Below are 72,089 nucleotides of genomic sequence, written 5' to 3'. Positions count from 1 at the left end.
CAACACCCAAAGCACAGGCCCAGGTGCTGAACAGGTTTGAAAGTCACACCAATTCAAGATCCTTAAAATGAGGGTTTCTTTTCAGCCAGACAAAATGGGGAAGAGAGAGTTTGACGATATGCATTTAAAAACCTCAACTCAGAAGAATGCAGGGGTACATCTTGACCTTCTTTTCGCCATTTCCTTCCCCACAGTACTTTTCATCAGGTAGATGTTAAGTTTGGAGTCAACAGAAGCGGAGAAGGCACTTGGGGCACTGGAATCAACTATTAGATTCTTTAAATAAAAATAGAATACCCATATGTTCTTTCAAGATAAAATTCTCAAAAACACTCCAAAGAAATTAGCATTTAACAGACTGATGTAATTTCCTCTAATTTAAATAGTTCCCTACAAATAAGTTCAATGAGTCTAAAGAGTCTAGATTGCTGAAATTCTGGGAAGGGTGTGTAGGATGACGTAATTTGTGATTAAGCGGCTTGGTACCTCAAAGTGCCATGTTGGAATGTTAGAATTAAGAGTTTTCCTCCGTGCACTCCCTTGCTCCAGCATTCCCTTTACCTCTTTCCAGCCATCCCCTCAAAAATTTTTGTCATAGACTTTTGTTTTGTTTTGTTTTGAATTAGGCAACAAAAATTCACACTGCCATATGAATGAATAAAGAAACTCAGCTCAAGGAGATATTTACATTTTAATAAAGGACAGCAAGTCCTAAAGATAGAATTTCAGGCAGTAGTAATCATGGAGTAGGGGGCTTCTTGGCCAGATGGAGTTTTATTGTATTTCTTTTTACCAATTGCCTGCAATGTTTAATTAGTCTCAGGTCATGTCTATCTAGCCTTTTAAGTTAGCCAACTTGGGTAAGAGGTTATAGGTACAAAGCTGTAGCTGATGAGAAGAGGCTCCCACTGGGTTAGCAGTAGAGTTAACAAAATGTGGCAAACGGTTACTAACTGACTTCCAGCAGTCCTTGTTCACCAGCAGAGGAAACTGAAACCATATCTGGCATTCGTTCAACATGTATAGACTAAATGGTATTATGTTCCAGGCACAGTGTTAGATGTTGGCTTACAACCATTAGTAAAGTAGGTCTCTTTTCTTGGAAGAGCTCAGATTCTAGTGGAAGGGACAAATGAAAATTTAAAAATACGAAGTGATTACACAACTGGCTAGCCATTCAAATAAAATACCTGAATGTGTACCTGATCCCTTACACCAAAATAAATTCTGCATCACTTGACTTAAATATCTAAAAAAGGAAAAACCATAAGGTACTAGATGAAAGCAAAGGTGATTATTTTTATAATCTTGCAAGAAAGAGACATTTCTAAATAAGTGTGCTACAAAAACCAGATATTCTAAAGGAAAAGATTAATACATTCAACTACATAAATATTATCACTTATATATGGCAATAGCAAATGAATAAGGTCAAAAGACAAATGATAAACTATGAAAAAAAGGGCTACATATTTGACAAGATTTTTTCAAGCCCTTTTTAAAATTTAAAAACAATAATTAAAAGTTTGTGTACCAAAAACTTTCACAGTGCATGAAGGGAAATGACCTCACAGAAAAGTGGCTAAATTTTTCAACAGGAAAAAAATAAATGTCAAATGAATATAAAAATTTGACTCAGATGTGCTGATGATTAAGGATAAATCAAAACAGTGAGGTATAATTCCCCCTACCACACTTGAAACATGATAAAAAACTAATGCTTTTGAGGATGTACAGATGCAATAGCTCTTGTTTGCAATCAGCTGGAGTATAATTTGGAGGTACACTTTTGGAGGGCAATTTGATGTGTTTTTCAAGACTGTAAAAGGCCATATCGTTCAATCCGGTGGTTCTACCTCCAAGAATGTATCCTAAGTGCATATGCATATAAAGAAACAAATATATAAGAAGATATATATATAAGAAGATATTCATTACAACACTGTTTCTAACAGCAAAGAAAATCAAAGCAAGAGCCACAGCAACAAACCAAACCAACAACAAAAACAGACTCTTGGATAGGTAAGGAAATCAGGATACGTCTATGCTTTGAATATTTTATAACAGATTAAGAACACATATATATTTCGATAAGGGGAGTTCCCCAAGATCTTCAGAGTGAGAAAAGAAAGGTGCAGAACAATATGATCCTTCCTGTGTGAAAATGAAACATATGCAGATAGTCTTGTATATGCATCCAACATTTCTGGCAAAATACATAAAAAACAATTAACAGAGATTATTTCTGGAGATTAAGACTGTGGTGGGAGGGATATAGAAATATTCTATTTTTCACTTCATAATCTGCACTGCCTGTGTATTTTAACCATGTGCATTTATTGTTACTAATATTATTCTGATTAAATAATACTATTTTAGATGGAACTAACATGCATGCAACAGGTGTTTATATATATGTACATGTATATATATATATATCCATATAGATGATTTAGAGAGATAAAAATAGAGCTGCTCTAATAGCACAGGGGATAGTCCCCTAAGCCAGACCATAGAGCCCTATGTGTGGTAGTATGTGGGTGCCTAGGAGAAGTTCACTGGAAGGAGGTTGGCATCTGTACTGAATTTTCACTGACAATTAAGAAGTAGGTAAAAGAGACATAGAGGCTATTCCAGGTAGAGGGAATATTAACATATTCAAAGTTGTTGGTTTGAGCTGGAGTGTGGTGGGAGGTGTTACGATGGAGAATGGGGCAATTGAAGCTAGAGATGGAGATACTGTGAAGGGCTTTGCCTATATTCCTAACTATGTTAGAACGAGGAAGTCTCAGAGACAAGTTCTCTTGGAAATGATGAACTAAAAGATTCACACTGTGGTGTAAATGAATCAAAACAGGTATTTGCATTTTAATAAAGTACAGAATGTTCCAAAGGTCCAATTTCAAACATTGGCAATTAGGGAGGAAGAATTTCCCTCATGTCCCTCAATTCACACATTTATGAGAAGATGACACACCTGGTTCTCTGGGTACCAGAATGTTCTACTCAGTGGGGAAACTGCCACCCTACTGGAGGTGGAAGAGAATTCTATTTTCCTGAAGCCCCCTTGTCCGGGGTTGATAATAAGAGCCTAGGGGAGAGAGGGTGGCTCCCATGGTAACCAGTCAGCCGTGCTCAGAATCCTGCAGACTTTCACAGACTTCTGTAGCTGAGAACTGGAAGGCAAATAGGTGTCCTAACCAGCTTGGTCAGCTGGTTTCCTCCCATTGCCATTGCATGCCTAGTACAGGGGGAAGTGCACAGGTTTTGGAGTCAGATACATTTGGATTTTCATACCAGCTTTGCCACTTGTTAACCCTATGACCATGGGCAAGTTCCTTAATTTTTCTGAGGTGCAAGTTCCTTAGGGTTGTGTAGAATAATACATCCAAAGCACTTAGCACTGATGTGTAGGGAGTAATTGCTAAGTATTGCTTTTATAATCATGATTATTCCCTCTTCTACATGAGCCTATTAAGGATTACTGTGATCTTTGCCATATTAAGTATAATTCTCATGATTCATTCTTATCTATGAATCTTCCCAGAACTTTAGTCCTCTTCCTTCACAGGACTGCCACATATACTATTCTTGTTGGTTTTATGATCATACTTTGTTCCGTATGAGCCTGTGGTGGATTATTGCTACTGTTGTCATCGTTATTACGGTTGTCATTGAGGTTATTTGTTGCGGTTTTCCACTCTTCCCACCATCTCCACCTCATGACTTCTCCAGGCCCAACCACTGGAGGGAGCAGCAGAACTGACACACCACTCTGCGCTCTTAGCCAGAGCTGCCCAGTGTGCTCTTAGCAGGTGTAGAGGAGGAGCCAAAAAGGCAGACGTGGAGTGATTGCCTTTCTGTGCCTTCCATCCTGCCCCTCCCACTCTTGCTCGGGGCAGGGTTGCAGGGTCTCTGACAGTTTTGGGGTGTGTTTCCTCTGCTTCTTTCCTCCTTGGAGTGATTGAGATAAGTAAGCTCAACGGATGGGTGGAAATATGTCAGCTCGTTTTCCCGGAAAGCAAAAGAGGACCTAGGAGGAAAGAGAATGTGAAAGATAGGTGCGTGCATGGTATCCATGAACACAGCCCTAGAAATTCACAGACTCAGGACGTAGGAACAGAAGCTAATTAGAACAACTTCTTTTTATTGAGCTCCTATGCTCTGACAAACCCACTACATCCTTACTGCAGCCATAGGAATTGGGTACTTGAGTTATTCTTCTTCTGCGGATGAGGGAATTGAGGCTGGGAGAAATTAAGGGACTTGTCCAAAGTCACAGAGCTGGTAAGGGACAGTGCTGGCATGTGATTCCGGGTTTGTTTGACTCCTAGACCAGGGAACTTCATCTGCAGTTTATTTTATTTTATTTTATTTTATTTTTAATTTTTTTTTTTTTAAAGATTTTGTTTATTTTATTTATTTATTTGACAGACAGAGATCACAAGTAGGCAGAGAGGCAGGGAGAGAGAGAGAGAGAGGAGGAAGCAGGCTCTCCGCGGAGCAGACAGCCCGATGTGGGGCTCGATCCCAGGACACTGGGAACATGACCCGAGCCGAAGGCAGAGGCTTTAACCCACTGAGCCACCCAGGCGCCCCTCATCTGCAGTTTAAAGAAAAAGCAAAAATCTTGAACTTCAGCACGCCTGGGGCAGAGACAGCTCAAGGTTATTTCTATTCATATTTCAGTGATTACCTCAGGTTGTGATTTTTATGATTTTTTTTTCTTGTATATTCCTTTCAAATTGTTGTGACTTTGTAGCCTTCAACTTTTGTTTGCGGTTAGTATCTTTTACACCTCACTAGTTGTTTTCTTTATAGTTGCCTCAAGAAAAGTCGAGGGGGGGAAAAAAGCTACTATTTATTGACCATCTACTTATTGCATGCAGTTGATGCACATAATGGCCAATCTCCATAACAACCCTTTCTTTTTTTTTTTTTTCAATTCAGTACTGTTAGTATTCATTTTCATTTGACATGAGGAGGGACAGAGGTGCCAAGAATTCTAGTGGGAAGCAAGTGTGTGCAGCTGGTAAGTGGCAAGGGGAATGCAAACCCTGGGTTTGCTCCCTCACCCTAAAGCTCATATTCTTCACCAAATCATAAAATGAACTGTTTGTGTACTGTGCCACTTCAGAAGGGTTTGTGGCTTGTTTTGTTTCTGGACAGATGAAGAGGTTTAAGAGTATCATTGTGTGCTAGCCTTGGGAGATTGAGTGGGTGCCATCTAACAGAGAGCATGGAACAATGCTTAGGGACCATGCAAGAAAAACCTCTCAGACTAGGGTTGTCTCTTTCAGAACGGTGATCCTTGACCTGCTGATGCCACACTGAGTGGCATCTGGAACGAAAACGTGTTATAAGGGAGTGATTTGTTTGTTCTCTTTGATTTACCGGGTTGATGGAGGGTTTAGGATGAAATGTTGGAAGAAGTGTGGAGGTGTGAAGGGAGTGAGATGGAGGGATGAGCTCAGTTCTGTCCTTGGGAGCTTATCCAGGAGGAAATAAGTCACTGGAAAAGCTTCTAAGAGGGTCCTACCTTCCTTGCAGGAGCTACAAATTCTCCTTCTGAGGCCTTCCATTTTTAGATTCTCTACTGTATGCTCAGGACATAAAAAGAAGGAGTTTGCTGAAAGTTGACTAAATGTTGTAAAATGGTCAGTCGTGGAATAATGGTGATCCTATTAGCAGGCCTCAGAGTGGCCCTTTTCCACATTGTCCCAAAGGATTGTCAGGTCTGGCGCCAGCAAGAATTGCTGCTGAGGGAGGATTCTTGCCTAGAACTTTTTTGAGACCTGCCACCATCCGGTCTGCTCTTTGTTCCTCTTTGAGCCTGGCCTCATTTGGCTGTTCTCCCTCTGGTATGCCCCTAGCTGGAGTGCCAGCCAAGCCATTACCCTTCACACACCCCACCCGCAGACCGATAGGCTTTCTCCCTGTGCTTGGCTGCCAAGAAGAGGATTTACATCAGCATTGCTCAACTAAGAAATGTTCAGATCTGTAAAACTCCAATGACTGCTCTCTGTTACTTTTCTATTCTTTTATAGTGTTGATCCTTAACCTTTATGTTGAGGAATCTTCATGGAAGACTATACCTTTCAATGACTTGTCTTTGAATCTTACGGTTTCATATAATATGTCTCAAATTCTTTCTGTTGCCTGGGCTAGCCTGTCTCTGCTGTCATGAACCCGCTATCAATAAACACAGAATTCATTTAATAATAAAGCATATTCTATTTTACATGTATATTCACTCTGATCAAAAGAGAGATGTTTACTATAAGTGGAGTTTTCTGTCTTTGTCTAAGTCAAACCACAACCTGGCCATCTCTATAGTAGTTTCTAAATTGTTGTACAAGTGGTATTATTATATAATACAACCCACTGAGGAAACAGGAGTTTTTATTGCTACAAATCTATTTCTTTTATTATTATTATTATTATTATTATTATGCTATGTTAGTCACCATACAGTTCATCAGTTTTTGGTGTAGTGTTCCATGATACAAAACTATTTCTAACCTAACCTTCTTCCCACACATGTCATCCTACTAACCCCTCAATTATGGTAGTAGGTAGCAGTAGGAAAGCAAAAGTAACCCTAAATTTACCAACACTGAAATATAGTCTCTTACAATACTTCCAATACTCTTGGTTAACAATATTTACTGAAAAAGAATATCTTTATGCATGGGCTTATAATAAGTAGGTGCAACAGTTGCATGAGTCAAGGCATAAAGTTTGAGTCCTCCTAAAGACTACTGGCTAAAAGATTAAAGATAACTAGTTTTAGGGAGTGCTCTCACCTTTGGCTGTACACTGGGGTAACTCAAGGAGCTTCAGGAATACCTATTCCTAGGTCCCAACCCCAGAGATTTTGCTTTACCTAATGGGGGAACAGTTTGGCCATGGAGGTTTTTAAAAGCTCTTAAGGTGATTCCAGTGTGTAACCAAGGTCTAGAGTGATTAATCTAGAGCCTTGCTATGCAAAGTATCGCCTGTGTAACCACAGCATGGATACCACCTGGGAATTGTGCCTAAATTTAATCTCTGCCCCAGATCTACTGAATCAAAATCTTCACTTTAACAGGATCCACTGGTGATTCACGTGCCCATTAAAGTTTAAGCACTGCTCTAGAAGTGTGAGCTCTTGTAAAGCATCCCCTGGAAAGGACACTTTTCATTGCTAACCAATCTACCATTGACATTCTGGGTTTTCTAAAATAAAGCATATAAACTCTATAACCTCAATTACAGAGGGTGTCTACATCAGTCTAACCAAAATGAATTCTACCACTTCAATAAAATGAGGAAAAGTGAAAGACAGCTTAGGAGCTAGCATTGTTTCTTTTTGGTCTGTCTTATAAACTTGGATGTCTCGGTAGTCTACAAAGACTCATTGATAAGGAAAGAGTTGCCAAAAGACTAAATAAAACAATTACCCCCCCCCCAAGACAAGGAAAATCTACAAATGCTAGCCTGGTGAGTTTGACGTTGATCACTAGCAAACTTCTAGAATGGATTATTAAGAAGATGATTTCTGAGCCCTTAGAAAGGGACTTAGTAATCATGAAGAACCAGCGTGGGTTCATTAAGAGCAAGTCATGCCAGACTAAGCTCATTTCCTTTTGGATGGGCTTACAAGAGGAAGCTGCAAAAAGCATTTACCTGGGCTTCAGCAAGAATCTTGACAAACACTTCTCTGATGTTCTTTCAGACAGAGTAGAAAAATGGGGTAGGCTGATAGTACAGACAGTTGAATGTTTAACTCCTTAAATGATCATATACAAAATGTAGGCATTTAATAAATTACTGCAAACCCAGAAAGACATGTACTTTCAATTTTAATGAGGATGAAGATAAGACATTGACCAAATTTGGGATTAAGGCCAAGTTTGGGGGGATATCTGAGTACACTGTACTATAGAAAATAAGAATCCTTGTTGTCATCAACATTAGGCCTTATAGTGGCATGATACTTTCCTAACTACAGAGCACTTTCACATATGTTGTTCATTTTATCCTCGCTATAGCCCTGCAAAATTAGAATAGTGATTATCTACATTTTACAGATATGAAAACTGAGGCTCACAGATTCAGTAATTTGCCAAGGGGACAAATAGCTGGAAGCCAAACATCCAAAACCAAAACAAAACAAACAAAACAACAACAAAAAAAGTCCTTCTTACTCTAATGTAGTTGGGACAAATGTGAAATTGTATGTTTCAGCTCTAAAATTAACTACATAAACTCAGAGTGAAAGCAAGGCTTAGAAATACTTCTCTAAAAGACATGGGAGGGGTGCCTGGCTGGTTCAGCCCATAAAACATGTGGCTCTTGATCCAGGTGTTGTGAGATCAAGCCCCACTTTGGGTGTAGAGATTAACTGAAAATAAAATCTTAAAAAAAAAAATAAAAAGCACGAGAGTTTTGGTTAGCATGAAGTTTCATCATAGTGTTATGTTGTTGCTATATATACTATTGAGATTTCAGGGTTATATTAATGGAAGTATAATGTCCATCACAATGGAGGTGATTTCTTTGTATTTAAAGTTGGTTAAAGCATCTCTAAGGCATTATTTTACTCTAGTTGCAGCATTTGAAGAAATGTTTTACTTGGAAAAGCAAAAGCTTAAGGATATATTTTGTGTTAAACATTTTCTGTGGGACAATGGGTACAAAAGCTGAAAGAAGGCAGTTTTCAGAACATTCAAAGAATTTCCTCACCATTCCAGTTACCTGATAATTGAAGGAACAAACACTCTTTATAGGTAGTAAGAGTCCTTTACCCTATACCCTCCACCACTCCCACACTGCCTGTACCCCTCTTCCAGAAAGGTTCAAGCAGATCAGCCATTTGTTTGGTATGTTGTAGAAAGTCCTTGCATTGCATCATTTCTGATGACCTTGCCAATTCAAATATTCTTAAGTCTAGGATTCCTTCACTGTGTCCACATGAATATGATCAGTTCTAACTTCGTGATAGCACTTGATAGACTCCCCAGGATTGACTGCTGGGTTAAAATGGAATAACTGCTTGGGTAATGATCCTGCAAAATAAAGGAACTTTGGCTAATTTTGAAAAGTTTCTTAGGACATGCCACCCTTTACAGAATTTATCTCTAGCTCATAATTAATTCTGGCCCCTCAGATATATTTTGCTAGCATCCTTGGGCCTTTAACATGTGCTGCCAAAGATGGCCTTCTGAATTTCCTCACTAAAATTCATCTTCAATGCGCCAATAAGTTGTGTGAATGGCTTCAATTTCTCCATACTCATTTATCATGCAACGTTTATAACATGACTCTAGATATGATCCTATAGACTTAATTTACCGTAGTCTGATATAATGGTGTGTGATCTAGGGGTCTATGGAGTGACAAAGGGACTGAGGGAACATCCTTCTTCTCCAGGCCTCTACTTGACATGCCACCACCAAACAAGTGGGCATTTTTTTTTTCAGATATTTATTCAGAATAGGGGTCATTTAACTGAGTCAGGACCCTTCTTAAAGAAGGGGCTTGAAAAAATTGGTCTTTGTGAGAGCAATGTCATGGAGTCCTGGGAAGGAAGTGGAGAGACCAAGACTAAATTTGGGGACATGAGCAAGTCTTCCTTCTTACTAAGCCTGGAGACCAGGTTTCATCAATAAAAAAGGGAAACAGAAAAGAGGGAGGCCCAAATGGATTTCAGCAGGAAGGCTGTGGGTTTAGTACTGGGCAGTGGACGGTGAGCTAGACTAAGGCACTTCCTTCCCTTGAGAGTGCAAGTTCAAGACCTCAGAATACCATGAGGCAGCATAGCTTAGTGGTTATAAACACAAACTCTGGAGCCAGACTGCCTGTCCCCAATACTTGTTGGCTGTGTCACCTAGACAGGTTGTTTCATCTCTATCTCTGTTGCCTTCTTTGTAGAAAATGTGAATAAAGATAGTACCTATCTCATAAATTTATTGTAAAGATTAAGATGCCTAATAAATATAAAGCTCTAAAACAGAGCACAACAAATACCAAGTGAATATGAGTATCAGCTCAATAACATGAATAAAAAGTAAGATGTGAAGGGGGCAATTTAATAAACATTTATGATGCACCTACTATGTTCTAGATACTGTGCTACCCAAAATTTAGCATGGGAGAATCTGGCTTTGGAATCAGGCAAAATTGGATTCTAGTTCCAACTCTTTCCTTGGTTAGGTGCTCGGTGGCCTTGGGCATGTTACATAACCTGTTCAAGCCTCTGTTTCCTCATGTGTAAAATGGGGATGATAATAGCACGGGGCCACACAGAATTGCTTTTAGAGGTAAACAAGGTAGGTAGTGACTATATGTGTGAAATATTGAAGAAGGCTCACTAAGTGGTAATATATGATGTCTGTAAGCTAGGGCCTGTTTGATGAAATGTAACAGGAATAAATGTCAAGTCTCATATCTGAGATAAAAACTCAGTTGCAAAATAGTACATCACCCTTACAAGTAAAAAACAAGAAAGGATTGAACTGGGAAGAGCTTGTGTGAAAGAGAGCTGTGGGTTTTAGTTGACCACAGATTTCCTATGAGCCAACAGAGTGACCTGGCCATCCAAGGACTAATGTAATTTTAGATGGCATTAATAGAAATGGTGAGTTGAGATCCTGGAAAATGATGTTTCACTGTCCTGTGTGCTCTGTGCCAGTCAGGTCACTTCAGATGTACAGGATTGCATTTTGCTCACAGTGTTTCTAGAGAGACAATGACAAACTCATTGACGAACTGTCTAGAAGTGGTGACCTAACTTGGGAGGGATTGGAAAACTCTTTCTTGAGGATGAGATTAAAATAACGCAGGGAGCGAAACACTAAGACAACATTTGAAACAGTTCTTCCTTCTAATGAAAATGTTTACAGAACACACCCCACACCCAATCTGTTACTATATTCTGTTGGCTCTTGGCTCAGATTACAGCAATAATCCAACCGTTTCTCCTCACCACTCTGCTACTGTACTGACCTATCTCCCCCTCTTTTGCCTGATTATTGCAATTGCCTCCTAGCAGATCTCTCTGCTTCCATCCTCACCCCTCAGTCTACTCTCCATGCAGAAGACCAAATAGTCCTTTGGAAATGTGAGTCTAATCATGTCACTGTGATGACTTCCTATTTTACTCATGGTGTAAGTCAAAATCCTTACAAAGACCTATCAAGGTCTTGCTTGGCCTGGTTCCCACAACCTCTCTGACTTCATCTCCTTCTCTCCCTCTTACTTAATCAGCTCCAGCTACTAGAGTCTAGTCACAGTTCCTCCAACTAGCCAGGCATTCTCCTATCTCAGGGCTGTTGCATTTGCTGCTCTCCCTGACACGAACACGCTTTACTTAGATATTTGCATGCCTTTCTCTGCATGCCCTTCAAACCGTAGGTCAAATTTACCTTCTTGGTGAGGTACTCTCAGCTACCCTTTTATTTTTTTTATTTGATTTATTTGTCAGAGAGAGAGAAGACAGAGCACATGCAGGGGGAGCAGCAGGCGGAGGGAGAAACAGACTTCTCACTGAGCAAGGAGGCCAGCCTGGACTCAATGCCAACACCCTGGGATTGTGCTGAGCCACGCAGGTGCCCCTCAGCTACCCTTTTTAAATTGCAGCAGTTTCCCCACCAGACACACACTTATGTATCTCCTTTCTCTGCTTTATTTTTCATCACATCATTTAATCACTGTTAAATATTCTATAGCATATTCTTCTATACAGTAATGGATATATAAAATATGTAAAAGAGTTGCTGTCATTGAACCTGGCAGGAATTGTGTGGACATGAACTCTACCCCCTCTGAAGCCTGGGTAACGGAGTTAACGACATAGAGATACATTTGCAAAAGAATGTTGGCCAAACCCTGGAAGCACCACTACTGAGATATTCTGAACTCAGGGAGGACAACCCATAACTGTGGGCATTGAAAGACTTTTGTGTGTAAGAAGTAGACTCCATCTGGGTTGTGACTTGAGGCAGAACTAGAGACAGTGAATACAAAGGGAATGTACACAGACAGATGTGGAATCAATCAAACAATTTGAAATTCTCAGCTTGTGTCATGAAGTGGTGGGTTCCTCATCCCTGGAGGTGTACAGAAAGAGACTATTAGCTCTGCTGTGAAGGAGACTGTGCACTGGGTTGGGGGTTGGACCACACCACCTTGACAATCTTTGTAGCTGTGAGATGCTTCGGCCAAAGTTATGTGAGCTCACGGATCAGGGGTAATTTGTATTTGCTGTTTAAACATGGGGAGAGGATCTTTGGCCTCTGTTCCTGGCATCCCTGAGACAAATTCTGTTCCTAAAGGTTCATTCCACCCTAACAGAGATTCCATTTCCCAGAAATTATTCGATGCTAGGCTGATGATTAGAGGCCAGCCAGGGGTAAAGGGACTGATTCCCATGGCAACCAGGTTGAAAAAAAGTGCCATGTGGAGCATTGTCAGCAACAAGCTAAGGTTGCATTATAAATAGATATTTAATTCATTGAGATAGTTTGTGACGACTTCTGCATTATAAATAGATATTTAATTCATTGAGATAGCTCTGACAGCAAGTAGGAAAGTTAGCTCCCAAAGTCGCTCTTTGTCTTTAAGTATTTCACAGTTAATTGACAACTGTTTTTTCCTTTCTAAAACATGTAGAACTTGGTTCTCTAAGTGAAAGAATGGTATATGTGAGCGTTTTTAGAAAACCAACTAACAGTCCAGTGTCACAATATTTCTCACTATTTGTTTCTCATTGAAAGGTTTATCAAAATTTTATCTGATTTCATGAGCACCAGTATTTAAATCTTTTTGACATAAAAGACCCCAGATTCAATGTCTGGATTTCACAAGAGTCTTTTTTTCTGTCATTTTTGCCTCATCTTCTTCCTGCTCTTCTAACTCAGAGGCTTCTCTAGATTTTAGACCTTGGCCCTCTGCTCTTTTCTTCCCCTTTCTCTTTCCTTTGGTTAACAGCTATGGTAATGACTTGTTAACTTGTACAAACCTGCCATTAGCCTTGATAATACACTTTGGAACACCTGATGACTGGAAAACAAAATCAGACCTGAGCAAAGGACTTCTATCCTAAAACCAAGGACCAAGAACAAGCCTCTCGTTAGTGTTCAAAATGTACAGCTTGATCAAGGGTTAGGGATTAACAGTTTGAAGGCAGAGAGTAGTGCTCAGCAGAAAGCAACAATTACATTTTGCTAAATTCAAGTGTAAAAACACTTTTGAAATGCAATTTTTAGAAACACCATAAGAAATTAGTATAAGCCACTAACAGAATCTCATCAGATGGAAATCAGAGTGAAACTTTGTACTTTTACATTCCAAAGAGCTTAATACAAATTAGTCTATAGTATTCGGTGTTTCATTCTGTAAGGATTAAGGGAAATGAGATGCATTTTTTCCCCATTAAGTTGCTGGGTAAATAAGCTCCTTAATGTAAAATTTTATTTTACAATAAAATTTTATTGTAAACTGGGATTAAAAAAAAAACTCACTGTGTGCAGCACCCCTGTGCATTGCTCTACTGAACTGTGTTATCTTAGAATTAAACAGTGTTAGGAGGTAAGGAACTTTAAGGGTTAGGTTTGAGGAATCATGACCTCCTCTAGGACCGGTAGGTCAAGAACAGGTTTGAGGAACTAGGTAAGCCCCCTTCCCTAATCCAATCCCCCTGATGTGTACTGAACTCCCACCCATAGAGCAAATGATATGTTGATCCAGGGAAGAAGATCAGGGGTTCAGAATGCAAGCTGGTATCCATCTGGAGTCCTGGGAGCATGTACCCCCCACCCTTCCTGCTCCAAACAAACCACTTCAACCAACTCACTTGCTTACTCACTCTCTGAGATCCCACTACCAGAGGCCCATTCTTTCAGAAAAATAAAAGTCTCTTCAGGGAACGGCAAAATATTCAGCTTTTATTAATCATTGACACTTAAGAGTGAATTAACGTACACTCCATGATTGTTAGGTAAGGGCCACAAAGCACACTTCATCAATTTCAAAGTTCTGCAGAGGGGCTAATCCTAATGTTTGAAAGCAGGCATATTATGGACCTAGAATTAACACAGTGAAAAGGATATTCTTTCTTTTTATTTTACTTTATTTATTTTATTTTATTTAAATTCAATTAGCCAACATATAGTACATCATTAGTTTTTGGTGTAGTGTTCAATGATACACTTTCAATGTTTGCCCTCCTTGGGCTAAACTTGGAGGGAATATTGCTGTCCATCCATCCATCCATCCATCCATCCATCCATCTGTGAGATTGAAGGACAAAAGGACATTCTCCTCACTGAACCGTGTCTCAAACCAAATTGGGAAGTACTCTTTTGGAGCCTCCCCTCCTCCCCCACCCCATCCTTAAACTCCTTCCTTTGTGCTAGCAGCCCATGCTCTCTTATTCTGCCATGGAGGTCAGCTCCAATATAACATCTCCAAGCTATAAGTGAACAACACACCCATGGAAAAACCACTTATAGTTTTTGCAGTTAAATAGTGAATACTTTTTAATTCAGAACACATTTTTAACAGAATTTCATGCACCAGTAAATCAGTACAGTGAGGAGTTATAGGGGTGGGGAATCTCTCTTCAGGAAACATCTCATCCTGGTAGAGCTCTCAACTCCCAGAATCCCCTTGACCCAGCTCAGATGATTAGTGGCCAAAGAGCAGTAGATGGGGTTGACTCCCAGTATAACCAGTTGGATTTGCAGGTCTCTGAGGATAAAAGAGAGGAGAGGAAAGCTCTTGTAAAGGAGGAGACTATTATATTGGGACTGGCAGTTCCACTGAGGTTCCCTGAGAGCCGGATGAGGGAGAGCTGGTGCTGGTGCCTGGTTCTCCTTCTTGATTACACTCTTCCAGGGCTATGGTCTGGTCTCTTCCATCTGTCTCTGAGTCCCTGTGTGGAGAAAAAGACATAACTAAGGGAGGATCCAAAATCATCAATCTGAAAACAGGTTGTGTTATGGGGCTCAGATATTTGAGGAGCATTCAGATCATTGTTTTTCCACCAGCCCTGGGTTTATAGAAGGAGGCTGACATGAGGCATTTACCTGGTTCGGAGTCGAGGCCACTTCTTCCACTCTATGGCTAGCACCACCCCCAAAGCTACAACTACCACCACAATCAGACTACTTCGGACAATGTTCCCCACAGTGCACTCCTGAGCAGCAGGGCCTGTGATGACAAAAGGGCAGAAACCAAGGCCATGGAGATTAGCACATATACGTTCCCCTGATCTCTTGTTGCCCCCTCATCTGGCCTTCTCCAGGCTTCCCTTGGAGCCACGTTGAGAATGCAGAGGGGTTGATTAGAGCACATGCTTATGCTGAGGCAGACACTGCCCTCCTTTTGGGGGTGGAAGAGGCCTTGAAAGTAGAGGCCTGCTTGTATCTCTGGGTGGATCTGAGGTCTACCGCCTCACCATCCTTAGAAGAAAGATGACCACACTTGAAGTATCAGACTCCAAATCCTCCCTCTTCCATCTTTGATGGTCACCATCCAGACTATCACTGGGATCCCAGGAGGGTCATGCCAGGGCCATGGAAGGACTATCCTCTCACCTGCAGCCCCCACCAGCTCCAGGGCATCGCTAGGCTCTGACCAGATATCAGGGTAGGCCTGGAGGCGGTAGCTGCAGCTGTAGTTGCCAATGCCTTTTCCTTCTGTGTTGCTGATGACGAAGTCCCCATCCTCTGAGAACTGCTGAGGTGCTTCTTCTCCATCATGTTCTAGGACAAATTCAACACCGGGCAGGGGTCCTCGACACTGAAGGGTGATGTCCTTCCCCAATTTGAAGATGGTGCTGGGCCAGGCTGACAGCAAAGGCTTAGGGGGTTTATCTGAAACCAATCAGGACAACCAACCAGAGTTAAAAAGTGGTTTTGAACCTTCTTAGGGATAATTACTTCAAAATTACAAAATCTAGATTATTACTGAGGTCTCCAGGACCTTACCAGTCACCCAGATCTCCAGGAAGTCACTGCGATTAGAGGCCGCAAAGGGAGCAGAGTCCAAATAATAAACACAGCTATAGACCCCAGAATCGTCACCTCTCACAGCTGGCATCCAGAAGTCAGCCCTGTACCCATTTGGGCTCCGTTGCTCCAAAGGATCTTGAATGCCCTCCTTCAGCAGGACAAATGTTGAATCTGGCAGTTCCCCTTGGCATCGAAAAGTCATATTTTCTCCAGGGGCCACAATGGGTCCGGGCTGGGCTAAGAGGCTGGGTTTAGGGAGCAAACCTAGAAGAAATTAACTTCTGGTCAGAGAGAAGAGGCCACTTTCCAGTGTGCCACTCCCAGAGTCTGTTCAATAAATAGGAGACACTATTGCTTGCCTCTCCTTGACCTCTTTGAAAACTATTTCCGTGAGCCCTCTTGCAATCCATTCTCTTCTCTATGCTCTCATGCCTGCTCTAGAGCACCATCGCCTTACCTGTGACTATGAGTTCCAAAGTGTTGCTAGGCTGTATCTTGATAGAGCTGGTCCAGTCAGGGTGGTAGCAGCAGCTGTAACGCCCTGTGTTAGCACCAGATATATTGGTGATGGGAAATGCCCCATCACTACTGGTGGATCCCCAGAGCTGTACTGAAGGGGTTTCTCTTTCTTTTTGTAGAATGTACCCTACTCCATGGACTGGCCCCTGGCACCAGAGAGTAACATTCTGCCCCACAGGAACCACAGAACTGGGTTCAGCAAACAACAATGGCTTGGGAAATGTGTCTAAAAAAAGACCAAAGATGTAGTGAGTAAAGTTACTTACCACTCGCTGCATTAACCCTTCATCTTTCTCCTTCTGGATACAATAGTTCCCCCCTCCATGGTCTGGCCTAGCCTTCTACACTTCCTAACCCCTACTCCAGGTGTCTCTGTCCCCGTCTCATAACTTGTCTGTTCTCTTTTTCCCCATATCATTAGTTAGTTTATTATTTTTTTCTTTCTTTTTTTTTTAAAGATTTTATTTATTAATTTGACAGAGAGAGATCACAGTAGGAGAGAGGAAGGGAAGAGATCACAGAGAGAGGAAGGGAAGCAGGCCCCCTGCTGAGCAGAGAGCCCGATGTGGGACTCGATCCCAGGACCCTGAGATCATGACCTGAGCTGAAGGCAGCGGATTAACCCACTGAGCCACCCAGGCGCCCGTATTATTTTTTCTTTCTTAAATTTTTACTTAAATTCTAGTTAGTTAAATATAGTATAATACTGGCTTCAGGAGAATTTACAATTCATCACTTACATGTAACACCCAGTGTTCATCATAAGAGGTGTCCTCCTAAATACCCATCACCCATTTAGCCCACCCTCAATCCACCTCCCTCCATCAACCCTCAATTTGTTCTCTGTCCTTTAGAGTCTCTTATGGTTTGCTTCCCTCTCTTTTTTTTATTTTTCCCTTCCCGTATGTTTATCAGTTTTATTTCTCAAATACATCTTGTCTGTTCTTACCAGTCACCCAGATCATAATAGGCTTGCTGAGATATGATCCCCTATTTGACATGGTTGTCTCGTAGTAGACACAACTGTAGTTCCCAGAGTCCTCTGTTCCAACAGCATGGAGCAGAAAGTCAGCTGAGTTCCCAGAAGTGCTCTGGAACTGTAAGGGAACACGGGTTCCCTCCTGTAAGAGGGCAAACCTCATGCCTTGGAAAGCCCCTTGGCAGCGCAGGGTCACATTCTTCCCAGGAAGCACCACAGGACCTGGCTGTGCCAGAAGAGTGGGTTTGGGGTAGAATTCTGAAATTCAAGAGATCACAACATGAGAGAAGCCTGCCCTCCACTTTCTGCAGATTACTTTTTTAGCATTATTTTAACAACCAGTATGTGTATATTTTGCAACTTTAAAAATACAGAAAAAAAAAACTAAAGAAATACAATTTTACCACTCATAGATAGCCATTCTTTGTACATGTCTCTATATCTCTTTTTCATTTTTTTCTCTATGTGACCATGTCATTGTAGCTGTAACTATTTACATAATTAGGATCCCAATGTATGCACGGTTGTGTAGTTGAATATTTTTCACTTAACTTTACGTAGTAAACATTTTCCTATGACGTTAATCAGCCTTTGAAAACTATCATTTGTAATGGCTGCATAATATGTAGCTGTCATTTCAAGGTCTTTGCCCTTTCTCTGAGGGCCATCCAGCCCGCCAATCTCGGACAACCCAGTTAAAGAAAAAGTGAACATTGAGCCTAAAGCTTAAGGCCAAGCCACCAAAAGATTTCAGATATAGGGCATGTGAGCTTGGCATTGGGGATTGGACACCCCCATATGCCTCACTTCTTTCCCTAGAAGTGAATTACTTGTCTCTCCCCTTCCTTTGTCCCTTCCCTCTGTATTAGTAATAATAGAATCTGCTGCCTTTCGTGGACTCTTTCCCATGTGCCAGGCATTTTCCTAAGCATTTTCTTGGTGGATTTTATTTTTATTTATTTGTTTGTTTGTTTGTTTGAGTAGGCTCCATACCCAATGTGTGGCTTAAACTCATGACCCTGTGCTCACAGAGTCCTGTGCTCTAACCTGCTGACTTTTAGAAGGAGCACCTTTCCTCTCCCACTGACAGCCCTTCCACCCACTGTCCCAGGGTCAATCCTGTCTCCATCTGCGTTTCCCCACTCCTGACCTGTCACCACGAGCTCCACAGGGTCACTGGGCTCAGACCAGATAGCGAAGTCATAATAGCGGCAGCTGTAATTCCCTCCGTCACCAGTGCCCACAGAAATGATCAGAAAGTGAGCTTCACTGGCCCCTGGACTTGCCCAAGACTTGTCACTGGATGCTATTTCACTTCCATCTTTGTAAAGAATAAAGCTCATGTGCTGCTGGGGAGTGGAGCAATTGAAAGTCACTCGGGCACCAGGAGTGACCACAGGGCTGGCCCATGTCTTGAAGAAGGGCTTGGGGTACATTTCTAGAAGGCAAAAAACAAAAACATGACACGAAACTGAATTAATAAAAAAGATAGCTAATATAGCAAATATTGGTTCCTGGAAGCTGCTTTGTTTTCTAGGGTACATTTAAAATCAAGGCAAATCCACTTTGTAGATGGACTTTTCCCAGGGACTCCTGTCCCCACACCCCTCACCTCCTCCAGCCGAATCCTCCCTGTCATCAGGGCAGGCAATAGAGGCTGGTTAAAACAGTGAACTGTCATGAGGGTTCTGCTGGTCCCCTGAGGCTCAGTTTGCCCATTTGGGCAAGAAAGGGAAATGATACTTGCTTTGCCTCCCTGGAATATTTGGCCTATATCTAAATGAGATAATTGATATGAAAATAATTAGAAAAATTAAATCACCCTCCACAAACCCCAGCTATTAATAACGATTATGGCTATTAATATCGTGCAGCCAGAGGCCCTGGCACTCCCAGCGCCACGCCTGCCTGGCTCTAAGATTGGACACAGGCTCCTAGGACCAGCAGCAAAGTTTGCTGTGGGGAGAGGAGTATCTGACCCAGAGCTTTGCTTTCCCCCCACCCCCTCACGCACCCTTTTCAGCTCTACCTTTTATGACAAGCTCTAGGGGCTCACTGGGCTCAGACCACTTGAAGGGGCGCTTTTCAGTGTGGGTACGGCAGCTATAATTGCCTTGGTCTTTATCCTCCATTCTTTGGATTGTAAAGAAGGCTTCTCTCCCAACGGCACCAAGTTGCTGGACAGGTTCCTGCACTCCCTCCTTATACAGAACAAACTCCATGCCTGCCAGCCATCCTTTGCACCGGATTTGCAGTTTCTGGCCCCGGACTGGGGGGGAAGCAGACATGACAGGTTTGGGGAGGATGTCTGGAAAACAAAATGGGGTGGAAAAGGAGGCAGAAGTTTGGAGGTGCCTAGAGGAGACACTTGGAGTCACTTGGTCAGGAAAAAAGAAATCCATCCTGGCCTGGCCTTTGGCTCAACCTATTAGTCCCCTTTTCACTCTCTTCCCCACCCCCCGCCCCCACTTCAGGGCCGCTTCTCTCCTACTTGCAGCACAAGTCCGGTGGGCTCCAGGTTGCTGTGCATTCCCCCACCCTTAGGAACACTTTTGAAGTCACAGGGCACTGAGGGGCACCCCGAGAGGAACCTCTGCCCTTTCTTACCTGTCCCCACCAGCTCAAGTGCCTCACTGGGCTCCGACACAGCCATCTCCTCCCACGAATGACAGTGGTAACTCCCAGTGTGGCTCTGGGTCAGGGCGCCAAGGGGGAAGGCAGCCCGGACCTGTTCTGAGGCCGGGCGAGTTGCAATCCACCCGGTCCCGTCCTTCAGCAACACAAACTCCTTAGTTGAGCCAGAAGGGCTTCTGCACCAGAGGGTTAAGTTCTTCCATGGGGCAACAGGGAAGTTGGTCTCTGCCCAAAGCTCAGGCTTAGGGGTTGGCATGATTATTTCTAGAAACAGCAGAGTTAATGAAGCCATCATCCCTCCTCCCTCCCCTCCCCCCTTCTTTGCCCTTGAACCCCCTAGCCAGATAGATCACAGTGCCCACCTCCCCTTTCAACACAAACCCAAACTCTTTCCTTCCTTCTATAGGTGCTGGGGAAAGGGGAAGCTGATGTCTCCGCTGAGCCTCAGAAAAGTGCAGAAGCTTGGGGGAAATTTTGCAGGCAGAAAAGCAGAGTTGGAGGCTGAATTTTGCCAGCAGCTTTAGCAAGTGCCCTTCCTGGCTGTCCGTCCCTCCCAACCAGTCACTCCCTGGCCACTGACACTGACACTCTGTAGTTATTTCGGATCTCCAGGAAGGAATGTCCCAGTCTGGAGCAGGAAAAACTCACCAGTCTCTTCTGTCAATACCCCATTGCAAAGTCCTGCAAAAGAAACTGCTGCCAGGGCTCTGCCCCCTCCCCCACGGGACTTCACCCGGCCATCTGCCCAGGCCCCTTCCCCACCCCCTTGTACTCACCACAGCAGAGAAGGGCTGTGACTATGAAGAGCATGGTGACCCCTTGAGCTGTTCCCAGCAACCAGGCTCCTCTAGTGAGACCAGAAAAGAGATGAGAGGAGCTGCTGGGGTTAGGGGGAGGGCGGAGAGAAGGGGGCGGCAATTTATGTCATTGGCTTACTCACCACCCAATAGGGATTGGATTTGGGCAGGATAATGGGATCTAATCTTTTCTGACATCGATGACTTTTCCTTTTGAGGGCCTCACCACCTACAAACCTCTTGCTCTTTCATGACCCACGTGCCCCCCGCCCCCTTCCCCCTCCTCAGCCTATATCAGATGTCAGCTCCCCGTGGCCCCTGATTAGGCTGTTGCTGGAATTGAGTTGTCAGATGTGAAAATGCTTTTGTAACTCCAGCTCTCAGAACCTCTGGAGCTCAGAGTGATCGGCAGCTCTGGGTGGTGGGTGTGGGGGTGGAGGAAAAAATCTTGGGTGTTTCTCCGTCATCAAGTTTAAGTTTGGAAGCAGTTTTTATTACGGCAGTATTGGTCCTCAGACCGACCTGCCTCACCTGCCTTTGTTATGGAAGGGTTGCCTAGGCAGCCGCAGTGAATTACCCGAAGATTGTCAGTGCTGAGCTAAGCTTGTCAGAGAGTGGGATCTCTCTACCCCCACCCAGATTATGACTAGCAATGTGCAGCAGCTTTGGATTATGGGTCCTGTAGAATTAGATGATATTAAGCCAAAATCCATTTGGCAATTTGTACTTAGAAAACACTGACCCTCCTTCCCAGTCAGGAAAACATGCTTTTCGAGCTGCTTTCTCTGAAATCTGTTTCCTAAGCTCATTCTTTGATGCAATGGTCCTGAGCTGAGGTGGGGCACTTGAAGGTACATTTGTTTTCTGACCTCTGGCTTGGAGGTTACCCCAAGGTGCAGAATTCAGGATCGAGTCTGAGGACAACTAAGCCTGGCCCCCCACTGAGACTTTTTGAAAATGCAAAGGGTGGTGGGTTTTGCAGAAGATTTAGGGGACTCCCTTCTAATTGCCCAAGCCCTCTGTCCCTCAAACCCTGGTGGGAAACACAAACACACACCGGGACAATCACCATCCATTGCATATTGAATAGTTCCAGACACAAAAAGGTCCATGATCATGGTGAGGGGGCTACAGCCAGGTGCAGAAGTTTGGGGGGTAGTAAGTAAGGCCTTCAGGGACTGAGGTCCCCACCCAACCTGGTAGCTGTCATTTCCCTTCCTTTTGCCAGGCAGAATCGCCTGAGCACAGGCCATGGGGATCAAGGAGGGAGGAGGGTGGCCCAGAGGACACCAAAGGATCAAAGGAAATGGCGGGATGACCTGTTTGGTTCACCATTTTGTAGTTCAGCGAAAGTAGTTTGATTCCCTGGACCAACCTACTGCCTCATCAGATGCCCATCCACGTTAGGATTATATTCTCAGGATGCTCTGCACAGATGGTGGGAGGCCTGAGTGGCAGAGAGACTGGTTTCTGTGGAGATTAGGATGGACCATGATGCTCTCTAGCCCTTGAAAGCTAGGGGTAAGGGTGAAAAGTTGGGATGGAAGTTAGATAATACCCAGGGAGACAGTTTGGCTTTTTACAAGAGAGGAAGTTCAGACTAAGTTCATTTGGGAGACAGGGTGATTCGGGAGGGAGCCTGGGACGCGCTCCTGGGTGAGGGTAGAGGGACAGGGAATCAGTGAATGAAGTTCTGGTTGCCTTTCCCTCTAAAAATAATGCTTCTCTATCTTCTGGCTTGGGTGCTGACTTCTCTGTGAGGTGAAAGAGGAACAGCTGGGATGAGAAAGTCTTGTTTCTTAAGCCCAGAAGGTGGGGGATACAAAGAGTACGACCCTGTGGCTTATCTCAACTGGGGTATGACTCATTCTGAGTCTCTGGGGAGCCTGGACTCAGCTAGACTGAAGAACGGGGGGGCTAGGACAAGACAGTTACCTGATTCTGAGTCTCCGACACTTCCACCTTATCCACAGCACTACCAACAGCAAGGCAACAAGCTGTATGATTAGGGACAACCTGATAGCTTCATTCAGAACACAATTCCATGTGAGAAAGCCTGTGGCCAGAAAAGACCAGGAGCAGGTGTCTCGATAGGGAAAAGGGGAGGTGAACACATTTGGGATTGGGGTGAGGAGGAGGGAGGAGGAGCTGGTTACTGAAGGCGAAGGAAAGATGAGACAGTGTGGCTTTATTTGTCATGAAGAATGGAAGTTTTGAAAGTGTCCTGCTCAATGCCTTTGAGTGATTATGAGACCACCCCAGGGGAAGTGTGTCCAAACCCAAGAGCCCTGATTTACATGCCCCTGACTCCCCTTTCCATAGCTTTCTGGGCACTGCTTCATGATCCCTGGGGTATCATGACCAAAGCCATGGAAGGGCAACCCTAGGAAGAGTTGTCCTCTCACCTGCTGGCCCCATCAGCTTCAGAGGTTCACTGAGATCTGGCCAGATGTTGGGGTGAGCCTCTATGTGATAGCTGCAAATGTACGTCCCTGTGCCTTTTCCTTCAGCATTACTGATGATGAAGTCTCTATCCACTGAGAATTTTTGGAATGTTGCTCTTTCTTCCCATTCCAGAGAAAATTCAAGGGCTGGATGAGGTACTTGGCACTGAAGGGTAATGACCTTTCCTAGCTTGAACATGGTGCTGGGCCAGGCTGACAGGGAGGGTTTGGGGGACTTATCTGCAAGCAATCCAGAAATCAGAGTTAGAATAAGTGACCTTGACCTCAGTACCACTTCCCCCAACAAGCTTCTCACCTTCCTATTTGATCTTTCCTGTCTTTCCACTTCTACTAAATCAGTGGTCTCAAAATTTGACCATGCTTTAGAACCTCTTGGCTCACTCCTCAGTACTCTAAAGATTCTTGGGTTTCTACCTTCTATCAGGGAGACCTCATACCTACAAGTTCTCCCTGGCCAGAAGGAAAGTAACATTTCCAGGGGGCACAATGAGCCTAAGCCATGCCAAGATGCCAGCCTTGAGTAACAATCCTGGGAGAGAAGATAGGCAAAGTTTTTGGAAAAAATTCTGCACCAACCTCCTAGTGTATTTTTCCTTGGCTCATAACTCCAAAAGAGTACAAGTCTGCTAGATCCTTCTTAGAACACTGTAATGATGATAAATACAAATGACATTTGTTAGCACTTGCCTACAACCACGAGCTCCACAGTGTTGTGTGAGGTCATCCTGATGGAGGTCTTCCAGGAGAGGAGATAGTGGCAGCTATAGACGCCAGCATCACTATAGGTCACATTATGGAGGAAGAATGACCCGTTGTCATCAGTGTTGGTGGTATCCAAGAGCTGAAGTGGTTTGTCTTCTCCTTTCTTATAGAGTGCAAGCCCCACTCCATTCACTGGCCCTCGACACCACAGGCTCACGTTCTGACCCATCTGGACCACAGGACTGGGCTGAGCAAGTAGCCAGGTCTTGGGGAAAGTGTCTAGGATGAGACCAAAAATATAAAGGGCTAGTGGTCTGACTCCCCTTTCACCACTAAGGGTTCTCTTCCTTCAGTACACCCTTGGAAAATCCTATCCTAAGCCCAGTTGTACAAATTCTGCTCCCATTCCCACTGTTAGCCCTGGCTGCAGGATCACGTTCTCCACGTGGCCCAGAAGTTGTATATCTTTAGCCCCTAACATAGGTCTCCTGGCATTCCCCTCTCTTACCAGTCACCCAGATTTTCAGGATATCACTGAGAAGTGAACCCCTGTATGACCCATCATAGTAAAAACAGAAGTAATGTCCAGCATCATGGATTTTCAAAGCCCGGAAGAAGAAGTATGCCTCATTTTTTATTGGCCTTTTGCGGTAAAAGGATTTCTCCAAGTCTTCGAGCCTTATTAGAGCAAAGGTCATTCCATAGATAGGCCCCTGACATCTGAGCTTCAGGCTTTCTCCAGGTGCCATAATGGGCCCAGGATACGCTGTCAGAGTTGGTTTGGGATAGAGTCCTAGAAAGGGAAGAGACCCTGAATTAGAGATAGGATGATTCTTCCCTATTATCTCTTAGTTTTATTTTCCTAGTTTTTTCTAAAGACAAGTAATGGCAGCTGAACTTTAGCCCCTACTCCCTCCCCCTTCCTTGAAACTTAGCCTCTTCTAGGAGATAATCAAGGGCAAGTCCTCTCCTCTCACCAAACTTTATCAGCTCCACTAAGTTCTAACTATGTATAACGCTGTGTCTCAGTGGAATATCTACATTTGTAATTGCCTGTATCTTTAGGTTCCTGAAATGCCAAATGTACTTCTTCCAACCACCCAAGAAATCGATCTTCTGAAAATGACTTTGATTTCATCTTTGTAGAGCATGAATACCACTGCAGAAATAAAAATGCCCTTTGAACACATTAAACCCCCATAAGACTCTACTTCCAACATGAGATTGGAAGAAGCCAATGAAGGATCGGCCAATAAGTCTTTGACCCAAAGAAATCTCTTGTCAGTGGGGTCACACCTTCTTTTCCATGTATTGTTCCCCCAAGGGGATCATACTACAAAATAGAGGGCGAAAGTTATTCTCATACGATTCCTTCTTACCCACTGCAATCCCAGGTAGACCCACCAATCTGTTATTGGAAAGAACAGCCCTGTCATACGCTCGCTGAGCATTTAGGATGTGTCAGGCATCATGTAGGTCTAAGGATGTACAAGTAAAGAAGACACAGTCCCTCTCAGCAAAGTGAGGGATATCAGTGAATAGTTAACCACAAAAGTGTATGTTAGTGGAATCTACTCAGGAAGGACATTCATACAACAAACATCCATACACACTGTTCAAACAGTTTTTTGTTATTCAATCCTCAATAAAAAGCTATACTAATAAAATTAACATCTACCATTTATTGAGAATGTATATGCCAGGCACTGTACATATATTATATTTAGGCAAATCCTCACAACAACCCTGTGAGGTAGGCATTATTATTATATCAGTTTTGTACATCAGGAAACTGAGGCACAGAGAGGCATCATACAGTAGGTTGTATAGATACTGTTATCCCATTTTAGAGTGGTGGGGGGAACCGAAGCACAGAGAGGTGAAGTGACTTGCTTAAGATCACACAGGAAAGAGGTATCAGAGATGGAACTAGAAACCAAGATTACTGCTTCTAAGTCCAGGTTATCTCCTGTGGCACCTATTTAGACTGATGGAGGAACTAAAGCAAATTTCTAAAGGATCCAGGCCACAGCGTGGGCAAACTGGGGTGGGAGTGTGTCTCTGGCATTTGAACATTTTGGGGAGATTTCTGCTGTGTCTAGATCTTGATACTCTCTTACTCATTCTACATACACAAGACTAAAGTAATTTGTATAAAGCCATTTCTAAAATACGAGCTATCACTTTTTATAATTTTTGTTTACCACTGACACTAGCACAGTTCTATTTTCTGCGCTTAAAAATAATAATCACAGATACAATAAAATGCATTTAAAATGTAAAAACCAGTTTATAAGACTGCAGTGGCAGTGCCTGGCACATAGTAGGTGCTCAATAAATATTAGTCAAATGAATGAATGAAAGCATGATATTCCACAAGTAGAGAACAACAGAGCTATGACGAGCTGAAGCTGCTGGACTTTTGACTGGGCTCCCTCACTAGCCTGAGTGAGCCTAGGTGATTGGCTTCTACACATCTGCCTGGTAGCATGTGTGATTCTAATTTGCATCTCAAGAAAATATCAAATGACTCTAGCTTACAGGCCTTGCAGGGCCTAGGACCTGGCTAAAGAAAGGAAAATCGGAAACCCTGGTTCATCCAGCCATGATTCCGGGGACAACAATCATCAGACCCCAGCAGCCATAGCCACACCCACCTGCAACAATCAGCTTCAGGGGGTTGCTCGGCTCTGACCACAGAGTGGGGAGCATCTGGATATGAGTGCGGCACATGTAAACCCCTTCACTTTCAGGTGTCATGTTGGCAATGGAGAATATGGCCACTCTCCCAGTTGGGATTTGGTAATCCACGGGCTCTGCATATCCCTCTTTGAACAGCATGAACACCAAATCCTGCAGCCAGCCATGGCAGAGTATGTTAACATTACATCCAGGAAGAGGGGAGGTCTCAGCCTGGATCCAGAAGATGGGCTTGGGCAGCTGGCCTGGAAGGAGAGAATGAACTGGAATTCAGGTAGAGCAAGGACAGCACTGCTCGGTGAGCAGGAGAGGAGAGCGCTACTTAAATGAGAGTTCTCGGAATAATCCTTATATACCACCCTTCCCCCTATCTGGGGTCTCCCCTATGTTGAGAACTTGCTCTCTAGATCTGTTCCAGAGACTGCATCCTCATCTGCATTGCCAATAGAGAGTAGGCACTTACTAACTGTGGAATGCTTGCATGTATGCATTCATGCATTTAAGGTAAATGAATGAATGAATGAATGAATGAATTAAACAAATATTGCTCTGGGAAGATTTGAATTTCAGGAGCTGGAGTTTATTCTTGATTATCTATTACTGTCTTCTTACCTGGTGCCTCCAACTCTAAAACTTTACTGGGCTCTGACCAGCCTGTCTCCTTCCAGTAGCAGCACCTATAGAGACCTGCATTGGATTTAGTAAGGGCACCTATAGGGAATGAAACTTGGAAGGTCTTGGAGGAAGGGCGGATCCAAGTCATCTGTGTCTTATCCTTCAGCAGCAGAAACTTGCTTGAAATCCAAGAGGGGCTTTTGCACCAAAGTGTGATGTTCTCCCAAGGGGCCTGGGGGTAGTTGGTCTCTATCCATAGCTCCGGTTGAGATTGCACCACTGTCATACCCAAAGATCACAAAGATATGAGCAGTCCAACCCTCTCCCTCCCATAACGTGCCTTGCAATGTCCCTTAAAATTAGCCCTGACCCAGATTCTTCTTTTTGTCTTCCCTTGGGAATAAGAGGGTCTGCTTATGTGGGGGGTGGGATAGGGCCCCTAGGATATTTGTTTGAGGGATTCAAGTGAGTTGGAGAATGCAGTGCAAGTCTGGCTTCCATTCCACCTGAATCAAAGTTTTTTACTTTCTGTGGGAAACCAAGTCATCAAGTGAGGGGTTCTGGTCCCCAACCAGCTCAATCTGGGAATTATCTTTGTGGTCTCAAGGTAGTTATATCCAGGGCCATGGAGGCAGCTGATGTCTTGGAACTTCCAGGAAGGAAGGTACCTGAGGTGGCAGGATTCACTTACCTATTGATGTCATACCCAGACTCAGCCCTGAAAAGAGAGATAATGGTTAAAAAGGGCCCCCATGTTGACCCCACCAACCCTCAATTCTCAATACTCTCTTCTTTCTCCCTCCCCAAAGTTCCCAACCATAGGGGTACCTGTGACAGGGTCACCTGCCCCTCACCGCTTCCTTGTACTCACGAATGCAAAAGAGCAAGACACTGAATGTCCACAGCATGGCGGAACGTTTCCCCAGCCTGTCCAGGGTCATGGGGCCTCTGGTGCTCAATGTGCGCTTCAAGTCTGGAAGGACTTTGCCATTCAGCAGGTGGTGAAATCTAAATGCAGAGGTGTTTTTACTCAGCAGACTTGTCCTGCCCCTCAAAGTTTAGTTTGGATCACTAAAGTACTTGACAACCCTACCTTCCACTCCTTCAGAGGCATGAAAGGTACTACAAGGTTACCTTGCCCCTTTTCTCCACCTGTTTCTCCTTGCACCCAAGGTCTTTGCTGGCATCTAAGATGTCAGATCTGTTGAAATGTCTGTACAGCCCTGGAATCTCAGAGGCTCAGAGGGTGACCTAATCCAGGCCAGAGGGGAGCCCTTGGGCGGAGAGAGATGGGAGATGTAGAGAGTCATCTTTTCAGATCCTGTATTTTATATATATATATGGTCTGTGTCCTCCAACAACCTAGCAAAGGAGGCTTTCCTGCCATCCCCATTTTGCTGACAAGGAAACTGAGGATTAGAGGGGGTATATTTAATTTGTCCAAAGTTAAAAGATTAAATACCGGGGCGCCTGGGTGGCTCAGTGGGTTAAGCCGCTGCCTTCGGCTCAGGTCATGATCTCAGGGTCCTGGGATCGAGTCCCGCATCGGGCTCTCTGCTCAGCAGGGAGCCTGCTTCCGTCTCTCTCTCTCTCTCTGCCTGCCTCTCCAACTACTTGTGATTTCTCTCTGTCAAATAAATAAATAAAATCTTTAAAAAAAAGGATTAAATACCAGACATTAATATAATAACTCCAATGTCTATTCTCTAAAACTGGTATTTAAACACCCCCTTTCTTACCTTTCTTCATCCCTTTGATCTCACATCACCCAGGCTTCCCCTTCTGTGGATTGCCTCAGATGCAATGTTACTCTCATTCTTAACTCTTACCCCCCAAAGCTCAAAACCCCCATCTCAAGTAAATGTTGGAGCATCAAGCTACTTGAGTTAATTAATGTAAGGTGTAAATGATGTATTTGCTGCCCATAATTTATAAGCATTTTTGTTCATTGGTCCTAAGGAAATATGGTAAAGATATCTGAATTCAGGGAAGCCTTTTCATTTTCCAAAAAAAATCACTATTAACTATATGTACACTAGATAGACCCTTTTGGCTTTCTTGCCTCTTCTCCACCACTGCACCCAAAGTATCCTTTTGTCAAGGGAAAGTGTATCCCTACCACACAAACTCAAGCTAACTCTCCTCCACCAACTCTATATCAGAGTCTGAGATCTTGGCTGTTTCACCCTATCTCAGTAGAGTGGGTGTAAAGGCAGCCCCCAGAACAGAAAAGGGCTGATCTCCCTTCCCAGAACGGATAGCAGCACTGTAGCCTCGAGTTTGCTCCAAGGCTAACGCTGGGTGGGATGGTGGAGCAAAAAACCAAGAAGATTCATTTTCAAACATCTGGGCTGTGGGGAACAGGTGGACCTTCAGAGATCCAAGGAAACAGTTACCTTTTGCATTTCTGGATGCTCAAATTAGCCTCGCTGAAATGTTCTTATCTGTAAAGTTGGGGAGTAATACTTACCTAGGATTGTTTTTGTGTTGGATCAGAGATAATATATGTACAGGACACATGGTAAACAGTTCATTACAAGGTGGCTATTTTTCTTCTTACCCAAGAGGGTATTAACCTGGTGTAGGACCCTAAAGATGCTCTTTCACCTCATCTCCTCGTCCCCCACTTGCCTTGGATGGACCTAGCCCAGGCCTGGGTTTGAGTTCTATCCTGTTGCTTTGTTCCCCCAAGGATTTACTGGTGAAGCCATGTTCTACTGCCAAGGGAAAGGTTCAACCTGGGACTCTGCCCAGAAATGCCAGCTGAGATTCCAGGCTTGCCACTTAGACCCCTAAACCAGGGTTTTGCCTCTCCTGGGGACTTGAGTGGAAGGAGGGAAGGGGGCTTCTCAGCATGGCTAACCACTCTCCAGTCGCTAAGGAAACCGTACCATTTACATCCAGCCCAGAAGATGAATCTTATGCCCAGGGACTGTGGGAAACCACAGCAAGCTTCAGGTTAATTGGAGACGCCCATTTTTGGCCTTTCACAACCCGACCCCGACCGCCAACTTCCATAGTCTAGTCCTTTTACCCTCCCCTTCCACTCCACCCCAAGCACTTTCCCCACCCCTAGGCAGCGCCGCAGTGCTTTTGAGGGTGACAGACCCGAAATGTCTAATGGCTCGCCCCCTGCATAGCTCTGAGGGCTCCAAGAATCAAAGGGGTTGGGCTCGGCAGGGTGCCGGGTACATGCTTCGCTGGGGGTTTGGAGGGAAGACTGAGAAGGAAAAGGGAAGGTATTTACGGTGCCCAGAGATTCTTAGCGAGGCAATGCTGGATCCGTGGAGGGACGGAGAAAGGGAGGGATAGACTGGGGAGCAGTTTGATTTGCTGCAATTAGTTACAGCAGGGAGACTATTTCGGGGTTTTGTTTAGGATCTGAAGGATAGTATTTAATCTTCAGCCACTGGGCAATGCGCTCATTTGTAGGTACTTACGGTAGTTGCAGGCCCGCTCCGGCGTTGGAGATTCTCCAGTGAGCTCCCCCAGATGCAGCAAACTGCCGGGCATGAGAAGAGCTGTCTAAGGACAGCCTCTAGGGCTCCGCGCCCCGCCTCTCTCTCTCCCCCGCCAGCTTTCTGGGCCGCTCCAACCTCGTCCCCGCCCTCCGCCAGGCTCTGGAAGCCCACCTACCCCAACTCTGCCTGACACCTGCAGTCCTCTGACGACCCGGATTTCTATGCCCTTCCCAGCTCTCTGCCTCTCCTGACTCCCTGCAGAGGTTGCTGGAGCCAAATTCAGGCCCCTGCCCCCTCTCCGGTCGCTGTGAGTTTCACTGGGTCACTGTATTCTGGAGGGGAGAGGGCCAGCTCTTCAGACTGCCAAAGCTGTAGATCCCTCCTCTGCAGATCTCCAATGCCTTTAAAAGGATCTCAGGTCTTCCTCTGCCCATTTAATGGCCCACTTACGCATAAACATGGCCACCATGGTTTAAATGCCTCTGGGCCCTGGGCAGCTATTAGTTCTAATCTTCCTAGCAGCCCTAGGAAATGTGTTACTTCCCTCAGTTTTACAGATGAGGAAACTGAATCTCAGAGAGGGTTAAGAGACTTGGACAGCCTCCAGAATCCAGCTTGGGATAAAAGCCCAGGCTTTAGAGACCTACTAATCTAGATGTCAGTCCAGGTTCCACTATGCAATAGCCCGAGTGACCTGAAGAAAGTGAGTTAAACTTGCCTGAGTCCCAGTTTCCCCATCTGTAAAAGAAAACAGCAGAAGAGGTTGCATGGGGCTTTGTTGGAATCATGCAAATCAAACTTCTAACAGTATGCCCGGTACCTGGTAGGTGCTCAATAAATGGGAGCTGCTGCCACCAGTACTGTTACTAATCTGTAAAGCATTCCCCACATGTCCTAGAGTAACATGCTTTCAATGACATAGACAACCTTCCAAATGTAGTTGGTCACGAAAGACTTTTTGAAGTGAGAAATGTATCGATAAGATACTAACCAAAGCTCCTGACATATATCATATGATGGGATTAAAGTGCAGCATCCAATAAACTGGCAGATCAACTGATCATCGGAAGAAAGAGCCAACTTAATGATAGAAGATTGCAAATTATCTAAAGGAAAAAAATATTGCAATTTAAGAGCAAACCACATAAAAATAAAGCAACAGCTCCTTTTAACAGATGAATTGAATATCATCTGTTTGTGCATCACGTGAGATCAGTTGTGTCTTTCTGGCATCCATTGTTCCTACATACCATTAGAAACTGCAGATTATCCCCCAAGGATTAGCATAGCCATATGAATATAGATAGATGTTTTTTTGGGGGGAGCAGGTTATTTAAACTTTCCAAGACTCAGTTTTTATTTGTAAAATGGGGATAATACACAGAGTACACAGAGTTTGGGGTCGTATTGAAAAACAGTCCCCCTGTAAACCACTCTAGAGTGCCTGGGCCACAGCAAGCTTCCATTAATTCCACAAACATTTGTTGAGTATTTCCTTTGTGCCATGCATTGTCGTACCAGCTGATGGTTTAGAAAGAATGGTAGTTTCTGCTCTTTGATTTCTTCTTTTTATTCGTTAGTTTCTCCTCTTAAGGAGTTTGTAGTCTAAGGATAAACAGCGGTGGAAAAGCCATAAAAGATAGCTAAGGGAGGAGGTGCCATGAGAACCAGAGGATTGCAATAGGAAAGAGCAGCAAGGCTTGGAGAGCTGCAAGCAGTTTGCTGTGCCTAAACTAGGACAGTGGAGCCAGTGAAGGAGTGGGGAATAAAGGCCCCAGAAACATCTGAAAGGTAAAATTGGCTCAACATGATGATCATTTGGAACTTGGTAGTGATAGTTACTATCTGTCAGTATAACCAGTGCCAGTTTTCAAAACATGTGTATAGAAATCACTATGATAGTACCAGGCACTAAGTACTTCGTAAACCTTAACTCATTTTCTCCCCATAACAACACTATGGGATGGCTATCATTATCAGCCCCATTTTACAGATGGAGAAACTGAAACACAGTCAGCTGAGCAAATTGCCCAAGGCCAACAGAGCCAACAAGTGGCAGAGCTAGGATTCACATCCAGCCAGTCTGTATTTACAGTCCCATGTTCTTATTTGTCTTGGTTTTAACATATCTATAAATTGGTTTTATATAGAAAGGATTTCTAAAAAGTTTTATGCAAAATAAGTGAACCTCTTAGCTCTTTCATGCTTTCTTTTTAATGAAGTATAATTGACATACAACATTATATTAGTTTCAGGGGTACAACACAATGATTCAATATTCATGTATATTTGTGTACTGCAATCCCATGTTCTTTTTTTTAAAAAAATATTAATATATTTATTTATTTGAGAGAGAGAGTATGTGGTGGGGGGGGAAGGGCAAGAGGGAAAGGGAGAAGCAGACTCCCCACTGAACAGGAAGAAGTGAGCCCAACTGAAGACTACACTCCATTCCAGGACCCTGAGATCATGACCTGAGCCAAAGGCAGACGCTCAACCAAATGAGCCACCCAGGTGCCCTGCAATCCCATGTTCTTAACTACTACCCTAGGCTACCTCTACGTTGGATGTTTAGAATGAAAAAAACTAAACATAATTAATTAATAAAAGCCCAGTGATGGGTATTAAAGAGAGCATGTATTGCTTGGAGCACTGGGTGTTATACACAAACAATGAATCACAGAATACTACACCAAAAACTAATGATGTACTACTGTATGGTGACTAACATAACATAATAAAATAAAAAAATTGAAAAACCAGATTTTACTTAGTAAAATAGAAAAGCACCAATCAAATGTGCTGTTAATAATGTAGGAAAAAGGCAATGATAGTGTCGCCCTGCTCTTTGCAAGTCCTTGGGCTAAAAAGCTTGTGCTTTGGACCAGCAACCTGAAACTAGAGTCAGATTCCCCCACTAAAATTGGCTGTGGATGCCTGCAAAAGGTCTTGGGACTCTGTAGGTAAGAACATGATTCACCCTTACCTGTTGTTCTGGGACACCATGAAATATTGAAGGGACTTATTATTCAGGTTTCTTAGACGTGAACTCATTCAAACGATAGCTGGCACTTGAGATGGGAGAGGTTTCATCTCTAGGCTCCCTCTGTGGGTCTTGAATCTTACAGCCTGCCTGCAGAAAGAGAAACAGTTTCTGGATGACTTTCTAGAGAAAACTTGAGTAACCTAATATTTTAAAGCTAGTGATAGGGGCCAAGCAACTCTAGGGCTGAGACTTAGCTAGGATAGAGTTCTTGACTTTGGCTCTATTGACTTTCCCCCGTCAGGAATCCATTGGCTCTGTGACTCTGAATCTTACACACACACACACACACACACACACACACACACACACACACTTGCACCCAAGAAATCTGGGATTCTCTCCTGGTTGGTTAGAGTTGGCTGGTACTAAGCAATTCTCTTTCATGGAATGTTTTAGGAATGATCAGTCTCATTCCTAAAGATCAGACCCCCCCCTCCCAGCCCTCCAGCCCTCCATCCCCTTAAGCTGGCCAGATGGATATGAGAGGGCTTGTATGGGACCTCCCAGCCTCACCATCCTGGGGCAGGTGAGATAACCAGAAAATATTCCAGAGCCATACCCCTTCTCACTTTCACATCTTGAACATGGGGGCTGGAATAGGGTTTCTTTTGCCAAAGCTTCAGAATCACTTCTTATGGATTATGAGACAACTGTTAAACATAATATTGTATTGAGTCATACTATATACATTGAAGTAAATTGTGTGGTTGAGTGTAGAGGTGGGACTAATGTAATTTATAAGAAAGACTTTTCTAAGCTCCAAAAACTCTCAGTTTAGAAGAAAAGAGCAACTCTCTTACAAAAGCGTAGTGAGAACCAGAAGAGTGCTAGGAAAACTTCAAGAGGGCGGGACAAGAAAAAGGAAAGGCATCAAGGGCCTGATACTGCACACAGGGTGGTCTGGGAGTCTTTTTCCATAACTGAATGCAGTGTAGGAAGAAGAAATCTTTTTCAAGTTAAATCCGACTTACAGTAGTCCAGGCAGGAGAAACACAGGGCAAAACTGACCTCTTCCCAGTGACGTAGTGGAACTGGCTAGCCTTGGCTCAGGAGAGCTGAATGCGTACACCTCATCCCAACCCAGCATTCAGTAATATTATTTTGGCATCTTAAAATTGGCTAGGGCCAGAGAATTTACAGGACTGAATAAGCAAATGCTACAAATCAGTTTTTTTTTTTTTTCTGCCAGAATGTTTGTTAAACATTTACAAGCAAACCACTTTCAGTTTTATGTTTTAAGACAGTGATTCTCACTGGCAAACAGGAGCTATCAAGAATCCTGACAATTTTCTTACACCCTCAAGACAGCCATGAGCATTGTGGCCCCCTCCGCCCATCCGCCACTTCACTGCTGTGGCAAACCACCTAAGGACTGTGCCAGACCTTTTGAGTATTCGGTGTGTTCAGAAGGTTGCTAATATTTTAGCACCCCTTTCCCTCCCTAGTAACCCCTCAACCATCACCCTCTTCTACAAGGGAGAGGGTATGTGAAGTAGATGAGTAAGCAATTCAAGTGGTGGTCTGGGACAGTGGGGAGACCCAAGAAGACAGATTAGGTTCCCTCAGCAAGACCTGGTTGAGGTTTGAGCTCTGGAGGTGGGAGGCACCTCGTTTTGGTGGTAGAAATGGAAGCTGACGCCTGCCCACAACTTGAGTTTCAACGTATCCTTTATCAAGCATTTCAATTGCTACGGGCACAGTTTGGGGCACTAAGTCACTTCCAGAAGCTATAACTGAGGGTGTTTTCAGGACCTTGAGGGAAGATTCCTAGAATAAATCAAATATAAGTGATGAACCAGAACCGAAACATTTAATCAGAGCACACATTGGGAGTCACGAGGCATTGTGAGCCAGAAGGCAAAGAGGCCTGCACGATCAGGCTCCCAGTGCCTGTCACAAAGCAAACCAACTGTGTGATTACCCAGTTGAATTTAACTTAAGGTTAATGGGTGGATAGAGAAAATGAGGTTTTGTCATGTTCCAATCTAGCAGGGCCACAAGGTTCTGTTTGGTCTACGTAACATTCACCAAAAAGGTAAACTACTGACCCAGTGTTCCCTACCATAATCCTCCTAGTGTCACAAGTTGCCTTTTATTTATATGAGGAACAGAGAGAAGATGCATGTGAGCTTATACGTTGTGAGTGTCTGGGTACATGGGAGTAGGGTTTCAGGGATAGATGGATAAAACAAAGGCGGTCTCTGAGGGTAGGCTGCAAAGTATTTCAGTGTCCCCTTTTCTGGTGTTGGATGAAGTTGATGGCCCCAGAAGGAAAGAGGTGGGCCCAGCCCCACTGGCTGGTATGGGCAGGCAGAGCGGCCTCTATGAGTTTCGGTCTGACATAGGCAGCATACTTAGAAGTGCCGGTGCCAGAAAAGCTTTTTTTCTGCTTCCAAGCCTATCTTGCCTCCAAGTCTGTCCAAATTGTAGGCATTTTCATGAGTTGGGGAGGAGGAGGAAGAGGGGAGGGCCTGCTGTTTGGGAGCTTTTAATCACTTGTCCAAAGGAAAGTGAAGAAGTTAACAATAGGGTTCTTTTACTCCCATTTATTGTATGATTAACCAATTATATAATTAAAGTTAAATGGAGATGTGTAAACGGCAAGAGCAACACAAATTAGCAATTTAAAAACACATCATGGCAACATCACCCACTGTTTACAATCTGTTTCTAAAAATACCAGTTTATAGGCAATCATTTCAATGTGCAGGCATCTTTTCCAGTTCTACTTGTTTTGTGCTCTAGGATCCTGTCAAATTTTCTGAAAGGTCCAAGTACCCTTAGCAGAGAGGATGGAAGACTCTGTAAATAAGTCTGTTAATACAGTTTATTGCTTTTGTATTTACAATAAAATTATTTTTCCTATTTTAACCATCAGATTCCAGAGTCTCCCTATTCCACCAAATTATTATCTTACTATGTTCACATCATCTCCCCCACGTATCTCTCTTTCATTCTTCTCCTTTTTCATTTTTACTCTTCTCACACAGAATAGCTAGCTAGCTAGCTAGCTACACTCAACTTGGTCAACATTACATTTGTTACTTGGTTTTTCACAACTACGCTGGCAAAAATGCAATTAATCACCCAACTAAGATCCACATTCTATTAAGGAACTTGGCTTTGTAAATCAGTTTAGTCCACTTATCTCCAGGAGCACCCTGTCCCTGGGCTGCAGGTGTTTCCAGTAAAACCAAGAGTTGCAGAGTTCGGCTGACAAATGACTTAAAGCCATCTTGATGGTCAAAGATTCTTCTTTCATCCTCAAATAGGTGGCTGGATGGTTCACTCAGGGCTTTAGATCCCAGACCTTCATCTGGTAGTAGATGTTGCTCCAACTTTCTCTCTCTTCCACTGTAAGCAAGGCACAGGGAAGCGTCAACCCCTTCTTCACCTTATTGGAAATCAACTCACCATTTTTTTTTTTTAGCAACTTGCAAGATTATTTCTTTTTCTTCCAGGTTTAAGAACTGTACAAGTAGGGGTAACTGGGTGACTTAGTCGGTTGTGTCTGCCTTTAGCTCAGATCATGATCCCAGAATCCTGGGATGGAGCCCTGTGTCAGGCTCTCTGCTCAGTGGGAAGTCTGCTTCTCCCTCTCCCTCTGCCCCTCTGCTTGTGTGCTCTCTCTCTCTCTCTAGCTCTCACTCTCAAATACATAGCTTTCACTCTCTCACAAATACATAAATAAAATCTTTTAAAATCATAATGTACAATTATGTGTTTTGGACTGTTACTTTGAGAGTTGTATTTGAGTAGGGACCTGTAAATTCTTTTTATATGTAAGCTGAATTCTATGCTTAGCTCTCAACAACCTTTTCCAGTAATTTCCTTAATAATGTTTTTAAGGTTGCTCTCATTCTCTGTACCTTCAGGGATGCCAGATACATGAATATTATAACTCTTTGATGTGTTTTCGAGATCCTTTACCTTTTCTTGTACTGTGAAGAGCTGTTTGCTTAAAGTTTTAGACTTTTGAGACTGAAGCTCAATTTGGTCTTCATTTGGACCAGTTCTCTCTTCCATGATATTTATTCTGTAATTTTCCTTTCTTGAGGGTTTCTTTAAGCCCTGTGACCTCATTCATCAGTGTCCTATAGTCTTTGATGAGCTTTACCTGCCTGCCTTTTAAAATGCTCACATGGTCCTGTATCACTTTCCAGGTGGTAAACATCAGCCCCCTCCTGTTGGCCTTTTCTTTGGCTTCTGCCTGCTGCTCACTCTTCCAGGCCAGCTGTATGTCTTGATCCCTGAGGTCCGTGGTTCCTCTGCAGCACCGCAGTACTTTTTGCTTGTTGTCATCAATTTTCTCATTCTCTTTTAAGCTTAGGTAGTTTTTGTTTCTTATTTTCCTGCTCTCGTAGCTGAGGCTTCTGTTGGCTTTGAGGTGTTTCCAGAGCTCAGCTCTTTGGTTCTGCACACAACTGCTCTCTCTGTCCTCTCCCGAAGAAGCTTAAGAGCTGAAGGGGTGGGGGGGAGGGGTCTTTCAGTTGAAATTCAACACCAGGTTGAAGCTGAAATCCTCAGAAATACTGTAGGAAATTAAAGTATAATTAATTGATATGATCTCTTCCAATAGCATTGGGAGTAAGAGCTTCATAGCCCTACAAGTAAGATAAATACATAAATGCATAAATAAAAAATAAATGCCCATGTGTATAAATACATGAGTGTGCCAGATACCTGAATATATACATATACAAACACACTGGAAAACATCATATAAAATAAAGGTGTAAATAGACAGCGAGACAAAGATGTACATAAAATGAACCTCATGTATTCAGAATATTTAGCTTCTTCCTGACTGATGGTGCACAGAAAATGTTACTGGTTAAGCAACTAGGTGTATTCGAACTATAAAGTAGAAAGTGAGAAGAGTTAATATAAATGTTCTAGTGTTTGTGGAAAGAGAATTTGACTTTGTATCGGGGGCTTGAATTTCAGTCCTGGCAGAGCCATTTACTAGCCGGGTAATCGTGTGACATTTGGCAAGCTGCTGAGAGTTATTTGAGTCTCCATCTCCTCATCAGTCAAATGAATATTCGATAACTGTGAGCTAAATCTTAATATAGAACTCTTGGTTAGCCTCAAAGTAATCATTTTTTTTAATATCTCTTTACAATAGTATCTGGGATTTCAGTTGGTGATGATGGTGCGGGTGGAGACAGGACAGTAATGAGGAGCGGGGGGAATCTGAATAGGACTCAAATGGATACTCTCTTGGGTCTCATCCCATCATCCTTCTTTTCAGACAAGTAAAACACTTGTATTCAGCCCAGTTGTACCAAAGCATTATAAAAAGTGATGAGAAAGATGAGAAAATAAAGATAGAACTCTCTTCAAGACTATGATCTAGTGGGAAATGTATGCCATTCACAGATCAGTATAATATAATGCAGATCGTGGTACACTTTCAAAGACTCACTGTCAAAGCATTATGGGAGCATAGTGGAGAAAACAGTGATTTCTGACTGGCAGCACTTAGGAGGTTCTCCATCTAAGTTCCCCAGACTCAAGTATCCCTATCATTTGGCCTGGTGAGGGCACCTATAAGGCTTCCTACTGCAAAACTTCTGCCTGCTTCGCCCATCTGGTGTCTCCCTGATGTTCCACTCTGTGATTCACTTTTGGGGGGGAAATACAGGGCAAAGAATTGCAATCTATGGCAGCACAAGATGTGTGGAGAGTGGCTGGAAATGAGGCTAGAGACCTGGATAGAAGTCAGATCATTCAGGGCCATGTGTGTCCCCTAGAACTTTTTGGTAAAATTTCTTATTTGTTTCATATTGAAAAGCCAGGTTATGATCTAAGTCTAAAGGGAGGGTTTCCAACCAAGAAGAAAATGACCTTCTCTCTCTGCCATTAGTTATGCTATCCTGGGCACAGATCCTCAGGGACAGGGCTCAGAGGCCACTTCTAGAGCTGGCAATCCACCTGTCCCTCTAATTCAGGCTCATAGTAGTTCAGGTTTCTGTTTTAAAAGAAAACAAAAACTGAAGATGGGGGAGATTACAATTAGAGTTACACATATTAAATACCCATGTATGAAAAAATTGACCCCTTTCAGAGGTCTGGTAATTTTTAGATCGGAGTCTGTGTGAGATTCCAATGTGTCCAATCAGACAACTGCCCAATCAGCACATCAGTTAATTATGGGATTTGGAAGAGGACAGTTTAGAGAAGGAGAGAGTGTGTAGGGAAAGGAAAATCAAAATTAATTGCAATAAATTCAAATGCAACAGGTGATTTAATAGAAGTCTCACCTGAATTCTCAGAAATACTCAAAACTCCTATAGGAAATTAGTAGAAGTACTTGATGGGATTCACCTGATAAAAATTAGAGCAGCTGTTTCGTATCGGTACTTTAAAAAACGAAACAATTGTCTTCAGTGCTTAACGTGTTTAGGTACTATGAGATCTTAGGCAAATGGGTTTTATTTATTTGTGCATTTATTAACAAATATTCATTGCACACCTACTTTGCTTTCTAATTCTGAGGATACATGAATAAGCAAAACAGGAGAAGGCCTGTATATTAATCAATGAATAATTTTACTAAGTATCTGGGCAAATACATTCCAATGCTTAATTATGAGAAACTATTTTCACAACTTTGTCAGTACTAAGGATACAGAACTGACTTGCTGCAAACTATGGCCACTGAATTTTTGGATGTCATTTGGTGTCTGAGATTGGCTGGGGTGTAGACGGCTCTGGAGAGATTGGTGGATGGCCCTATCGAATCTCCTTTCCTTAAACCCCTGTGAGCAAGTGGAGGAGGAAGGGTAGGAATGTAGAGAAAAAAATATGGAAAGTCTTCTACGTGTCCTAAAAGGAGTAGAGGAAAAGGTTTGCCTACTTGGCATTAAAGATCTTTTTGATTAATTATGTGTCCTTTACTTACAGAAGATTTTCTCTTAGTATTTTTAACAAGCTCTCCAGTAACTTAGGATGGCATAATCCGGTGGGGAAACTGCAGTGCCAAGGAAACCTACACTATGATTGCCGTTAGGCACTGTGATGTTAAAAATATATATTAACTAATGGAAATAGTGCTGGACGCTTATTAAAGTATCCAAATGACTTGTCATTATTAATAACTCTGTACTTCAACAAGGAGCACTTGCTGTGGAAGTTCTGTGACTATCCTGGGCACAGCATGACAATATTTTAAAAATATGTACACCACGAAAGAATCCCACTTGAAATAGCTATAAGATGGCGCCAAAAAGTTACCAAGTGGAACTCAATGCAGACTCAACATGAAGTGGAAGTCTGTTCTTATGACCTCAAGAAGTAGCTTAAATTTTATACTTTTTGAAAATACATGAGACAGACTTGGTAACATATGTTTTCTTGAACTTCATATGGTTAACTCTAATGCTTATTCATTTAACTGACCTTTATTAAATGCCCATTATAAACATGAAAGATGGAAGGAGGGAGGAACCAAAGAATGCAAAATGCTCTGTGCGTATGTTGGCAGCTAAAAGATTAATACAACCCATTCACTGCCTTTCTAGTAACTAAAAGTCTAGAAGTGGGAACAAAGACGTGTAAACAAAAGTAAAAGTACAATGTGTTAAAGTTTGATAAGAAAAGAGCAGAAAAAAAGGTCATGGAAGTTTAGTAAAGGATAACATTCTTAATATTCTTTTTGGTCGAGAGGATCAGTGAAGGCCTTGTGGGTAAGTTCACATTTGAACTGAACTCTGAAATTTGGTCAGATTAATCTGACAGCTGTAAATACTAGATGGTTAGTTCTCCAAAAGTGGAGAGGGTGACTTATTCATCTGTGTATCTCCTATGCCTAATACAGAAATCACACTAATACAAGCTACCATTTATCACGCACTTCTCATTTTTCAGACACCATGTTAAGATTTTCCATACATTGTCACAGTTGCCTTCACAACACTCCTGCTGGGTGCTTCGAACAATGACGACAAGGACATTTGTTGAATGCTGACTGTGAGGCAGGTTCTGTTTTCATAACGATGCATCACTGTTAGAATTCCTTTCTTACACACCAGAAAACTGAGGCCCAGAGAGGTTAAGCAGATTGCCTGAGATCACACAAGTTAGTCTGCAGTGGAGCTACAATTTGATCCGGGCTCTCTGATTCTAAAACCTGTGTTGTTATAGTTCAGCATCTGTCACCTAGAAAAGAGGAATTTTGAGTTAATAAAGCGGCTGAAAACTGAAAGAGGAAGGGAGTTATTTTGAAGATAGAAACCACTGAATCTAGAATGTTGGTGGGGAGAAAGAGTGAGAGGCAAAATTGTCGCTGTTTTTACAGCAGAAGCTAACAAATGCAAATATTTTCCCCGATAAAAGATGAGCTGCCATGCACTGGATTTTTAAAAATTATACTGTATGGTGACTAACGTAACATAATAAAAAAATGTTTAATTATAAAAATTTAAAAATAAAAATAAAAATTATATTGATGAAGCTTTTGAGAAATGTTATATCTTTTACAAATATGTGGTGATATCCTGTAATCTTTACATAGAAAACACTTCAAAGAAAGCAGTATGCTCATCCTGCTCATTTTTTTATGTGGTGGAGAATTACTGGTGATACTGCTCTTTTATCTTTATCCATTATTTTCTGCTGAGACAACAAATAATTTATGATTAAAAAGAACTTTAAAAAGTTGTGGAACACTTTAGGGCAGATTTAAGAAATAATCAGGATTCTTTGTTAGGAAATATGCACCATTTTGGGGGTGATGTGAATATTATATTTTCAACTTATTCTTAAATGGTTCAGGAAAAAATATATTATATGGTTTATATATATTATATGGTCTATATACACACATATAGAGAGAATTATACTATATAGAGAGTAATAGAAATATATATATTAATACAATATAAAGATAAAAATATATATAGAAAGAACAAATATATTAAAATGTTGAAATTTAGAGGATCTGAGAACGAGGTATTATCTGGGAATTTTTTATAGGGTTCTTGCAACATTTCTTTAAATCTAAATTTATGTTCAAATTATAGAAAACACACTAGGTTGAACAGGTAAAGCAAAAAAGCCGCGAGGAAATGTGTGTGTAAAATATGTATACATATATAGTGTGTGTATAATTTATAGTTCATGTATATAATTTATAATTCATATATACACATTACAATTTTAGACATTATGATAAAGAAAACTAATCAGAATCCTAACATTTTCTGCTCTTCTTGTCACATTTATTTCTGTTGATTTTCCTTCCTTTGGCATTACCAATCTCTCCTTACTTTAGTTGTCAGTTATAGTGGAAGAAACCCATTCTTAGTTTGCAGTTGGCCATGTTACCTACAATGTCATCTCAAAGGCTAGCATCTTCAAATCATCTTGAGATAGTCAGGTCCTAAGGCATTTGAACGAATTTTACTGAATTAACTAGTTGTTTAGTTGAACTTACTTGTGTATTTGTTTAAATGGACAGGTGGTAGGCGACTTTTGGAAAATGAGGTGGAGAGAAAGTTTGGACTAATGGTGCAATTAATCCCAATGGTGAGCCTTTTACACAAATAAAGATTGCCATGGAAACAAATAGGGAAAAAAAAGACAGTTTTGAAAGGTTTGTAAAATTGCTTTTAGTTCTGCTGTCCAATTTCCACTAGGTCAGATCTGATGATTATTATTGTTATTATAATTCTTTGTCTATGTATAGCACTGTTGTTCCTTCCTCCCCAAATGCCCATAAATCCATTTTGTTAATTTACCTTCACAACAATGCTGTTAAATTTAGAGCCTAGGTACATGAGGCTAATGCTTATTTTCTTAGCTAGCTTAGTATACAGCCCCTAATTGCAGAAGAAACAATCTGTTCAGAGGCAATGGTGTCTTTGAAGTGGATTCTGATATGCCATATGTAAATAATATAGCTATTATAGCTGATAATGGACATAACAACTTATGATACTTTTGAAAGATGTTTTTGAATGGTATTCTCAGTAGTTATAAAGGACTGGGCATAAATTGAGCAGAGCTGGAAATATACTAATTATGCATTTTAGTTTGAGAAAGTTTTCTTTGAATTTGTGTTCCCTCAGTTTAGGGAGAGAAACAAAAGCTAACAACAACCTGCATTTTCCCTTAAAATGAGAAGACCATTCTGTAATTTTATAAATCCATCACCTTATAACTTAATGACATCTGCTAGAATCATTCAAATGGAAAAATCAACAAAGAGATTTTTCTAAGACTCATGTTTATCACAAAGTAATAAGGTTATATTGAGTTATTTTAATGTAATTTTAATTTTGGCTCTAAATAATTTGTATCTTTTCCAAGGATGAAAACACAGAAAATACACATAAACACTAAGAAAGATCTAAAAATTTCTTGAAATACATTAACCATTTCACTTATGTAACAAATAACTTATTTGTTTCTGGCCCATCTCAACGTTCAGCTAAAGATAAGTAAATGCAAAAATAAAGCAACAATGGACCATGGTTGTTTCTGCAGCATTGCACCATTTTAGGATGGAGACAGTCTAAACATATACCACTTTTTTTTTCCACCTCAGGCTGAAATCGACGGCAAGACGAATTTAAATCTGTTATTTATCAACAGGTTAAATTTGAGAACATTTACATTTTAAAGATGAATTTTGAAAATCTAAATGTCTTTGAAAGCTTAATTATCTGTGTCTTCATTCTGAAAATTAATTAATTTTCAGAATGAAAACAAAACAGGACATTTACTTGACTGCAAAATTAATGAGTTATTTTCAAAATGTTATTTTCAAAAACGTCTGAAATAAGCTTAATAACACATACATCAAACTAATTTTTAAATGTTCACAAACTATGGAACTTAAATGTGAAATCCTGCATTTGGGTTGAAAAACAACCAGATGCACAAGCAAAGGAGGAGACATGACTAAGTAACAGCACATGTAAAAAAGATTCAGGGGTTTTCAGGGACTGTAAGCTCAATATGATTCAGTTGTGTGTTGTGGCTTCACAGAAAACTAAATCCATCTTCATCTGCATTAATAGAAAGATAGAGTGGGAAACAAGGGAGCATAATGCAGCCCAGCTCTGTGCTTGGCAGACCTGTACTTGAAGTGTTCAATGAAAATAGCAGGATGAGGGGAACATTTGGGTAGTAGCCATACGCTAAGATGCACTTATTTAGCGGGGAGACAGTCGGATGCTGAATAGTCTGGAAACCAGGCAAGTAAGGGACTGCTCAGTGGCCTGGCCTCCCGTAGCCTTTCTCCTCTGCTTTGTCCCTTCTCTCCTCTCCCTTTCCTTCTCCTGTCCTTCCCTAAAACTATTTTCCTAAGATAGTGATGTTTCAATTTGGTTCTTTGATGCTGGTACTATTTCTCTACATACACTAAACACCATACTTCCCTGTGGCCTCTTTCACTTCCCCTTGTTCTTGGGCTTCCTCACTCACAGCTAGCAAGACCAGACCACCATAAGTCCCCCACCTCTGTATTTCGTTTAAGGATGGGCTTCATGATCCTGGGAAAGGAAACAGAATACGAATTAACTAGCATACTCTTAAGCCAAAGCCTTGTGAAAAAGAGCCTAGGTACAAAAGGAGCAATCCTAATAAAGCTATAAAATGAAGTTCTTTAGTCCCCCTAATGCTCACTGTCATTAAACATGGGAATCTGAGCATGGGTCCTCGTGGGTGGGCTGAAAGTGCACCTGTAACACTAATCTAGGATGCTTAAATATATCAGGTTCCTATTTAACAAGAAAAGAAATGGGGGAGTCTGTTAATACAAAGTTTGTACATAGAACATCACCACCTGAATGATTAAACCTATTTCAGAGGGCTGAAATACTAATGACTCCAATTTGTCAAAACATAGGCGTTTTAATGGAGGGCAGGACGGGTTGGCAGTGGTATGCAGCATAGGAATCAACAACTGCGTATTTTAAAGCAAAACATAAAAGCTCTAGTCTGCTGAAATTTTCAAAATTGCTAAAAGAAATTAAGTGTAATTGACTGATGTGATCCAATGTAATAGAAATGGAACTGAGTGCTTAGTTTCTTTCCAGTTAAAACAAGGAAATAAAATGACTTGGCAATGCACAAAATGCTTATGATATGTAACAGTTCACATAAATTGGCTACATCCTTGATTTAAACCTTTTGTAAATACAAATTTCTATAGCAGAAGATGACAGGGAAGGAAGAAGGAAATGAAAGGAAAAAGAGAGGAGGAGGTAAGAGGAAAAGAGAAGAACAGATTGAAAAGACAGGGAGAGAAGGAAGAGAAGAAAAAAGGAGAAAAAGGAGAAAAAAGGCACAGAAACCGAAGAGAAGTACATGTAAATGGGAAAATACAGAAAATGGGAAGGAGAGAGAGAAGATACAAATAAAAAATCTTCGTGAAATGAAAAACGACTATTTTTTAAATCGTGGTCAGCAATAAAAATACCCTTATAAATGGTGCTGCTGATGGATTAGACTGGGTGAAGGGAGAGAGGAATGTTAAATCCTCATGGGTTCTTAGTCCAAAAGTCTCTCTCAGGGGCCGTTCATCTCTTGCCAGTCACCTTTGGTCTGAGTTGAGGAGCTAGCAAGCACAGCACCACTGCTACTTGAATGTCCACAGCAACTTTATTTGTAATAGCCCCAAACTGTAAACATTTCAACTGCCCATCAACTGATGAATAATGGCCTACTAATAATGGTAATAAACATAAATGAATCTTAAAGACATAATATGCCACATGAAAGAAGCCAAGCTTACAAGGCTATATATTACATGATTCCATTTATATGGTATTACAAAAAAGACAAACTATAGGTCTGAAGAACAGATCAGTGGTTGCCAGGGTCCAGCTTTGGGAGCACAGGATTTCTGCAAAAGGGAATGAGGGAATTTGAGGGGAGTAAAAGAAACGTTCTTTATCTTGATTGTGGTGGTGGTTACGTGTCTATACAAGTTTGTCACACTTGTAGAACTGTATGCTTACCACAGGTGAGTTCTCAATAATAATGGCTGATAAAAACAAAAAGTTTGAAAAAAGAATTTGTCCAATGTCAACCAACTAATAAGTTGTGCTGCCCTTGTTTTTTCCCCTTATATTTCAGGAGAAGCAGTATATAGAAAGCAGTTATTTGGGGGTCCAAAGCAAGAGATTTAAAAATGTTTGTTCACAGAATTTCTTACTATGTAGTTTAGCAAGTTGAAATTCTTCATTCTGTTACTCAAGGTCCTCCACGATCTGACTCCACTCTGACCCTCCAATCTTGATTGCCTGAACACACACGCATGCACGCACTCACCTACTATCAGGCAGTTCTCCTCACTTCACACATGTCCTCCCTGCTTATTCCCCAGCGCATACATGTGTCATGTTTATTTCAATCTCTTTGCCTTTGCTGATACTAGTCTCCCTCCATGTTCTGGTATGCCTCACCCTCATTTATTCAACTATTTATTCAGTGCTTACTCTGTAACAGGTTAATAATTAAATATACATTAACAAGACTGCTAAAGTCACTGTCTTCACACAACTGACAGGCTAATGGAATATAGTGATAAATGAACAGGCCATTACACTGTAGTATGGAAAAGGTCATATGATGGTGGAAAATATAGGGTATTAGTACCACAGAGGAAAAGAACCAAACCTAGATTTGGAGAGGGAGTGGTCAAGAATGATTTCTCAAAGAAATACCATCTAAAAGGAGACAGAAAAGTAATTTCCATGCAGAAAGAGTTAGGATGCTGATAGGTCTGGAGGCAAGCAAGAGCAGGGGAAGGAAATTTAAGATTTTAAATGGCTTAACTATAGCAGGAACACAGAGGATAAAAGAGGCAAGAAATGATGCTGGTGAAAGAGGCTGGGGCCAGACTTTCAGTGCCCCATCAATGGTGTAGGAATTTTATCTTCAGAGCAATGAGGTACCAATGAAGAGATTTGAGTAGAGTGGCTTGTTCAGGTTGGAGTTGGGGAAGATCATTCCATTTATAATGTGGAGAACAAATAGGGGCAGGGGCAGGGAAACCAGTTAGTAGAATTTGTAATTTTCCAAGCACCTTTGGTTATAGTGGCGACAGGTATAACAAAAAAAATGTAGGAGATAAAGGTAAAATTGACATTATCTACCAATAGATTTGATGATTTGCATAGAGGGGTATGGTGATATTAAAGATATCTGAAATTTTTGCTTGGAAAACTTGCTGCTAAGTGATTCCATTCCCGAGGTAAGGACACAAGAAAAAGAAATGTATCCAAGAGTAATAAATAGAATTTCAGTCCTGTACATTTTAGCTTATGTTTTGTACCTTGACCATTCTCACCCACATTAACCTGTGTCAAATTCTAGAGCCTGGTCCATTTCCTTGGGCTTTTCTGTGCCTATAGATTCCCTGAGGACAGTGGAAATCCTTGGGGGCAGGGACTCTCTGTGAGATTTCTATTACTTTTTGGGCCCTATCCTGCTCAGAATAGAATAAATTCTCAAAAATACTTGCCAACCAATTGAGTACTATCATGAGGCAATAAAATAAGATGTATAAGTGGGCTTGTGTCATATCCATTATTGAAGATCGTTAGTGATTAAAAAAAAAAAAATAGCTCCAGAAATAGCTCCAGTACACATAACAAACAAGTATAATGGGAAAGAAGTGCATTTGTGGTTTAATTTGTGTCTAAGTTTATCCAATTAGAAAGTTTAATTTTAGATCAAATACATCAGAATTGTTTAATATTTAAATGAAAGTCTTTGATAAATTGTTTTGTAGAAGAAATAATTCCTTGGTGATCTTAATAGTCATACTCTTTACGAGTCTTCAATTTGGAAGAGCCCTGAAAGTTGTTTTAGTCCAATTTTCAGTTGATGCTAGAATTCCTTCTATAGCAGCCCTACTAGTGGTCATCTAGTTGGTACTTACATTCCATTAATGACAGGAAGCTCACAATGTCTCAACTCAACCCATTCCATCTACAGATGGTTCTATTTGAGTGTTCTTCCTTTATAATCAATTATGTTTCCAAAAAGTAACATGCTATTTTTTTTTTATTATTCACTTACATGTTTAAAGGTGAGATCATAGTCCTTTTAGTTTTCTATTCTTTGAACCACTCTTACCAGTTTCTTCAACCACTTTTTATACGATATAGTTTTTAGGATTTTCTTTAGATAGAGAGAGTGTGGGGAAGACGGGCAGAGGAAAAGAGAGAATCTTAAGTAGGCTCCACATGGAGGCTGACACAGAACACAATTTCAAAACCCTGAGATCATGGCCTGAGCCAAAATCATGAGTTGGACACTCAACTGACTGAGGTTGTACCTTGGTGCCCTGATATGATGTAGTCTTGCATTCCTTACCCATCCTTACCCTGGTCATTCATCTAGGTGAATGCTGGTTTATTTATAATCTTCATGAATTCTGGCATCCAGAACTGAGTAAAATATTCCAGGTGTCATCTTGCAAGCACAGATAACAGCAAGATTATCATCTCCCTTGTTTTAGATATTCTACTTTTATAACCTATCCTGATAGCAGCTTTTTAATCTGTGGCTAATGTGAATTTACACTAAGTGACTGTTGACTTCCCACTCTCCATTTTTTACATGCTCTGCTGCTAAGCTATGATCTGTGGGAATGAAGCAAAAATTTCAATGTGCAATTCAAGTTCCCTCTCTTCCCATTTATTTTATCAAATTTTAAAGTTACGATTAATATATTAATGCCCCTCTTCATTGAAGCTCATTTGCCTATTTCTGTTGTAGGCACATGCAGATTGTACATAACAGTGATCCTTCTGTCAGATTCACCTGCTATGGACTGAATGTTTGTGTCCTAACAAAATTCAAATATTGAAGCCTGAACTCCCAATGTGATTTTATCTAGAGACAGGGGCTTTATGGAGGTAATTAAGGTTGAATGAGGTCATAAGGGTGGGGCTCTAATACAATAGGATTATTGTCTTTATAAGAAAGACATCTGAAAGCTTACTCATTTTCTTTTCCCCACGTGAGGACACCGAAAAGGCAGCCATCTGCAAGCCAGAAAAAGAGCTATCATCAGAAACTGAACATGCTGGCATCTTGATCTTGGATTTCCAACCTCCAGAACAGCAAAAAAGTAAATTTCTGCTGTTTAAGTCAGTCAGTCTGTGGTAATTTGTTATGGCATCCAAAGAAGAGAAATACAGAGCCCTAGCATAAGGCTTGACACATTATCAAATCTTAGGTCTATTTGAATAAAAGATGGACATTGTCTAGAAACAGCAAAAAAAAAAAATTATTTTATTCATAGTTATTTCACCTTAACTATTCTTCAGTAATGTGGGGTCCTTGGTCATACTGAAGCCAGTTTGGAATGCTAAATGACACTCAAAAGACCTCACTGAGTACCTTTTTCACAAACCTTTTCCACACTCTTGTTTGTCAATATGAAAATGATTGACTTCCTAACTGGGAAGACGAAAGTACAGATCAGCCACCCAGGTGCACCAATTTTGGCCATTCAGACAGGTATCAGGTACTGTCTCATTGTCATTTTGATTTGTATTTCTTTGATGCCAAATGATACTGAGCATTTTTTTTAATGGGTCAGATGGTTAAGCATTTGCCTTTGGCTCAGGTCATGATCCCAGGATCCTGGGATCGAGCCCCACATCAAGCTCCCTGCTCAGTGAAGAGTCTGCTTCTCCCTCTCTGCCTACCACTCTCCTTGCTTGTGCTCTCTGTGTCAAATAAATAAATAAAATCTTAAAAGAAAAGGAAAATGCTGGGCAAACAAAACAATTACTTTTCTTGGACTCAGAGGATGAGGCAGCAGAGCAAGCAAACATATCAAAATCTGGAGCGACATATGCATCAGCTTTGCTTAGATAGACGATACCTGCTGAAAACTATCAGCAATAGAACTGCTTAATTCACTTATATTATGAAAGGTTGTTGGAGGTTATATTATGAAAGGACTAGTGGGGGAGTGAAAAACTCCTGGGAGCTACAAACAAAGGGGTCTCGCCACACTTTTGTGGATATTCCCTCCGGGAATCTTTCTTTCACAAAGAAGATCAGGAAAAATTTTCTAGTGATTCTGTCAAGTGGGGGGTGGGGAAGAAAAAATATGCATGGAAAAATTATGGGATGGTATCAAAAGGATACCGAGACTATACATGTGACTGGAGTACCAGAAAGAAAAGGAAAAGAATACAGGGCAGAAGAAATATTTGAAGCATTAATGACTAAAAAGTTTCCAAAAATTGAAGATACCAAATCACAGACCCAAGAAGCTTGGAAAACACCAAGTGAGATAAATATCAAGTGTGCACACACACAGGCATATCATATTCTGACTGCAGAAAGTGAATAGAAAGAGGGAATCTTGAATGAATCCAGAAGGGGAAAGCAAAAACCTTACAATAATAAAAAAAGATTATAAGTGAATGCTATGATACGTGTATGTAAACAAGTTAGATAATCTGAATGAAATGGACAAATTCCCAGAAATGGATTACCAAAACTGACTTATGAATAAATAGAAGATCTGAACAGACAAATAACAAGGAAAGAGATTGAATTAGTAATGAAAATTTCCAAAGAAAGGAAAACTCAGAAACAGATGGCTTTACTGGTCAATTCCACCAAACAGTTTTTTATTTAAATTCAATTAGCCGACTTATAGTACACCATTAGTTTCAGATGTAGTGTTCAACAAATTACCAGTTGTATATAACACCCAGTGCTCATAACATCACATTCCCTCCTTAATGCCCATCACCCAATTACCCCATTCCCCCCTACCTCTCCTTCAGCAAACCTCCGTTTCCTATAGTTAAGAATCTCTCATGGTTTTTCTCCTTCTCTGATGACTTCTCATTCAGTTTTCCCTCCTTTCCCCTATGGTCCTCTGCCCTATTTCTGATATTCCATATAAGAGTGAAATCATGTGATAACTGTCTTTCTCTGACTGAGTTATTTCCTTCAGCATAGTACCCTCCAGTTCTATCCACATCAGTGCAAATGGTGGGTAATCATCCTTTCTGATGGCTGAAAATATTCATATATATGTATATATTTACATATATATGTATATGTTTACATATATATGTATATATTTACATATATATATCACATCTTCTTTATCCATTCATCTACCAAACATTTTTTAAAAATAACATAAAATCCTTCACAACTCTTCCAAAAATAGAAGACAAAGGAATACTTCCCAACTCATTCTGTGAGGTCAGTATTAACCTGATAAAACAAGCAAAGATGTCATAAAAAAAAAAGTACAGGCAAATATTTCTAAAAAATCTAGATATAAAAATCCACAACAAAATAGCAGCAAACTGAATCCAGCAACACATAAAAAAGATTACAGATCATGACCAAGGAGAATTTATCCCAGAAATGAACGGTTGGTTTAACATGCAAAAATGAACACAATAAACCATCAATTAAAGGAAAAAACTACATGTCCATTTCAGTAGGCACAGTAAAAGCATTTGATAAAATTAATCATCCTTTCATGACAAAAAAAGTACTTAATAGTGTAGGAATAGAAATGGCAGACACTTATCTCACATCACATGCAAAAATTAAATCAAAGTACATCCTAGACCAAAATTTAAAGCCCTGAACTGCAAAATTTATAGAAAAAAATTATGAGAAAACCATATTTTTGGGTTAGACTATGATTTTTTGGACACAATGCCAAAGATATAATTCATAATTGAAAAAAATTATAAATTGTACTTCATCAAAATTAACATTTCAGCTTCCAAATACAATAAGAAAATGAAAAGATAAATCTGAATTAGAGGAAAGTGTTTCAAAATCATATCTCCACTAAAGTTCTTTGATCCAATATATATAAAGAACTGTTATAACTCAATAATAAGAAGACAAACAACATAATCAAAGACTAGGATAATGATTTAGATAGACATTTCCCAGGCACCTGATTAATTCAGTCAGGTAAGTGACTGGGTTCATGATCCCAGGGTCCTGGGATCTAGCTCCACAGAAGACTCCCCTCTTCCCATGCCCTTCCCTTCCACTCATGTTCTTTCTCTTTCTCTAAAAGAAATAAAATCTTAAAAAAAATAGGCATTTCTCTAAAGAAAATAAATAAATGACTAATAAGCACATGCAAAGATGCTGAATATCATTAGTCATTATGAAAACATAAAATGAAATGAGACCATGACTGACACACAGATTAGGAGTCCAAGATGGTGGAGGAGTAGGAGACCTTAATTTTTTCTGGTCCCAGGAATTCCGCTAGATAGTTATCAAACTATTCCGAACACCTGCAAAATCAACCAGAGAGCAAAGAAAAGAATAGCTGGAACTTTACAAATAGAAATGCACCATTTTCTGCAAGATAGGAGATGCAGAGAAGTGAACCCAAGGCAATATATGGGAAGATAGATTGTGGGGGGAGAGAGTCTCCATCTACTGGATACCAGCAAGTGATAGAACAGTGGAGTACAAATTTGAACTTCTAGAAGTCTGCTCCAGTGGGACATCATTCAGGTGGCTAAGGACAGGGGGTGGGGGGTTTACAGAAATACTGGGTGTGTCTAAGTGTAGCAGAGCTCCCAGGTATTGGAGGGGGGGGGAGACGGAAGCAAAGACAGAGCCCAAGAGTGGGCTTTCAGCTCAGGGTTGTTATAAACTTTGATTTGCAGCACAATAGAGCTCTTCCCTTCAAGCAGGGGCCCAGCAAGCAGCATAACTGGAGAAAGCCCCCTTCATTCTTTGGTAGGAGTGGCCTGGGAGTGCACCACAGGAGTCTGCTGGGATTGGAGCCGCCAAACGGGGTCCTGTGCCTGAGAGAGAATGCCTGGTCACAGGCTGGCTGAGAATGGATTGCTGCCAGAGACCAGGGAGAGAGGAGTGATTGACTGATTTTCTCTGAGGGAGAAGAGTGGAGTCCCAAGCTTTTGGCTTTGGGGCCAGAGACTGGAAGGCTGTCATTTTTATTTTCATCCTCTAAAGCTGAGAGGAAAGCCTTCTGGGAACAAAAGCCACAGAGAGCAAATCAGAGCAGATTACTTAGCCTGGCCTCAGGCAAGAGTGGAGCAATTTTGCCTGGGGCAAAGACACTTGAGAATCAACATAACAGCCCCCCCCCCCTTCAGAAGATTCAGGAGTCTTTGGAGTTGGGTATTTGCAGAGATGGAGACAGGATGGATGATTTGTTGAGGGGAGTGGAGTGCAACATTGTGGCTCTGAGCCTGAGATTCCTGCAGGGCCATATTTGCTCTGACCCTCTAAAGAGAAGCGGAAAGATGCCAGGGAACAAAAGCCTCCAGCAAATCAGCTCGCATTAAGCCCATCCCCCTGACAAGGGATGGGGGCTACTCCACCCAGGCAAAGACGCCTGAGAAGCCAAGCAGCAGGCCCCTCCCCCAGAAGACAGACTGAAACAACAATTGAATGATAAGCTTATTTCCTACAGGACTGTAAGCCTCCAGGGCTAGGGGAAAGTAATATGGGGAGCTCCAGGTGTTGACTCCCTTATACTTCAAGCTAAAATTTTACATTTGTCTTTTCTTTTCTTTTCTTCTTTCTTACCTTCTTACCCTGTGGTAACCATCAGTTTGTTCTCTACAGTAAAGAGTCTGTTACTTGGTCTGTCTCCCTTTTTTTCCTTTGTTCTTTCATTTTGTTTCTTAAATTCCAATTCTGAGTGAGATCATATGGTGTTATCTTGCTCTGACTGACCTATTTCACTTAGAATGATACTATCTAGCTCCATCCATGCTGTTGCAAATGGCCAGATTTCATTATTTCTATGTGTGAATAATATTCCATTATATAGATAGGTGATATAGATACATAGACATATCTACCACCATTTCTTTACCCATTTATCTATCAGTGGACACTAGGGCTGCTTCCATATTTTGGCTATTATAAGTAATGCTGCAATAAACATAGGGGTGCCTATATCTTTTCAAATTGGCATTGGTGTTCTTTGGTTAAATACCCAGTAGTGTGATTACTAGATCATAAGGTCATTCTATTTTTAATTTTTTTTTTTTTGCGAAAACTTCATACTGTTTTCCATAGTAGCTGCCCTAGTTTGCATTCCCACCAACAGCACAAGAGGGTTCCTTTTTCTCCACATCCTCACCAACACTTCTTGTTTCTTGTCTTCTTGATTTTAGCCATTCTGATAGGCATGAGGTCGTATCTCGTTTTTGATTTGCATTTCCCTGATGATCAGTGATATTGATAATCTTTTCATGTATCTGTTTTCCACCTGTATGTCTTCTTGGAGAAATGTCTGTTTATGTCCTCTGCCCATTTTTAATTGGATTATTTATTTATTTGGTATTGAGTTGTATCAATTCACTATATATTTTGGATATTAACCCTTTATCAGATATGTCTTTTGAAAACACCTTCTCCCCTTCCGTAGGTTACCTTTTGGCTTTGTTGGTTGTGTCCTTTGGTTTGCAGCTTTTTATTTTGGTGTAGTCCCAATAGTTTCTCTTTGCTTTTGTTTTCCTTGCCTCAGGAGATATATCTAGAAAAATGTCATATGGCTGATGTCAGAGAAATTACTCTGTGCCCACAACTACAATACTATAGAATATTTCCATCACCCTGCAAACTCTCTTGTATGACCACTTTGTAGTCCACTGCTGGCCCCCCTCTCAACTCCTAGAAACCACAGATCTGTTTTATGCCCTATATTGTTACCTTTTCCGAAGTACCATATAAATAGATTTATGCACTATGTAACCTTTGTGGTCATGTTGCATCCACTTAGCAAAATGCAGTTAAGATTCATCCATGTCATTGCATGAATTAATCCTTTGTTGCTTTCAACTACTGAATAAAGTTCCTTGATACTTCATTCACCGGTTGAAAGACATCTAGATTATTTCCAATTTGGGGAGATAATGAATAAAACACTTCATACCTTCATGCACAGGAGTGTAATTGCTGGGTCATATTCTAACATTATATTTAATTTTATAGGAAACTATAAGACAGTTTTCCAAGTAGATGCACAACTTTCATCCATTTTTAAATTGTTTTTTGTCCCCTTATTTTTGAATTATAGTTGTATTTTGGTCATTTGTATTCTGGAGAGTAGCATTTGAGATATATGTAGTATTTTCTTCCAGTATGTAACTTTTCTATTTGTAACAGTGTACTTTGATGAGCATCAGTTTTTAATTTTGATGGAATCAATCTTTATAAATTTCATATTGTTATTGATCTCTGTGACCTGTATAAGAAATTCTTGCCTACACAGTAACACAGACATCCTCCCATATTTTCTTCTAAAAGCTTTGTGGTTTTAACTTTATAATTAAGCCTATGATCCATCTAGAATGAATTTTTATGTATGTTATAACAAAAAGCTTGAGATTTATTGTTTTTACATATGGAATTTTTGTATATGCTTTCACAAAAGTTTGAGGTTTTTTTTTCATTTTTTTCCCATATTAATGTCTAGTTATTCTAGTACCATTTGATAAAAAGTGAATCAAAGTAAAACAATACAAAAATAATTCTTTTCTTTCACCAGATTGCTTGGACACTTTTGTCAAAAATCACATGACCATATAAGTTTGGGTATGTTTCAGCATTCTCTGTTCTATTCAAATAATAAATCTGTCATTCTTAAATATTACACTATCTTAATTATTGCACCTTAATATTAAGTCTTTAAATCGAGTGATGTATGTTCTTCAACTATGTTCTTTTCCAACGTTGCTTTGGTTTTACTAGGTCTTTGATTTTTCATATTAACTTTATAATTGATTTGTCAATTTCTATAACAAGATCTGCTGATATCTTGATTGTGGTTGTGTTGACTCTATAAATCAAATTTGGGGAAGATTATTTCCTAAACAGAGTCTTCTAAACCATAAACATGGTGTATTTGCCTCATTTATTTATAATTTCTTTGATTTTTCTTAAGAATTTTTATACTTTTTGTGTCTTCTTCAATTTCTTTCATGAGTGTTCTGTAGTTCCTAGAGTATAGATCCTTTACTTTTTTTGGTTAGGTTTATTCCAAGGAAATGAATTTTGGGGACTTCATCAAGATAAAAAGCTTCTGCACAGCAAGGGAAACAGTCAATAAAACAAAGAAGCAACTGAGAGAATGGGAGAAGATATTTGCAAATGACACTACAAAGGGTTGATATCTAAGATCTATAAAGAAATTCTCAAATTAAACACCCAAAAAACCCCCAAAATCCAGTAAAAAAATGGGCAGAAGACATGAACAGACACTTCTGCAAAGAAGACATACGAGTGCCTAACAGACACATGAAAAAATGTTCATCATCAGTTTCCATCAGGGAGATTCAAATCAAAACCACATTGAGATACCACCTTACACCAGTTAGAATGGCAAAAATTGACAAGGCAAGAAACAACAAATGTGGAAGAGGTTGTGGAGAAAGGGGAACCCTCTTACCCTGTTGGTGGGAATGCAAGTTGGTGCAGCCACTTTGGAAAACAGTGTGGAGGTTCCTCAAAAAATTAAAAATAGAGCTATTCTATGATCCAGCAATTGCACTACTAAGTATTTACTCTAAAGATACAGATGTAGTGAAAAGAAGGGGAACATGCACCCCAATGTTCATAGCAGCAATGTCTGCAATAGCCAAACTGTGAAAAGAGCCAAGATGCCCTTCAATAGATGAGTGGCTATAGAAGATGTGGTTCATATATACAATGGAATATTACTTAGCCATCAAAAAGGATGAATACCCACCATTTGCATCAACATGGATGGGACTGGAGGAGATTATGCTAAGTGAAATAAGTCAAGCAGAGGAAGTCAATTATCACTTATATGTGGAACATAAAGAATAGTATGGAAGACATTAATAGAAGGAAGGGGAAAATGAAGGGGGGAATCAGAGGGGGAGATGAACCATGAAAGTCTATGGATTCGGAGAAACAAACTGAAAGTTTTAGAGGGGAAGGGAGTTGGGGGATGAGTTAGCCCAGTGATGGGTGTTAAGGAGGGCACGTATTGCATGGAGCACCGGTGTTATACACAAACAATGAATCATGGAACACTACATCAAAAACTAATGATGTACCATATGGTGACTAACATAATATAGTTTTTAAAAAAAGAAATGTTATACTTTTTAGTGTAGAGACCTTGCATATTTTTATTAAAGTTACTGAAACTACTACTGCAAATAGAATTGCTTTTTAATATCTTTTTCCAAAGGCTTTTGGGGTAGTGCTGTACAAAAATGCAGTTGATGTTTATATAGCAATATTGTGTTCTGTGACATTGATCAATTCTAGACATGTAGATCAATGGAACAAAATTGGGAACCCAGAAATAGATGCAAATATGTCAACTGATTTTTGACAAAAGTACAATAAGTATGAAAGTAATTCAATGGAAGAAAGATAACCTTTTCAGGAAGTGGTGTTGAAACAATTGGTTGTCAGTAGGCAAAAAAAGAAAATAATAACAATATTGACCTAAACCTCTCACACTTTATACAAAATTTAAATCAAAAAGAATCTTGGATGTAAATATGTAAATATTATATATAAAAGTACGAAAACCTTTGGAAATAATCATAGGAGGAAGTCTTCAGAATCTAAGGCAAAACAAAGCATTCCTAGACTTGACAACAAAAATATGGCCCATAAAAGGAAAATTTGATAAATTGGATGGTATCAAAATTTTAAAATTTTCTCTGCCAACTCACTGTTAAGGGGATGAAAAACATGATACAGATCAGGAGTAACCACTTGCAAACCATATATTAAATAATTCATATCTAGAATCTTAAAAAAGTTCCCCCAAACACAACAGTTTAAAAAATCAATCAAATTATAAAATGTGCAAAAGATAAATATGGGTATTTCAACAAAGAGGATATAGTGATGACAAAAGCACGTGTAAGATGCTGGATATCATCAATCATTGGGGACCCCCAAATTAAAACCATGAATTACCATTACATGGCTATCAGAATGGCCAGTATAAAATATCGTGACAATATCAACTGCTGATGAGAATGCAGAGGAACTTGGCCACTCATACATTGGTAAGAGAAGTGTAAAGTTGTCTAACAACTCTGGCAAACAAGCAGTTTCTTATAAAACTAAGCATGCATCTACCATACAAGCCAGAAACTGCATTTTGGGGCATTTATAACAGAGAAGCAAGAAGTTTAGTTTACACAAAAAGTTAAACATAATTATTTTTTTTAAATATGTTTTTTAAAAACATAATAACCAATAATTGGAAGCAACCAAGTAGGTTTTTTTTTTAAAAAAAAATAGCCAATAATTGGAAGCAACCAAGTAGGTTTTTAAAAAAAAAAAAAAATAGCCAATAATTGGAAGCAACCAAGTAGGTTTTTTTAAAAAAAAAAAATAGCCAATAATTGGAAGCAACCAAGTAGGTTTTTTTAAAAAAAAAAAAAAGCCAATAATTGGAAGCAACCAAGTAGGTTTTTTTAAAAAAATATAATAGCCAATAATTGGAAGCAACCAAGGTTTAAAAAAAAAAATAGCCAATAATTGGGAGCAATCAAGGTGTTCATTAATGGGTGTATGGATAAACAAACTGTGGTGACTCCATGCCATGGTGTACTACTCAGCAATAATAAAAAAGCAAACTATAGAAACACAAAACAATGGGCAATATTCAGGGAATTATGCTGAATGAAATAAGCCAGCCTTGAGAAGTCACATACTGTTAGATTCTATGTACGTAACATTTTTGAAATGACAGAATTATAGAAATGGAGAACAGATCAGTGGTTGCCAGAGGTCAAGGATGGGGAAAGGAGTGCAGAAATGAGTATGGCATCAGGAAATGTCCTATGGAGACAGATCTGTTTTGTATCAATGTCAGTACCCTGGTTTTGGTATTGTTTTATAGTTTTGCAAGATGTTACCATGGGGTACATGGGGAAGTGGATAAAGGGTATATTGGATTTTTTCATAGTATTATTATTTTATTATTATTATTATTATTAATTATTACTTAGAGCTAGAGAGAAAGAAAACACATGAGTGGGAGGGCAGAGAGAAGGGGAGAGAATCTTAAGCAGGCTCCAGCTCAAAGCATAGCCTAACGTGAGGCTTGATCTCAGGAGCCTGAGATTGTGACCTGAACCAAAATCAAGAGCTGGATGCTTAACTGACTGAGTCACATAGATGCCCCAGGACTTTTTCATATTTATTGGACTTGTATGCCAATCTGCTATTATTTTAAGACAAAAAGCTTCATTTATAAATACAACTGGTTTTTGTGCAGTAACCTTGAGTCCTGGGACATTGCTATATTCACCTATTAGTTCTATTAGATATTTCTTAGATTCCTTAGGACTTCCTGTGTAAATAATCATGTCATCTGCATATAGAGACAGTTTTGCATTCTCTTTTTCCATCTTTATACCTTTTATTTTTATCTTGTTTTATTGCAAGGGCTAGGACTTTCAAAACAGTGTTGAATAGTTTTTGTGAGAGTTGGCATCTTTGTCTTCTTCCCAATATTAATAACAAAGTAATCAGTGTTTTAGCAATGAATACGATGTTAGCTATAGATTCTTTGTAACTACACTTTATCACATTAAAGATGTTCTCTTCTATTCTATTTATAATGAATTAGTGTTTAATTTTGTCAAAAGACTGCATCCATTAAAATCATTTTTTTTCTCCTTTGTTCTCTCAGTGTACTGAATGAATGCATTCTTACATTCTTGGGATAAATCATACTTGTAATGATATATTATCTTCATACATCTATGGATTTGATTTTGTGTGTGTGTGTGCTATTCAGATATTTCAATTTTTTGGTAATTCTTTCCTTTTAGTTTTTTTAATTTTTTAATTTTTATATAATGTATTATTTGTTTCAGGGATAAAGGTCTGTTATTCATCAGTCTTACACAATTCACAGCACTCACCATAGCAATACCCTCCCCAATGTCCATCAACCTGCCACCCCACCCCTCCCATTCCCCTCCCCACCAGTGACCTTCAGTTTGTTTCCCGAGATTAAGAGTATTTTATGATCTGTCTTCCTCTCTGGTTTCATCTTGTTTCATTTTTCCATCCCTTCCCCACGGATTTGATTTTAAATATTTTTTGTTTTTATTTCCAATAATTAATTTTAATATTGTTCATTGTTTCATTTTACCATAATTTATTTACAAAAATTGGCAAGAATGCCTTTGGCATCAATTTATTTCCTGATTTCCTTTTTTTTTCTTTTTGATATTTTTAATGAACTATAATAAACATATAAAAGTGAAAGGAACTACATATATAACTCAAATTACCACAAAGAAAATATCTGAGTAGCCATTACCATGATCAAGAAGTGGAATATTATAATACTGAAAACTCCCAGTAGGTCCCCTCTCAATTATGACCTCTTCGTTTCATGAAATTTATTCTTTCATTTCATTTCATGTATTCTTTTTTTCATTTTGATTTTTAATATTTTGTTAAAGAGTTTGGTACGTATATTTATGGGGAATATTTGTCTGAACTTCTTATTTATTTTATACTGTGATTGCAGGTTTTGGTTTTAGAGTTAAGTTTGCCTCATAAAATAAGTGTGGATGTGTGCCTTCTTCTATTATGTGAAAGTGTTTGTAAAAATATCATTCCTTAATTTTTTTAAAAGATTTTATTTACTCACTTGACAGATAGAGATTACAAGTAGGCAGAGAGGCAGGCAGAGAGAGAGGAGGAGCAGGCTCCCTGCTGAGCAGGAAGCCCAACGCAGGGCTCAATCCCAGGACCCTGGGATCATGACCTGAGATGAAGGCAGAGCCACCCAAGCTCCCCTCATTCCTTAATGCTTTGATAGGATTCACAATGAAATCAAGTGGCCCTGGAGTTTCATTGTAGAGAAGCTTTTGATACTTCAAGTTTTAAGATAGATTTAGGACTATTGAAATTTTCATCTATCAGGCTCAACTTCAGTTTTGTTAAGTTCTATTACACTCTGCCAAATTTATTGGCATAAAGTTATTTATAATATCTTCTTAGTACCTTTCTTTTCACAGTTTTGTTGAAGTTCAATTAATATACCCTAAAATCCACTCAATGTATGTGAAACAATTAAATTATTTCATTAGATTTATACAGTTGTCCTACCATTATGACAATCCAGTTTTAGAATATTTTTATCCCCCTGAAAACTGAGGTCCCTTGTGTTCATTATAATCTTACCTGTTTTATACAATCCTAAAATTATTGTTAACCTTAATCTTAGAGAACCACTGATCAGCTTTCTGTCTCTAAAAATTTACCTTTTTACTCTATTTTTCATATGAATAGAATCATATGTATTTAGTTTCTCTGTATTGCTTCTTTCATTTAACATATGATTGAAGTCAATCCAGGTTATAACATGAATCAGTAATTCATTGTTTAAACTGCAAAAAAACATTCCACTGTATGTATAAACTACATTATTTTTACCCATTCACCAAATGACATATACTAGTAATGTTGCCAGTTTTGGCCTATTGTGAACAATGTTATTATGAACATTGCTGTACATACTTTGAGTATATGATTTTTTATTTCTCTTGGATAGATGCCTATGAGTGGAATTGTTTAGTCACATTGTAAGTTTAAGCTGAATACAAAAGAAATTTCTATATTGCTTTCCAAAACGAGTGTACCATTTTACTCATCAGAGTGTTCTAATTTCTCCACGTCTGTATTAATACTTGGTATGGCCTGTCCTTTTCTTAATGTACATTCTAGAAGATGGGTATCATTATTTTTTCCTTTTCTTTTTTTATTATGTTCAATTAGTCAACATATAGTACGTTATTAATTTTTGATATCTTCAATGATTCATTAGTTGTGTATAAAAACCAGTGCTCACTACCACATGTGCCTTCCTTGACACCTATCACCCAGCTACCCCATCCTCCCACCCACTCCCTTCTGCAACACTCAGTTTGCTTCCCAGAGTCCAGAGTCTCTCATGGTTTGTTTCCCTTGCTGATTTCCTCCTATTTAATTTTCCCTCCCTTCCCCTGTGATACTCTGTGCTATTCCTTATGTTCCACCTAAAAGTGAAACCATTTGATAATTGTCTTTCTCTGCTTGACTTATTTCACTTAGCATAATCCCTTCCAGTTCCAACCATGCTGATGCAAATGGTGGGTATTCATACTTTCTGATGGCTGAGTAATATTGCACTGTGTATATGGACCACATCTTCTTTATCCATTCATCTGTTGAAAGCCATCTCAGCTCCTTCCACAGTTTGGCTATGGTGGACATTGTTGCTATGAACATTGGGGTGTATGTGCCCCTTCTTTTCAGTACGTCTGTATCTTTTGGGTAAATACTTAGTAGTGCAGTTGCTGGGTCACAGTCTAGCTCTAATTTTTTAATGTCTCGAGGAACATCCATGCTGTTCTCTAGAGTGCCTATAGCAGCTTGCATTCCCACCAACAGTGTAAGGTTTCCCTTTCTTTACATCCTTGCCAGTACTTGTTGTTTCCTATCTTGTTAATTTTGGTCATTCTAACTGGTGTAAGGTGGTATCTCATTGCAGTTTAGATTTGTATTTCTCTGATGGCTAGTGATGTTGAACATATTTTCATGTGTCTGTTAGCCATTCATATGTCTTCTTTGGAGAAGTGTATGTTCATGTCTTCTGCCCATTTTTTTGATTTGATTATTTGTTTTTTTTTTTTTTTGGTGGTTACTGGGTTTGAGATGTTCTTTATAGATATTGGATATGAGCCCTTTATCTGTAATGTCATTTGCAGAATGTCTCCCATTCTGTGTTTTACCTCTTTGTTTTGTTGACTGTTTCCTTTGCTGTGCAGAAGCTTTGTATCTTGATGAAGTCCCAATAGTTCATTTTTGCTTTTGTTTTCCCTGCCTTTGGAAAGGTGTCCTGAAAGAAGTTGCTGAGGCCAATGTTGAAGATGTTACTGCCTATGTTCTCCTCTAGGATGTTGATGGATTCCTGTCTCACACTGAGGTCTTTCATCCATTTTGAGTTTATCTTTCTGTGTGGTGTAAGTGAATGGTCCGGTTTCATTCTTCTGCATGTGGCTCTCCAATTTCCCCAGCACCATTTATTGAAGACAGTGTCTTTTTTCCTTTAGATATTCTTTCCTGATTTGTCAAAGTTTAGTTGACCATAGAGTTGAGAGTCAGTTTCTGGAGTCTCTATTCTGTTGATCTATTCCATTGATCTATGTGTTTGTTTTTGTGCCAATACCATGCTGTCGTAATGATCACAGCTTTGTAATATAGCTGGAAGTCAGGTAACATGATGCCCCCAGCTTTGGCTTTCTTTTTCAACAATCCTCTGGCAATTCAGGGTCTTTTCTGGGTCCATACAAATTTTAGGATTTTTTTGTTCCAGCTTTGTAAAAAATGTTGATGATATTTTGTTAGGGATTGCACTGAAAGTGTGGATAGCTCTGGACAACATAGACATTTTCACAATGTTTATTCTTCCAATCCATGAGTATGGAATGTTTTTCCATCTCTTTGTGTCTTCTTCAATTTTTTTCATAAATTTTCTATTGTTTTAGAGTACAGATCCTTTACCTCTTTGGTTAGGTTTATTCCTAGGTATCTAATGGTTTCTGGTGCAATAGTGAATGGGATTGATTCCTTAATTTCTCTTTCTGCAGTCATATTATTAGTGTATAGAAATGCAACTGATTCTGTGCATTGATTTTGTATCCTGCTATGTTGCTGAATTGCTGTATGAGTTCTAGTAACTTGGGAGTGGAGTCTTTGGGTTTTCCACATAAAATATCATGTCATCTGTGAAGGGAGTTTGACTTTTTTGCCAGTTTGAATGCATTTCATTTCTTTTTGTTGTCTGATTGCTAAGGCTAGGACTTCTAGTACTATGTTGAACAGAAGTGGTGAGAATGGGCATCCCTGTTGTGTTCCTGAGCTTAAGGGAAAAGCTCTCATTTTTTCTGTGTTGAAAATTATGCTCACTGTGGACTTTCCATAGATAGTTTTTATGATATTGGGGTATGTTCTCTCTATCCCTACACTCTGAAGAGTTTTAATCAGGAAAAGATGTTGTATTATGTCAAATGCTTTTTCTGCATCAGTTGGGAGATTCATGGGGTTCTTGTCTCTTCTTTTGTTAATGTGACTAATCATGTTGATTGATTTGCAGATGTTGAACCACCCTTGCATCTGAGGAATAAACCCCACCTGGTTGTGGTGAATAATTCTTTCACTTGACCTTAGCCAAAAGGCTGAGAAGCGATGGTGAATAATTCTTTCAATGTATTGTTAGATCCCATTGGCTAGGATCTTGTTGAGTATTTTGGCATCAATATTCATCAGGGATATTGGTCTTAATTCTTTTTGATGGGATCTTTGCTTGTCGTTTTGGGATCAGGGTAATATTGGCCTCATAGAAAGAGTTTGGAAGTTTTCCTTCTATTTCTATTTTTTGAAGCAGCTTCAGTAAAGTAGATATAATTTTTTCTTTAAATGTTTGGTAGAATTCCCCTGGAAGCCATCTGGCCCTAGACTCTTGTTTGTTGGGGGATTTTTGATTACTGCTTCAATTTTGTTACAGGTTATTGGTCTATTCAGATTGCCTATTTCTTCCTGTTTCAGTCTTGGTAGTTTATAAGTGTCCAGAAATGCATTAATTTCTTCCAGGTTGTTTTATTTGTTAGCATATAGTTGATGGTAATAATTTTTAGATTATTTATTTATTTATTTGACAGGGATCACAAGTAGGCAGAGAGGCAGAGAGAGAGAAGGAGAAGCAGGCTCCCTGCTGAGCAGAGAGCCTGATGCAGGGCTGGATCCCAGGACCCTGGGATCATGACCTGAGCTGAAGGCAGAGGCTTTAGCCCACTGAGCCCTCCTGATGGTAATAATTTTTAATAATTGTTTCTATTTCCTTGGTGTTAGTAGTGAGCTCTTCCTTTTCGTTCATGATTTTATTGATTTGGGTCCTTTCTCTTTTCTTTGGGATAAATCTGGCCAGAGGTTTATTGATCTTACTAATTCTTTCAAAGAACAAGTTTCTAGTTTCATTGATCTGTTCTACTGTTCTTTTGGTTTCTGTTTCATTGATTTCTACTCTAATCTTTATTATTTCTCTTCTACTGCTTGGTTCATAGAAGACATACAAGTGGCTAACAGACACTGTTATGTCTGATGTTGATAAAATGATCAACATCACTAGCCATCAGAGAAATGCAAATCAAAACCTTACACCAATTAGAATGGCAAGAATTAACAAGGCAGGAAACAACAAATGTCCGTGAGGGTGTGGAGAAAGGGGAACCCTCCTACACTGTTGGTGGGAATGCAAGCTGGTGCAGCCACTCTGGAAAACAGCATGGTGGTTCCTCAAAATGTTGAAAATAGAACTGCCCTATGACCCAGCAATTGCACTATTGGGTATTTACCCTAAAGATACAAACGTAGTGATCCAAAGGGGCACGTGTACTCGAATGTTTATAGCAGCAATGTCCACAATAGCCAAACTATGGAAAGAACCTAGATGTCCATCAACAGATGAATGGATCAAGAAGATGTGGTATATATACACAATGGAATACTATGCAGCCATCAAAAGAAATGAAATCTTGCCATTTGCGACCACATGGATGGAACTAGAGCGTATCATGCTTAGCGAAATAAGTCAAGCGGAGAAAGACAACTATCATATGATCTCCCTGATATGAGGAAGTGGTGATGCAACATGGGGGCTTAAGTGGGTACGAGAAGAATAAATGAAAGAAGATGGGATTGGGAGGGAGACAAACCATAAGTGACTCTTAATCTCACAAAACAAACTGAGGGTTGCTGGAGGGAGGGGGTTTGGGAGAAGGGGGTGGTATTATGGACATTGGGGAGGGTATGTGTTTTGGTGAGTGCTGTGAAGTGTGTAAACCTGGTGATTCACAGACCTGTACCCCTGGGGATAAAAATATATGTTTATAAAAAATAAAAAATTATATAAAAAAAAATTTATGTTGTAGAATTTTAATTTAGGTGTTCATCTTAAAATATGTTCAACATTGTTCTGAAAATTATGAAGAATTTTATAATAAAATTTTGTGAAAACACAGTTATTAAATGATTTTAATTGAGCAGTAATCATAAAACATCAAAGAAATAATAATGCTCAGTATCATCACTTTATTAAAAGAGTACGTTTTTGACATATTACTATTAAAACAAATTAAAATAAATATTTGACACCAAAAAAATGGTCAAGCTGGAATTAAGAAAACACATAAGCCATGAAATGTTTACTAGCAGGATTTCAAAGGCTTGGTGTCAAAGTGGCTGGAGGTGAGAGTGTTTGAAATTGGTAGAAACTTAAGTGGTAGCCAAAGACATTATGGCTGTTGGGTGACGTTCAGTTGTTACCAAGCTACTGGTATGTGTGGCCTGGTTGACCTCTCTTGAGAAAGAAATAACTTCATGGGACAAAATAATGGGCAGATTCCATGAGACAGTGCTGAATTGGTAACAGATATTCAAAAGGATAAAGTAGGACTAGATTAGCACATAAGGGAGCAAAGACTGTAGCTGTTTGATACCACTATCAGGATCTTGACATCATGTCTCAGAATCCCAAAGAGGTCGCATTGCAAAGACAAGGAACTCCAACCCATGGAGATTCCCACATGCTAGGAAAGCAAGTTCCATGCCCCCTGCCAGATATGCTTTTTCCTTACTTGGCATTTCTACAGAACTGGTTCTTAACTAAGGGAGTTCCATCTATCAGGATGTGTTTGGAAAATTGTGTGGACATTTTGGTTGTCACAATGTTTGGGAGGTGCTACTGACATTTAGTGGATGGAGGCCACTAAATGATGCTAGTTCTGAAATGCATGGGATAATGCTATATAATAAACAGCTGTCCTGTATCCCACACAGTTTTCACAATATTGCAGTGAATCTTAATAATATAGTTAAGAAAAACTGTTTATAATTATCTGAATTTTGTCTTATCTCAACAGTAGTTTTTATCATACTGTTTTCCTGTTATTTATCTTTTCCTTTCTTATTTGTAATGACTCCCAATCCTCTTGCTTTCCTTAAATAAAACTTATTCATTTTAAGTTGGTGCAATCATGTATTTCATTATGTTGTCTGATGTACTCATGCCCTTGTGTTTATGTATTGAAGTAAATATAATTTTATTACAAATTACTTTTTTTTCTTTTAAATTAATCATTTACTGGTTAACATATAATCCATGTAAGTCATCCTTAATACAGAAACATCCTTTGATCTGTTTAGTAGTTTTGCTGTTCCTAGTCATTTTAAAATAAAACAATTGTCAAGTCTCAAGAACAGTCTAAGAATGCAATAGAAAATCAAACTGGGATGCTGAAAATTGTTCAGATCTTCATGGTGAGCTAGAGGAAGAAATTAAATTTTCCTAGAATTTCATTTTTCATGTTTTTAAGTACTTTTCCATGCCATTCTTAGTTTGTGTATTTCCTTTCTCCTCCTCACTGACTCTGATCTAACTATGTTGGCCTTAACAGTATGAACTCATTTCTTTCTCAGGACCTATGCTTATTCTATCCTATCTCCTGAAGGCTTTCCTCCAGATAGTCACATTTAAGTTTCTATTCCAAAATTGCAAATATTCCTGATGAAAAAAGAAAAATGTTACCTATACAAATTACTTTTTAAAAATCTTATTTTATATATTTTATTTTTTCAGTGTTCCAAGATTCATTGTTTATGCACCACACCCAGTGCTCCATGCAATATGTGTCCTCCACAATACCCACCACCAGCCTCACCCATCTCCCCACCGCCCTCCCCTCCAAAATCCTCAGTTTGTTTCTCAGAGTCCACAGTCCCTCATGCTTCATCTTTCCCTCTGATTTCCCCCAACTCACTTCTCCTCTTCTTCTCCCAGTGCCCTCCGTGTTATTCCTTATGCTCCACAAGTAAGTGAAACCATATGATAAATTACTTCCATTTCATTTCTCATTAATATTTCAGTTAGGTCACTATATTGATTCTTTTGAAGTTATATATGTAGGTTGGTTATATTATCTATAAACTTCATTTCAGTATAGTGAAGTGGGAGTCACAAAATATTTGTTATCAAGAGGGAGTATTAGGTCTCATTGGAATGAGAACTACTGATCTAGTGCTAAGAAGGCAAGGTGAACATGGATAATAAGCAATTATTACTAAAGTAGAAGGAACAAATCATCAGTGTGAGTGAACCACTGGAGCAGAAAGTTTCTGCCTGAGAAGAATCATTACTAGTGTGTGTCAGGCTCTTTTCATCAGCCTGTCATTTCATCCTCACAACAACCCTGTAAGATAGGTACTATTACTATCCCCATTTTGGGGATGAGGTAATTAGACCTCAGAAAGATGAAGTAAGGTGCCTAAGTTCTCTTAATCACAGAGTGGCAGAGCCTAGAGTGGAAGTGAAGTCTGGTGCCAAAGACACACGCTTTCTATTATCTTACTCAGGCTCTCTAAAAGAAAGCTGGAGAAGAAAGTGTTAGACATCCCCATCCTTCTACAGAATAATCAATCTGTGAAGATCCATGAGTGAGGATCATTCAGCATTTTTTGAGCATTTCAAACTATATTAAGAAATCAGAAAATATTAAAACAGAAATCCTTTTCTCTCAATGAATTTCTAACCTAATTGGGTACATAAAATGTACAATAAGTAGAAGGTTAAATTAGAACAAGGAGAGAAAATGATGGTAGCTGGAGAAATAGCAAGGACAGTTGTGTGTGTGTGTGTGTGAGAGAGAGAGAGAGAGAGAGAGAGAGAGAAAGAGAGAGAGAGAAGATGTCCCATTTGTGTCTGAAGGAAATTCCAACAAAGTTTAACTGAGTGCCTACTATTTGCATGGTAAAAAACAGAAAGAGATTGAAGACCTAATGAAATGATGGGGCAGGGAAACAGGCTTTGAGGAGGTGGGAGGGGAAGGGGCCAGAGTGCAGGTGTAAGGGCACACGTATTTGTCAGAGGTCAGAGGCCCACGTGAGAAGAGGACTGTAACATGAAAGAAACTTAGGAAGCATAGTAGGGAAGCACCAGTTAGCTCTGGTGTAGTTAAGCTGCAGGGATTTATGCATTTGTTGATTATCCACTTTGTGCATTACCCGTAGTAAATATTCAACCCCAGGCAGCCACATCTGCAACTTCCCTACTCTTGGCTTCCTAGCTAGCCAATGTTCTGTCTCATTTTTTCCTAAACTGTGAGCAATCTGAGCAATAAATTATGAAGACAGAATATACACATATAGAGTGTGCTGTTATAATCAAAATTCACAAGAAAATTAATCTGACACATTTAATTATATCCATAATTGTTATTGTGCTGGGTGGCAATTAGGTATGAATTGTAAACATTTCACATAAATGCCTGTAATTAGAATCACTTCCACACAGTTACACTACATTCTTAGTTTCTTTCCTGGGTTTCTCAGCTCTTGTATATCCCTCATCTGTATCAACGTCAATAGTGTAGATATGGAGTTGGTGTTAATCACCTTCATCAAGCACTTGTTATCCTTAGAAGATAAAATCTGCGGTCTTTTCACTTAATAACTATTTCTGGCTGCCACTTATACTGTCCTTTCAACTATAAGTGCCTATCAAGAGCCTGCCCTCTCTCATGCCACTCCCTGTCACCCCCAGGGATTTTGGGTGGGAACAGGGGAGAAAAGCTTGGCTAATAGCGGCAACATAGGGGAAGAAATGGGTTCTAAATCTTACTATCTGGGACTCCAGGGGCAAGTGGATCACAAGGTAAGGGAAAATGACTGAATTCAACATACACACATACTCCTGTCTGTCCCTGATCCTATTAAATGACTAATACAGTCATCTGCACAGCTGTCTTTAAGGGGATAGAGTCATGCTAAAAAGAAAACCCTGCTCCAGCCTAACCTTCAACACAACTTTCCCTTCACTCAGTGAAGTATATAATTGATTACATTATTACCACTTTCCTAGCTGCTAAGAAAAATAATGATATATTGAAATGGAGCCTAACTAGTTGGAAGTGATGGTATTGGAAGGAAGTTAATTTAGATGGAGTGGCCAGACATTGTCTTTTTGATGTCAAAATAGAGAGCATAGAGGATAAGAAAGAGCTAACTATATTGGTTTTCAGTGAGATCATTTTAGACAGAGGAAATAGCATATGCAAACATTCTGAAGCAGAAAAGAATTTACAGAACCAAGCAACTGAAAGAGCATCCCATATGTGACCAGAGAACATAGAATGACAACATATGATGAAGTTGTGATCAAACTTTTAGTGGTTTAACAGATCCATTCCCCCTTAGCCTGCTTTCCTTTCCTATCAGGCACCACATGAAATAGCTTGTGTTTTACTTGCCAGAGATAATAGTAAACTGATGCTCTGGTAAAACTGAGAAGCCTCAGAAGCTTGGCCTCTAGCTTCTCTTTTCAGCTGTCAGACTACTGTATAGTAATTAGATACCTCCTTAGTCCATACTTCTTTACTATATCAAAGCAGGAAAGGGCCCAATGACAGCATCATCATTATCATCATCATAGCTAGTAACAAAATAATTAACATGTATTGAATATCTCTTAAGTGCAAGGGTTTTACATGTGTTATCTCTTTTAATCCTCAAAACAGTCTAGTGAGGTAAGATAGACACTAGTATTTCCATTTTACAGATGAGTGTTTTAAAGATCTGCAAGGCTAATTTACTTATGTATGGTCAGAGAACTAGGATTCACAAGCTAGTCTGTCTGAGTGGTGAGTCCACTCTCTAAGCATAACCAACTACTGCAATTTTTTTGTGAAATTGTGAAAAAACAAAGAGCTACCTGAAAACTTTGCATATGCACTGCTCCTAAAACTGAATATTTACCTGAATTTCTCACTTTTATCCAGATGCCTGTCTTCTTACAGGTCAAGTTGAACTGTGTCCTATACAAAACTATTTACCCTTTCTCAAGGCATTGCTTTAATACTCTGAATTCAGGTTTTCCTCAAAGGATTTCTTTTTAAAAAATTTTTATTTTTTTAAATTTCTTTTCAGTGTTCCAGAATTCATTGTTTATGCACCACACCCAGTGCTCCATGCATACATGCCCTCCATAATACCCACCACCAGGCTTACCCGAACCCCCACCCTCCTTCCCTCCAAAACCTTCATTTTGTTTCTCAGAGTCCACAGTCTCTCATTGTCTCTCCCTCCAATT

The 72,089-nt window shown here is 40.2% G+C and overlaps 1 protein-coding gene across 1 annotated transcript; it reads right to left on the bottom strand.

Moving 5' to 3' along the window:
* Positions 1 to 13,920: 13,920 nt before the first annotated feature.
* IGSF1 (immunoglobulin superfamily member 1) lies at positions 13,921 to 31,972 on the bottom strand. The gene is made up of 21 exons (XM_004778718.3): positions 31,862 to 31,972; positions 30,850 to 30,911; positions 28,281 to 28,417; positions 28,101 to 28,127; positions 27,407 to 27,688; positions 26,752 to 27,039; positions 24,603 to 24,887; positions 24,080 to 24,373; positions 23,333 to 23,611; positions 22,863 to 22,983; positions 20,907 to 20,977; positions 20,779 to 20,811; positions 20,104 to 20,394; positions 19,526 to 19,804; positions 18,647 to 18,934; positions 17,467 to 17,754; positions 16,456 to 16,743; positions 15,975 to 16,262; positions 15,582 to 15,860; positions 15,072 to 15,195; positions 13,921 to 14,917 (listed from the first exon to the last, which is right to left on the bottom strand). The coding sequence occupies exons 1-21, from the start codon at positions 31,874 to 31,876 to the stop codon at positions 14,782 to 14,784; spliced, it is 4,155 nt and encodes a 1,384-aa protein (XP_004778775.1). The 5' UTR covers positions 31,877 to 31,972; the 3' UTR covers positions 13,921 to 14,781.
* Between the last annotated feature and the right edge of the window lie 40,117 nt (positions 31,973 to 72,089).

Source organism: Mustela putorius, unplaced genomic scaffold (genome assembly GCF_011764305.1).
Source record: "Mustela putorius furo isolate JIRA1106 unplaced genomic scaffold, ASM1176430v1.1 tig00003899_pilon_pilon_pilon, whole genome shotgun sequence".
NCBI classification, from domain to species: domain Eukaryota; kingdom Metazoa; phylum Chordata; class Mammalia; order Carnivora; family Mustelidae; genus Mustela; species Mustela putorius.
The sequence above is the reverse complement of the archived record's forward strand: the minus strand, read 5'-3'. Positions and strand labels throughout refer to the sequence as shown.

Coding starts and splice junctions, on each gene's coding strand:
- IGSF1 (XM_004778718.3), bottom strand. Junction 16,263..16,455: donor TTTGGAACTCATAGTCACAG/GTAAGGCGATGG, acceptor AATTTCTTCTAG/GTTTGCTCCCTAAACCCAGC. Junction 14,918..15,071: donor TGGCCTCGACTCCGAACCAG/GTAAATGCCTCA, acceptor TTCTCCACACAG/GGACTCAGAGACAGATGGAA.